This window comes from Sebastes fasciatus, chromosome 6 (genome assembly GCF_043250625.1).
Source record: "Sebastes fasciatus isolate fSebFas1 chromosome 6, fSebFas1.pri, whole genome shotgun sequence".
Taxonomy (NCBI): Eukaryota; Metazoa; Chordata; class Actinopteri; order Perciformes; family Sebastidae; genus Sebastes; species Sebastes fasciatus.
In genome coordinates, this window is record NC_133800.1 from 3,095,761 (window position 1) to 3,158,446 (window position 62,686).

Below are 62,686 nucleotides of genomic sequence, written 5' to 3' on the forward strand. Positions count from 1 at the left end.
GACTAAATTATAATCTAAAATGTGCATTACAGACTGTAAATTATAATCAATAACGGCAGCAGCGAATAGGATATATTGGTTTTATATAGCCTACTATTTATTATTTTTTGGCCTAAAAGTAGTAAAATTTTAATGTATTCAGTCTAAAACTAGTGGATTGTGAATATGAGATAGGCTACCCTTGATGATGATGTATGTTTTATACAGCTGACCTCCCTTTAACGTGATCAATACTACTTTATTTGGGCAATCGAAGTAACAAGCAAGAAGATCGCAATAGTCAATGGTAGGACATTTCTAGCAGATAACTTCCCTTTTCGACTGTTAAAAATATTTTTTGGATGTGACAGTACGCATCACAAGTCACCGTGATTAAGGTGGAGTTTCCAACAGGACGCACTTTACTGATCTGCAGCAGCAGCAGCAGCAGCAACAGAGGTCGGTGGTCAGTGTGCCACCGTAGAAATGTTTCTGGTTCAATAAAAAGAGCTTGAACTGAACACTGATACAAAACGTGGCTCAGAGAGCTCAGAGCGTGGACACAAGTTTGCGATGATGTTTTTCCCCGAAAAGAGTGTGAGATGTCTTTGCTGTAGTCTGAGTTGAGCAGAGCTCTAATCTGCTGTGTACTTCTCCTCTGCTGCCCTCTCATGGACTTCACACCCAACACTTCACTTCTTTCTAGAGCTGTCTGAAGTGCACTCCTACATCCTGTCATCCTGTCATCATGTCTGTGGACACCAGGGAGTCGTTGTTAATTCGTTTTTAATACGTGTTTTCATTCATTCCTTGTCCTCTACTCTGCAGCTGATTCTCAGGAAACTTCTTCCAACATCTGCACCATGGAATCATTACAGCTCATATTTAAATATGACATTAATACATCATATAAAAATGTATACTTTAAATACGCTTATTTACTTTTATTTGTGCTTTTTTAATTTTTAATTTATTTCATATAATGCTTTTTGATATCTTTCTGGCACAGCAAGTCAGAACTGAATAGTAGGTATGGTTTTCCGGTTTTGACATGTTTTCAAAATAAAAGCTTATAAACTATAGTCCGTTGTATGCTTACTGGACTGCATTCAGCAACACAACTAGTGCCCCATTGAATAGTGTCAAAGGTATACTATGCAATAATTTCCTAAAAAACAATGTATAGACTGATACCAAAGTAATCCCTCTCAATTATCACTTATTATCACTTCCTAGAAGTGTGTGGTGGTGCCTGTATCTACAGAGACCCTGTCCTCTGCCTGTATTTTCTCTTTTCTTCTTATTTTGTTGTGTTTGGGACTCTTCTGCGCGCCAGCAAACCTCATACCTTTAAAAAGTCAGACTTAAGACAAGAATCCCAAATGCCTCCAAAATGCTTAAAAAACAGTACAAACAGTACACAAAAGTTGGTTAAAAACTCAGATTTTTCCTATAATTCATCACAGTAAAAAATTTATTTCAGTTATGCTCTCAGTAATTCCTCCAAAGTTTTATATAGTAAATTTGTACAGATATACAAATTATTTTTTCACTTTATATGCAAGTAAAACAATAAATTATTTCTATTCACCTTGTCAGATTTACATGTGTGGTTGTGTGGGCCTTTATTGTAGCAGTTGTATACATATACATTTTTTTGTGCATGTGCACATATGGCTCTGTATCATACAGTCTACGCTCTGTATGTGGTTTATCATATCAACAGTCAGCTATGCGCATCACCCTGAATTTGTGCTGTAAATTCCAAAACAGCCATAGTTCCAGTTGTTTTTTCATGTTTAATTTCATCGGGTAATAAATAATTTTTAACACTTTAACTGTTTCTCAGGGATTTCTATGGTTGCATCTTATACTATAAATACAAAAATAACTCAAAAGATTAAATTCAGTTCTTTCATACAGCAAACATTGTACGTTACACAGCATATTTGTGGTTGTGGTTTAATGTATTTTCATTTTTTCTCTTTTAAATATAGTTATTGTGAACATTTGATGTTAAAAGGTTGTATTGTGGTTTACTACTACACTGCCGTCAGTCATTTCAGTAGCAAGTACACTGCTGAATGATATTCCCAGTGGATGCTGTGAGCGGTTTTGGTCTGGTGTTTACATACAGTTGTTTGTCGCTAGTGTTTATTCTCAAGGGTCCTTGTTGTTTCACTGATGTAGTATTCCCCCAAGCTCTTACATGTGATAGCATGATGATGTCATTCAAGTCTTCCTTCAGGGAGGCTCCTGTGTTTAGGGTGTACCAGCAGAGATCTTGAGGTGTTGAATGGTTTGCGGTATAAGTGCTGACTCCCTGTTGAATGGAGCCAAGGCATCAAAGTGATGGACCAGCAGTCAGTGGATGAATGGAGAAAAGCTCATGGACGAGATTCAGAGACCATCTTGGAACCTCCCTTCTATATGTGACCACCTGTTATCATGTGGCTGAAGTTCCATTATTGGGTCACTTCATGACATCGTGCATGTTCATGTCTCCACACAGGTAAACTCCTTGTTGAAACACGCAGTAGTCCATTTAAAGGTCCCATATCATGCTCATTTTCAGGGATCATACTTGTATTTTGTGTTTCTACTAAAACATGTTTACGTGCTGTAATGTTAAAAAATTACTTTATTTTCCTCATACTGTCTGCCTGAATATACCTGTATTTACCCTCTGTCTAAAACTCTCCGTTTTAGTGCATTTCAACAGAATTGCAACAGAATTGCAACAGAATTGCGTTGCTAGGCAACAGTTTGGGTCCACATTTACTTCCTGTCAGCTGATGTTATTTATATACACTGCAACAGGAAATAAACTGGGACACATTTAGAATGTTAACCATGTAATGGTCTAAATATTGTATATTTGTGACATCACAAATGGACAGAAATCCTAACGGCTTGTTTCAAATGCAGAGTTTCTGAATACGGGCTGTGTGTATTTCTCTGTATATTGGGCATTTTGAAAGTTTAACATTATTTATATAGCACTTAAATCTGCTTTATAATTTAAAAGACATGAAATTCTCTCTTTTTACAATATGGGACCTTTAATATTATTTACTTATTTGACCAATGGCACTGCACTGCGTTTTTAACTGAAGGCTTTTATTTTGTATAAATTAGAACGGAAGTATGCTACTTGTTCTTATGGACTTGACAGTAATTGTAGGACCGGTCAGTTTTCTGTGAGAAGAGTTGGACACGCAGCATCATGGCACCACTTGGACTAAAAGCCATTGTTGGAGACAGTGAGTGTATCTTATTTATTAGAACATTTACGCATTTGTTATACTAACATGCTGTCGTATAATCCACGGTTCATTTAATGATCATTATTCCAAAATCATGTAAAGTAAAGACATGAAGGGCAATCCCCATTATCAAACCTTCAGTTTGAGATATGAGCGCTCCTTGCATTATGTAACTTTTCTGATTATTGATGGTAATATAGGACAATGCTACTATGTTAGACTGTTGTTTTAATTCATGTTGGGAAGTTCGATGCGCAAAAGACGCACGGATCCATCCGACCCACGCGGCTCTCCAAACGGTTGTTTCTCCAGATTGTGTTGTCAGTGAGGTGAATTAAACAGATATGATTATGTTCGGTGGTGTTCTGATGGAGGTTTCTATAGTTCATTTAGTCATTATTGGCGTGTATTGTAGGCCTATAGGCTACTATATAAAAGCACGGAGTCCTGGTTGGATGTAAATCCTGCCTCGCTAATCTTTGTGCGGATTAAGCGCTTTGACATCACTCAGGGGAAGAGGAGAGGAGCAGGATCCAACTCCAACAGACACAGGAAACAAGGGTTCGTTTCAACTGTCTGCTGTATATCAAACTTCAGTAGTCCATTATTAAACATCATGTAGTCATGTAGCCTACATGTGTCAGGTCGGTTTGGTCTCACGCAAACCGAGAAGCTCTCACGGGACTGAAGATGCCCACACTGAAATAAAATGTTTCAACTTTCATTTTCTTTGAAGGCATTGCAATATCTTGAAATGAGATGGATCATTCCACCTGAATGAAAAGCTCGTTTACATGGGTAATTATTTAATGCTTCAGTTTCAGTGTTAGATGAAATGGTGCCTCTTTCAAATAAGGCAACTGTTTTAGGTGGGTTAACTACTGTAATGGCCTACTCATCTTCATCAGAGGAAAAGAAGGAGAAGAACAAGAAAAGCAACGAAAAACACAAAAGGAAATCAAAGAAATAAGTAATAATTGATAGAAATAAGTAATAGTCTATAAAAAATATGCAAGAGTTTAAAGGTGCAATGTGTAATGCCTAGCCACATGCTCCAAACAAATAGGGGGCAGCGTTTCACCTCTACTACTGGGTCCATACAATTTAAACTCACAGTCATAACAAATACCCAAAATTTGACCGAGCTGCTGAAACTCTGAGAGCCGAGAAAATTACTATCTATCTTATAAGCTTCACATGTGGCGCCAACGTTACGTTACGTTACGTTAGCCTTTGTGTTTCCTGTGCCGCTAACCGGCGGCTATAAGGTCCGTGTGTTTTGAAAGTTTATTTATTGGCTTGGGTCCGGGGTGGCAGAGACGAGGGAATGACTCGTGTTTTTGTTTCATCCTCCCCACCAATGGGGGGACTGCGCCACCGGGAGGGGAGCGTGCGGCGGCTCCGGGGGACGAGGCAAGGGTGCGAGTGGTTTTCTCGATTTAATCCACTTTTTATATTTAAGCCCACATGCCAACGGGAGAACAACACACAGCTTGTTGTTACCGTGTAATTTCAGAGTAAGAACGGAGAAGAGTAGAAACTTAAAGGGCGGATCAATGTGTCCCCACTCAGCCGTTATAAAAAGCAGTGACGTTGGTTTCCAAAGTAAGCCAATCAATAAGGTTATTGTGAATAATGTGAACGCTAGCACTAGCTGAGTCATAGTTAGCTGTGCTAAGATGGAAAAATTGAAAGGGTTAGTTCAGATTGTTAGAAGTTTGAAGTTTGAAGTTTTATGTTCTGGTTTTGAAGACCGTGGTATAACAGCTTCAGTTACAAAACATATTTTAGCCACCTAAAAAAATCAATATCAGTTTAAGTGTACACTATATTTAGAATATTTTCACAGCTTTACCTCGCTATCAGACAGCCCTTTACCACGGGGAACGAAGCCGTTATATCGCCGTCTTCAAGACCACACCAGACTCCATTTACAAAAACAGTGTTTTTATCTCTCAGAACAGTTGCTGGTTTACCGCTGCATCGATCAGTTACTTTGTTTGTGTTATTGTGTGACCTTTGGATCCGAACGAACGTGGCGTCCACACAGCAGTACATGGCTTAGCTTCCGTGCCAGTGCTTCTGTCTGCTTCCCCAAACTGGGAACATGCCGACCGCCATCTAAGTTACTGTATAATGTAACATGTAATGTTAATACACTGACTATAAGGCTGTATGTAGTAAGATAAGAGATAAGATAAGATATTCCTTTATTAGTCCCGCAGTGGGGACATTTGCAGTGTACAGCAGCAAAGGGGATAGTGCAAAAAACAAGATGCATCAGCTAACACATAAAGAGCTAAACAAAGTGTAACAAAATATGAACCATTTAAATAGAAGGAAGTATAAAAATAGGAACAGTATATACAGTATTGACAATAAAAAGTGGAAAATGATGTTGCACAGTGAGAATGAATGAATGAATGAAATTCCACCTGAAAATATCAGGTTAATATCAGTCTTTTGGTGTGTAAGTGGTCTACTTGGAGCAATGCTGGTTGTGGTCTACTGGGAGCAGTGCTGGTTGTGGTCTACTGGGAGCAGTGCTGGTTGTGGTATACTGGGAGCAATGCTGGTTGTGGTCTACCGGGAGCATTGCTGGTTGTGGTATACTGGGAGCAGTGCTGGTTGTGGTATACTGGGAGCAATGCTGGTTGTGGTCTACTGGGAGCAATGCTGGTTGTGGTCTACTGGGAGCATTGCTGGTTGTGGTATACTGGGAGCAATGCTGGTTGTGGTCTACTGGGAGCAGTGCTGGTTGTGGTATACTGGGAGCAATGCTGGTTGTGGTCTACTGGGAGCAATGCTGGTTGTTGTCTACTGGGAGCAATGCTGGTTGTTGTCTACTGGGAGCATTGCTGGTTGTGGAGTCTGACAGCTGCAGGAAGGAAAGACCTGCGATAGCGCTCCTTCACACACTTTGGGTGGAGCAGCCTGTCGATAGAAAGGAGCTCTCCAGTACTGAGATGGTGTCCTAGTAGTCCATAGTATCGAATCGGAAGGTGTATTGACCCAGCCCTACAAGCAGATAGTATTTAAAACATAAGTTTACTATAAAGGGTACATACAATACAATTACTTTAAAGATATAGTTACAAGATGTTTATAATACATTTGTGGTGACTTTTTGTTGAGCAGAGCTGTTTCATCTGATCAGTTTTACAGTCATGAAACTGAGGCAGGTTCACTAAAAAATATACATTTCCATGCTAATTTTTAATTTAGTCTTACATTCCCATTTGTAATAAGCTAACTATTACTGATGACTAAGTGGCACTGTATCATACTTTAATGACCCTCCCTTTTTACCCTCTACAGCTAATAAAGCAGGATCCAACTTAAAGGTCTCACATCATGCTCATTTTCAGGTTCATACTTGTATTTTGTGTTTCTAATAGAACATGTTTACATGCTGTTATGTTAAAAAACACATTCTTTTCCTCGTACTGTCTGCCTTAGTATACCTGTATACTCCCTGTCTAAAAACGCTCCGTTTTAGTGCATTTTAACGGAATAGCAACGTAATTGCGTTGCTAGGCAACAGTTTGGGTCCATGTTTACTTCCCGTCAGCTGATACTATTTACATACACTGCAACAGGAAATAAACTCGGACACATTTAGAATGTTTACGTTTAAAATCGTGAAATGATCTATATATTGTATATTTGTGACATCACAAATGGACAGAAATCCTAACACGCAATTTCTGAATACGGGATGTGTGTATATATAACTTAAACCTGCTTTATAATGTACAAGACCTGAAAAACTCACTTTTTACAATGTGGGGCATTTAAGGCCCTTCTTATTTCTCTTGATTCTGCGTAGTCGTGCATATTCACAAACAAATTTGCAATTGATCAAATAACCGTATACCAACTGACACAAAGTGAATATGGGGATTTCGGGGCCCCTGAGTGCCTACTATGTCGGGCTGGTAATCCAGCCTTGTTGCAGGTGTTTTACTTTAACATCTTAAAGACACATATGTCATTATCAAAGAATATTTCTTTTAAAAACTTGATATACTGTATATGTTTTGATAACCAGAGGTAAGATAATGTTTCTGGGAGAGAATCGTCTGTTAAAGCTTCAGTTAGTGTTTCTTTGAGGGTGGCCAGTCTGTCACACATTAACAGATGCCCTGATGTGAAAGCATTGGAATTTAAAGATGCATTAAAGCGGCAGTAGGCAGAATATTTTTGGCATCAGCATATTGTAATTCAAGAGAAAGCTAGGCTTCTGCACCTCCTCATGGCTCTGTTTTCACATCTATCTAAATAAATCTAGCCCATTACGGGGGGCTTTGGCCAATCACAGGTCATTTCAGAGAGAGAGAGTGTTCCTATTGGCTGTTCATTCAATGGAGGCAGCTGTCAATCACTCGCAAAGTTTGATCAAACGGTCAAACGAGGCAGCGCTGATCAAATTTGAATCAATATTCTGTTACTGTAATGTCTATTTCTCACCTCAAATGTTTTCAGAGACATCTTGTAGTGTACTGTTTAGCTGTAAAATGAGAAAGTTTGCTCCGGCTGGTGGGCGGTGCTTAGTATATCCTCAACTGATCTCAACAAACCTTCTCATTTTACAGCTAAACAGTACACTACAAGATGTTTCTGTAAACATTTTATCCAAGAAATAGACATTACAGTAACAGAATATTGATTTATATTTGATCAGCTCTGCCTAGTTTGACCTTTTGATAAAGTGTTCGCAAGTGATCGTTTTCCTCCGGTCTGTGAAATCTTGCCGTTAGGAGCACCGGAGGACACCGGAGGAACATGATTTTTTTCAGATTACCTGTCTCATGTACTACTGTCAGGATATAGTGACCGTTTCATAAAAATAACTTTTTTAAATCACATTTGCTCCAATCTGCTACAGCTTTTATCAATGTTTTTATATTTACAATAGATCAAATAACTATGTAATATGAAAGGAGTTACTCGTAGTGACAAACCCACGGAGAATTATCATCAACTCTGCTCATTGTTTGGGTTTTATGGCCATCAACGTTATTGGTTCAGTCTCACTGCTCTCATCAACACTGTGTCAAACAGCAGCAGCAGGTAGCTGTTTTCAGTGAATGTGAGTCCAATATTCACTCTGCGTTTAGCCCTGGTTTGGTCTCCACCAACTCCTGAGAGAAATATCTGTCTCTTTAGCTGCTAAAAGCTCCACTATGTTCACCTGCTGGTCTCTAACTGTGTCTGTCTACTGTTTGGTGTTGTCAGGTAGTGTACAGTATGTGTCTGCATGGAACCTAGTAAAACACCAGGTATTCTTAAATGTTATGTAGATTTGAATATGTATGTATGTTTAAAAGATTTCAGAATCAGCTCTTTTAGGGCAAACATTTCCAGAATATAAATGTTCAGATGAAGGCTGTGATAAATAATACAAATAATCATTTAATTAATCATAATTAAATGCACATGTCCTAAAATTGCATAGTTTTAAGTCAAAACCTTCAAATTTTCTTGGTGTCTATCCTGCTGTGTAAAAGCATCCTGACTGCGACGCTGCTTCTAAAACCTGAATGTATGAATAGCTCGGCTCTGCAGGTGTACCTACCTGTCTGTCTGTCTGTTGATTCCAGCCTATAGGCATCCTATAATATATTATAGAGCGATACTACAAATAACACAGCACTTTAAGTATTAACACTATATATACAAACACACCACCATAACCCTATAATGTTCCAGTGTGAATATTATTGCAGTATTATAGGCCTACTATAGAAGATGCAGAGCACAAGTATAAAAATATAGTAATAAACTCACAACTGATTATGACTGACACAGTAGAACATGCTAAAAGAAAAGATAAATACATAAATAGGAGCAAGAGATTTGTGTAACCGATACACACGTCAACATGTGAATAAGGGGAGTACTGACACTTATTTTTTTCCACTTCAAGCACTGGTACAATCTCCCCTTCTATCATGTTGTTGAGTCGACATAGGGTTTGCCAGAGGAGAGGAGCTGCTCTTCCACATAGTTACAGCTTGTTACTGTGATAAAATACGATATTATAAACCTGGATTAGACAGATCTATCTGCAGCAGCAGCCTGTTGTTGTTTGTCCCGCCTGTGAATGCTGCTTGTCAGGTGGCGTCCCATTCTGTCATGAACACTTCCACTTAATCCTTTAATTGGATAAACAGGACCACTCACATTTACTGTCATCACTAGCTAGGCTGCCTGGAGAGTGTGGAACAGCTGATCCGCCTTTATGGAAATGTTTTGCAATAAATCATATAAACTTATCCTTAAAGGGACTCTCTGTAAGAATCAGAAATTGCTTGTTAACAGCGACACCTGTTGCCGTTGAGTCAACGACAGTCAGCATTCTGTTGCTCGCGCTCACGCTTGTGCTCGCACTACATAGACGCGAGCGAGCATCAGTCAAAACAGTGAGGCGACACGTTGGTTTGCTTCCTGTTTTACAAGACGGGCTTCACTAGATATAACTTTGTTTTTGGCTGGACCGCAGAGGGACAGCCCTACAAATGCAAAAGTCTGTCACTGACTGACTGAGTGATGAAGTTGCAGGATTGGTCGGCTGACTGTTGGAGTCTCCTCATTGGCTGTTGCTCTTTCAAAATGAAAAGGCGGAGAACAGTTCTGTGTTTACGTTTTCTGGGGAGCGTTACAGTGGTTCAATGTATCATTACATAGTGCTGTTGTTGTACATGTGCTATCGTTTATGTTTGTTTAAGTTACGTTATGTTGTGCTTCGTATTGTGTAACCGTGCATTCACACCAAGCGCGAAGCAAATTTTCGCCTCGCTTTCCTCCAGAAATAACCTCTGTTGCTGCTTTATACATGTTGTGGAAGTCCCAGATATGTCAGAAAACCAAATGCTGTTGTGTCTGGGTTCATAACGTCACCCGGCGGCAAGCTGTTTTTATATACTGTATCTGTATCTAGCAGCCACACGTCACTACTGCAGTATGAACCCAAAATAAACGGACTGTGCTTTGATTTATTTGCAATAAACGGATCAAAATGATGCCAAAATAACGACATTATGATGTTGATTTGTAAAAAGACCGAATTCATGCTTTGTCGGGTGTGTTCGTAACACAACAAGCAAATAACTTTTAAAATGCTTGTTTTCTGAACAGAGTTCAGATCTATCAATGCCAGGCTATGCTAACATTGTAGCTACTCCATCAACACTCAATAACGTCATCTAGGCATAAATACGGCAGCGACATTGTTGTAAACGGATCAAAAGTGAAGCCGAAATAACTACATAATGATGCTGATTAGTAAAAAGTCTGAATTCATACTTTGTCAGGTCTGTCCACAAGACGACAAACAAACAACTTTTAAAATGCTTGTTTTCTGAATGGAGTTTGGATCGATCACTGCCAGGATATGCTAACATTGTAGCTGCTCCATTAACACTCCATCTAGGAATAAATACGGCAGCAACAACGTCAGTGATGACATAAACTTTCGCGAAATATGTATATATTGTTACACACCACTTATATGATGAATGCTTTAGATACACATGCTTTAATAAAAGAATGAAATACTTTTAACCTTGCATACTGTACTGTATGTCATGCTAATACCTTTTCACCTTGTATAAAATGTATAATTTACTGACTAGTAAATGTTACCATTTACTATTACTGAATGTCATTTGATTCATTATAAGTTGTTTTTCAATCAAACATTAAGATATAAGTGGGAAAAAAACTGTTCACAAAACATAACAGACATGACCACTGACTATTTGTGTAACAATTTAGCCACAAATCTGCATACTGACCATATACGGTCCAGACAGATACTCGGTTTTGACCGAGTCTTGTTTTTTGGTGCTTCCGTGGAGTTTGTGTCAGAGTCTGAGTTGTGGTGGGAGCTGGTCGTTCGTCGGCGTTAGCGGACTCCATTTCTAACTGAATGTTAGCTATGGTTGCGCACTCTTAGCTTTAAAAGCACTTGCGAGGGCGCATGACGACACATCCGTTGGATTTTGCCGGAAAAAACAGCCTTTTCAAATGAAAAGCAGCTGATAGAGGTAAGAAACACAGAAAGTCGCGGAAGGTCTCATTTCTTAGGTTAGGTTACAACCTGTTCACACATTGGCAATAAAAAACTATTAACACACATTAATGTGTAAAAACTTACAATCCCTTTAAATCTGAGACAAACATTAGGGAATTATCTCCAATTTCATATTAGGTCATGCACAATTCTGGCATTAGCCACACAGCCACTTATCATATGGCCCCAGTGTCATGATAATGTGCTTATGACACCTTGGGAACAACTCTTCAAGTGAATTATTATTACATGTGGACTTGTTTTGGAGGATGAGTGCTGTGTAATCATCTGTGTGTATGAGCCAGTGATGCTGCTTCCCCCATGACGTCACATCCGCTGACACAGAAACGACCCAGAAATAGCAGAGGGGAGCGATGGATGGAGTAAGAGGATTGGGAGGATTGGCAGATTAGAGGCAGTGATTGCAGTGGGCCTGTCCCTCCCAGCACCGAGTCCCTCTACGTTCAGTCTGACAGACAGGACAGATGCTTAAACCCCCAATGTCACAAACTGGGATGCTCCTCACCAACACAAATACTGTATTCTGTCTTACATCAGTTTGATTCACACCTCAAGAGCTGACACTCCTCCCTATGATATTCTGTCTCTAAGAAGTTCAACCCTCTATTATTGATTTATTACATGTATATGATATTATTTAATTGCTGTGTTGATCTTGTTTCCTCTTGAGGGATCGTGTTATTCCTCTGTTTCCCTGCTGTCCAGTTACACAGCAGCTGCGTAGGCGCACACTGTTCCTGGTGGAAAAGGATTTGCACAATCAGGGTTTCATGAGATTGTCATGATGTTGTGTGCTTGTGTCATTTTTGTGCCTGCATATTCAGTATGTGAAGTTGTTTCCATCAATGCTGTCATATAAAGAGCTTAGTATTCAAGTGTTTGCCGTGGGAGTGAGATAATATTTGGATATACTTTACCAGCATACAGATATTTCAGAAATTAGCTTTTTTAGCAATACTGAGACATGCTTCAAATCCTCTTGCCACATTATGTAAAAAAAAACAGGGCTGTCAATCGTTTAAATATTTAATCATGATTAATTGCATAATTGTCGCACATTTTTTATCTGTTCAAAATGTACCTTAAAGAGAGATTTGTCAAGTATTTAATACTCTTATCAACCTGGGAGTGGGCAAATATGCTGTTTTATGCAAATGTATGTATATATTTATTATTGGAAATCAATTAACAACACAAAACAATTACAAATATAAACTCAAATCATAACATGGCAAACTCAAGCTGCCAGTGTGTCAGTGTGCTGACTTGGCTATGACTTGCCACAAACTGCATGTGATTGTCATAAAGTGGGTATGTCTGTAAAGGGGAGACTCGTGGGTACCCATAGAACTCATTTTCATTCACATATACTGAGGTCATAGGTCAAAGGACCCCTTTGAAAATGGCCAATATAGCGTAACTTTGGAGCGTTATTTAGCCTCCTCCTGAGCCCGCTACAACCTAAATGATCGCAAGTTGCATTGATGTTTTAGAGAAATTTGTGGCTTTGAAATGAATTTGAGTTAACACGATATTATGACAGCAGCAAAACATATTTTATACACCTAAAAAAAATCAATATCAGTTTAAGTGTACACTATATTTAAGATATTTTCTAATGGGGGACTGAACTGAAAGTCTGGTGGCTTTGAAGAGAACATAGATAAGTTTCCCTTTCAGTTCAGTTCCCTGTTGGAAAAAATTCTAAATGTAACATACATTTAAACTGATATTGATTTTATTAGGTGAGCCTTTCTTTTAGGAGTCTAAAATACGCTTTGCTGCTGGCCCCATCCACAGCAGTACATTGCTTTGCTCCCGTGTTGGTACTCTTGCAAGCTTCTCCAAACTAGGGGCGTGCTAACCGCCATAGGTAAAACACTGACCGTGGATAAGTACCTCTATAACCCCACTTCCAAACACCTTAACCATCCCTTTAATGTAGAAGTCAGACAGTATACAAATGACATTACTGTATATGCTTGAATCTGTTTGGAACAGCTCATTCCAAAGCAGGGAAGGTTATTTACCATGGGATGATTTGAATAATTAATGAAGGGTATCAAAACACTTGAGACTGCAGATATAACTCACATATTCCTGCTGCTGGTGGCCACATTATTTTAACTGAAAAAGAATTTGGAGAGGCCTGAATGTGTGTCTCAGCTTGCTTGCTAGATGGAAACTCTAAAAACATAATCTTTCTCTCTCTCGTCCTCTCTCTCTCCGCTGTGCACCCCTTCGCCCTTAGCACTCGCCCATAGTGGCTGTGCCAGCAAACGGTTCTGCTCAGCGGTGGAGCTTTGGTCTAGCCTTGGAGATAGTTTTAAATGTCTAGGTCTAGATCTTCTGATGAGACTTGGGAGGACACTGCAAGTGCAAGAAAAATATTAGAACCAACACATTTCTTTCAAGAAAACTACTAAACGATTCAAAGAGTATTGTTGTATGTCCACACATTGGCAGAAATGTTTACACAACAATCTGATTTTAAGAATGAAGGTAAGTCACTGTCCATGCATACAGTATTTACATACAGCTTTAGCCAAGCTAGCTCACTACAGTCAAGCCTAATATCAAATTAGCATTTTCATATTTTGCTTTTGATGGTAAATCAATCCTGGGTCTAATAACACTAAACTGTTGAGAATGATTTTGTTATGTGAAATCCAGGTTTTATGTTGATGTCTTGACGGAACATTTTCTTTCTTTACAGAGATAATGAATGACGTCATCAAGAAGGCAAGAGAAAAGGGAAAATGGAAGGTAATGGTCCTGTTATTCTGATCAGGCCATTAAACAGGCGTTATCAGTCGCTATAAGCACCATAGATGTGGGTCATTAGGAGTCTACTACACCTTCTACGCTGTAAAAGTGTATGTTCAGACAAAGAAAGACACTTTGTTAAGTTTAGGGAAAAACATCCATCGTCCCCCACCTCCACCGCTTGTGAAGTTTCACACTGTCTATACTACAGCGCCTGACTTCCACTTCTGCTCCTGTCATAATAACTACATTCGCTAGAGGTCGCTGTTGTGTTCTTTCATACCTTCTTTCGGTGATCGACCATGAGTAGATGATAAAGTGGGTGTAGTAGGCCCCTATTGACCCACATCTATGGGGCTTATAGCGACTGATAACGCCTATTTAATAGCCTGACAACAGTCTAATCGGCTGGAATATGAATAAAACCACTCAATCGATATAAATAAAATCCTTATAAAGGCCCCTGCTGTGTCCAACTGTGTTATAGGTGCTGGTGGTGGACAAGCTGAGTATGAGGATGATTTCCTCCGCCTGTAAGATGACAGACATCATGTCAGAGGGAATCACCAGTAAGTACCACCCAGGTCACCTGAGTTGACTTCACTTGCAGCTTTGAAATCACTTTAAACAAATTTAGTGCCGGTAAATTGAATTCAGTCCAGCCAGAGGGAACTATTAACAGCCACTATGTGGGTGACCCATTTCTAGACTGGCCGATTGAAACATTTATGGATATCGATGCAATGAAAATGGAATAATGCTGGAGTAATTGTGTTGAAACAGTGGATCACATTAGCTTGGATAGAGTAAATATAGCCTACCCACTTTTTAAATGCCTTTCATGTGTATCTATGAAAGTTCAGATTTAAAGGAATAGTTTGTCTGCTTTATTTCCAAGAATGAGTTGTGAAGATTGATATCTCATATTTGTGAATTAGTACAGAGCCAGAGTCAGGATGTGGTTAGCCTAGCTTAGCATAGGACAAGCAGATATAATGTCCACAGTGCAAAAGTACACCCACCAACACCTCTAAAGCTCACTAATTAGCATGTTATATCTCTTTTTAATGATGGAACTATTTTTCAACAAACCACATCAACCCATGGATATTTCTTGATTTCATTGGGTCACCTGGTTGACAAAACGTCAGGATGCTGTGCACAGTTACTGCGCCTGGCTGCTGTTTGTCAAGAAATAGTTCCGTAACTCTCCATAAAACCAAGTTTATATTTCTGTTTGTGTACGTACAATGTGTTTATCGGTCAGCTTTACAGGTGCTAGTAGGCACTTTTTTCACATTGGACAGAGCCAGTTTCCAGTCTTTATGCTAAGCTAGGCTAACCTCATCCTGACTCCAGTTCAGCCTTTACTCACTGACATTAGGTTTAGGACAATGATTCTGTCACAGACACACACTGACGTTGCACCCGCCTTTATATATGATTATATCCTATATTATATGATAACTATAATTATAAAGTGCTATAAGCAGATTATAACGCATTCAAAGTATGTTAATAATACATTATAGACATGGGTGTCATAGAATGCGTTACCCAAATGTTTGTTTGATAAGACATGAATGCATACAAACAATTATAATCTAAACACATGAAATTGCGTTGACATTGACATCTCCCCCAAAAAAGCAAAATACCTGTATGTCATAGTATAATATGTCTAAAAAGTCATAAAAAGTCACAGTTTAGTATTTTGAAAAAGTCATAGTATTGTATGTCATAAAAAGTCATTACAAAGTCATAAAAAGTCATAGTATAGGCTATGTCAAAAAAGTCATATGTATGTATGTACTTTAAAATTATGTCAAAAAGAGGTAAACTGGCAAAATTAGGAGATGCCGGCCAAAGTTTCCCTCATAAAACTTCTCTAAAATCAATATAACTTCTTTAGTTTCATTTCAGGGCGTCATAGCAAGATATAATATCATGTTAGTAAATAATATAAGAGCAAAGTGTTACAGTTGGACCAGAAAGCATATTTATGAGACTAAGACCCTGACAGCAACTCCTAAACTAAAGGTTGAAATGATCACTACACCGCACAATGCTAACACTGAAACAAATAACACACTGACCTGACTTAACTATTTACTATTACTGGCACTGATATACAGTATTAAAAAATGGTTTAGATGTCTGCTTGTTCAAATTACTCAACAAAGAAATTATATTTCAAAACTTGATATTACATTTGAGAGACAGCTACCTTAAAATGTCTAAATGTTTTTAAAATGTTTGCTGTAAGTCGAGGACAGCCCCAGGATTGTGCAGTTCCAGTCTAATCAAGATGATGGAGGAGTTTTTATTGATTATTGTTTTTCTCTCCAGTTGTAGAAGACATAAACAAGCGGCGTGAGCCTCTGCCCAGCATGGAGGCCATCTACCTGATCACACCCTCAGATGAGGTAAATGATACAGCTCATATAGAGGCTGTTTAGGATTCTATGGTGCAGTACATACAGTCTCTCATTGACTTTCTTCATCCTACAGTGTTTTGCTGTTTTTTCGGTAATACTATTGGTTTTGTCCAGCAACTGAGATTTTTTTGGTCTTTAAATACTTCAAAATGTAGTTCCAGTGTTCCGGTGTTATGGTTAGTTTGGTTTATAAAGACTACCCCCTGATCACACAGTTACACATTCACACTTGGAAACTGTCCAGTACAACCACAATCTGATCTGCTAGCCACTGAGCAGCTTCACTGGACCAGTTAGGGTTAAGGGCACCTCAGTGGTGGTAATGAGGGAGGGGCAAGCGCTGCTTTTCACTTTCCCCATCTAGATTTATCCTGCCGGTTTGGGGGAACTGACAACCTTCCAGTCATAAGCCCGCTTCTCTCTCTTTTAGGCCACCACTGCCCCATTGTTCTTTCAAAATTCATGTTATGATGAAGTTAGAAACACTGGATTTTTATTCAGTATTTCTTTTCACTAACTTTTGAACCGAATGAAGAATTGTCCAAACTGTCATTCCTGTTTATATCAGTTCATAAGCTAAAACATGATTCTCTGCTCTCTCAGTCTGTTGAGGGTCTGATTGATGACTTCAGAGACCCATCGTCTCCAAGGTACCGAGGAGCTCATGTCTTCTTCACCGACAGTGAGTAAATCCATCCTGAAGAGAGTTTAATTGTCTATGTCTAGATCTGCTGATGAGACTTGGGAGGAGCAAGAAAACTATTAGAACTGAAAAATATGATCATATTGACATTCTGTCTAGAAAACGAGATGTTTACACAAAAATCTGATTCTAAGAAAGAATCTATCCATGCATACAGTACTGTAGCTTTAGCCAAGATAGCTCATTACAGTCAAGCCTAATATCAAATTGGCATTTTCATATTTTGAATTTAATACACACATAATGCTTTTGATGGTAAATCAATCCTAATAACACTAAACTGTTGAGGATGCTGGATCAGTAAAGTGAGTGAGAAAATGCATCCTGAAATAAAGCATAGCTAAATAGCAGTGGAAAAGCTAAGGTAACAATGTGATCCCCGTACAGTAGGTAGACTGCTTAATCACAATTATATTTTTCTCCATAAAAGTGCATATTGTTCAGTTGCTCTCTGTGACAGAACTTCAACATAACTGAGCCCTAAAATAGCGACAGTTGTCTGCTTTTCTTTGTCGACTAGTGCACAGCTGCAGCGTGCAGCTGTGCACGCTTCAGCGCGGACATTGGATTAGACGTCCTTACAGGTCTATAAAATAGACCTGAGGAAAACTACAGTGTACAGTGAGGTCAAGTTTTAAAAAATGGTCTCATTACAATGAAATGGCTCCTATGGGGCACACATGAATACAGTTGGGCTCATTGGATCCACAAGAGTCTCGGCTTTACAGTGATACCCAATTTATGTAATTCCGAGTTTAGGGACCCCAGTATGCAGAAATATTAAATTTTCCTCTTCAAAATTTAGCGCAACTTCATAGTGTAACTTCAAAGCGTTATTTAGCGATCGAAGTAAAGATAGCATGACATGGTACCAATGGATTCCATGGGTTTTCTTGTTTCATATGATACAAGTATCTTCACTCTAGCTTGAAAACTGAGCATGCAACAACCTCTGAAAGACAGAAAAATAGCTGGCCGTCGGAGTTTTAAGGGGTTAAAGACACGCCCCCACCAACACACCCCCTTGAAGCTGACAGCACTGGGGTCCCGGGTCAGGTCTAGGTTACTGAGACTGTTGTGGGTCCCTCAAACACCAGCACCACCATCTTTCAAAATCCATGTTCCAATTTGTACAGCAGGCTTTTGCTAAAAATCTGTCTCTCAGCCCAACTGAGATAACTGATGACATCATCAGGGTTATTTTTTTTTTCTCCAGTGCCAGAGAAGACATTATTATATCATCATTACTTATTTTCTCTGTTAATATTAGGTGAATATTTTATAATTTAAGAAAGTTACAACATTCAAGATTGACATAATGTTGACATTCTCTTATCTAATCATTAACTATCTCAGTAAATCACCATGTTTTTCTGTGATTCTCGCCAGCAATTCCAGACACCTTGTTCGGACTGTTGACCAAATCCCGCGCCTCCAAAGCCATGAAGGCCTTGACTGAGATCCACATCGCCTTTCTGCCCTATGAGTCTCAGGTAAGACATTGTCTAAACCGGGATTAGACCACGGCAGCTGCTCATTATCGTCTACCTCAGATGTGATGTGGTTTCAACAATGTGTAAAGCTTGCAGAGAAACCTGCCTCTCTCTTGTTGCTTTGAGTGGAGTTTGTTTTCATGGTAAGATGTAGTGTACGGTATTCTTTTGTGTGTGTGTGTGTGTGTGTACTGTACATCATCACTTTGGAGGAGGATGGATACAGTAAAACCAGTGTTTTTTATGTTTTTTTAATCAATCAATCAAATCCATCTCCAACATTAGCATTCCTTATGAGGTCATGAATTGCAGCACTGGCTACAGGGTCACAAAGAAGTTATCTGACGGAACGCACATCTATTCGTCATCATTTTGGTTGCAATGCATGTAGGAAACTTAGTACCTCATATTAACCAAATATGACATTGAAGATGATTCTGAAAACATTTGAGGAGAGAAATAGGCATTACAGTAACAGAATATTGCTTCATATTTGATCAGCGCTGCCTAGTTTGAGCGTTTGATCAGAGTTCATTGACAGCTGCTCAGAGACTGCAAAGCTCCAGCTCGGCTCTGACGGCTTGTTTTCCTCCGGTCTGTGAAATCTCGCAGATGCCGTTAGGAGCACCGGAGGACACAGAGGCACATGATATTTTTCCCATTACCTGTCTCATGCACTACCGTTTTATAAAAATAACCTTTTTTAATCATATTTGCTCCATTTCTACCCACTGCAGCTTTAATTAACTGTGCATATAGGTATTGTGTGACTCAGTGCTCCAAGATAAAACTTGGAGTAAACTCACCTTTAAAGTCCACATTTAGCAGGCATCTAATCGCTGCGGGTAATGAGGGGTCATGTGCCATGTCTCTAGCGCATGGTCCTTATCACTTTGTGTGTGTTACTGAACATCGGACGTGCAGCCACTGGTTAGAAATATCAATCCTGAACATACTAAGTATTACTATGTATTATGTGCATTTGGATACAAATAGGAGCTAGTACAGGCACAGCGTGTTCCTTGTTCAGCAATATTGACCGTTAGAGCTTTATTTTAATGTTCTTTTATGTGTGTGTTTTTGAGGGTTTTTCGCCTACACTAACTACTTTCCCCCCCCCCCCCCCCCCAAAGCTCTGACTGAAGATTTCACCCTTGACACTTACTATGGCTGCATAATTGTTCTGCGGTGTAGCTGCCTCTTGTCACTTACTTTGCTGGTCTGCACTTTGCTCTCCATTCAGTGAGTCATGGTAGTCCTTGGTTCATTACTATGAATGACACCTTTCACATTACATAGTCATTTGATTTGATGTTATGTATTGATTCTATCAACTTTGAGCATATTTTCTAGTTATCTTAACCATACTGTTATCATTTGTGGATATTGTGGGAATAACATTCTTACTTTCAACTAAAAAAAATGTAAGAAAATGTATTAAAAGCATTCTTCAGCAGAACTGTCCAGCATCAATGTTCTGTTGACAACTTTGCAAAAAAAGGCTGGATTGAAATGTAAAGGTGGGGAAACTGCAGGTTTCTCGCCCAATGATATTGACACAGTTCCTCAATAGAGGGAGGAACAGTGCTGAAGAGGATCAGACCAACAGTGTTCTGTGTTGGATCAGCTTTAGCCTTCAACCCTCTGCTGTTGTCCTGTAGTTTTAATCCCGAGAGGGAGGGATCATACCAGCCCTGCCCCCCTGCCCTACTCTCATCCCTTTACCTCATTGGCTGACAGAACCAATGCTCATTCTCTGCAGCCAATGGGAACACAGATAAGATGTGTGACAAGAGAAAGCACGGGATGTTATCATGTGATGGAATCAGTAACAGATGGGTGCATGTATGCATGTGTTTTTAAGTGAGTGTGTGAGTGTGGAAAAGAGACGTTTCTGGTGGCCAATATTTTTGTATTTATTATTTTACCGTTAGCCATTTTCAAGCTAAAATATTTTATTTACTCAAGAAGTATCATTCTGTCATTTCTAAAAAAGTGTTAAAACACCATTTAGATCATCATATATCACTAAAACTTTTTTATCAAAGCTGTGTATAATAAAGTATATTAATCAGGCGGCAATTTCCGGTTCTGAAAAGTGAAGCCAATGCTGAAGTGCCTTAAACTTGCATTCTTTGTATAGCCAGCAGGGGGCGACTCCTCTGGTTGGACAAAGAAGTCTGATTGTATAGAAGAACCCTATTTCTCATTTGATTTATTACATCATTAATATTGTAAACATGAGTTTATGGTCTCAATTGCTAGTTTCAAGTCTTCTTCAATACAGCATGATGTTCATTTAGTAAATTATGATCCCATTTAAAGTCAAAATAGACCATAAAGAAGGGGATGCTTTAGGGCGGGGCTACCTTGTGATTGACAGATTGCTGCTATGGCGTTGACTGGTCTGGGAGTTGTCTGCGTTTTTATCTTACAACTTTAACCCTTTCACCGTTTAACATTGTGGTCGCCTAAAAATGTCTTATTCAGCATTTGGTTGTACTTAGCTCCACCCTCTCGTGTCACTTCTGGTTGCAAAAAGAAAATGGTTTCAAAACGGCAGTACACAAACCAATGGGTGACGTCATGATGACTATATCCACTCCTTATACACGGTCTATGGTATTAAAGCAGCAGTAGGCAAGATTGGAGCAAAAATGATTAAAAAAAGATATTTTTATAAAACGTTCACTATATCCTGACAGTAGTGCATGAGACAGGTAATCTGAAAAAAATCATGTGCCTCTGTGTCCTCCGGTGCTCCTCACGGCATCTGCAAGATTTCACAGACTGGAGGAAAAGAACCAAGCTGGAGCCTTGCCGTCTCTGAGCAGATGTCAATCACTCGCAGACTCTGATTCAAACGCTCAAACTAGGCAGCGCTGATCAAATATGAATCAATATTCTGTTACTGTAATGCCAATTTTAGCGTAAAATGTTTTCAGAAACATCTTGTAGTGTACTGTTTAGCTGTAAAATGAGAAAGTTTGTGACTCGGTCGCCATGTTGAGATCAGTTGAGGAAATACCAAGCCACCAGCCAGAGCAAACTTTCTCATTTTACAGCCAAAGCGTACACTAAAATAGGTTTCTGAAAACGTTTTATGCAAGAAATAAACATTACAGTAACAGAATATTGATTCATATTTAATCAGCGCTGCCTAGTTTGACCGTTTGATTGGAGTTCACGAGTGATTGACAGCTGCCTCCGTTGAATGAACAGCCAATCGGAACGCTCTCTCTCTGAAATAGATTTTCTAAAGCCTGAAAACAGAGCCATGAGGAGATACAAAAGTTTTGTTTTCTCTCAGAACACTTGAATCACAATATGCTGAAAGGTTATTATGGACTTTATGCCCAACGAGGCCAAAAATATTCTGCCTACTACTGCTTTAATCAGTTTAAATGTTGGGGACCACAGTAAAGTTGAGGTCTGATCTCATGGTGTCTCTCTTTGTCATGTCCTCTGTGTCCAGGTCTTCTCCGTGGACAAACTGGATGCCTTTCAGGACTTCTACAGCCCCTTCAAGGCTGATGTGAAGAACCAGATGCTGGAGCGTTGTGCTGAGCAGATCGCCACCCTCTGTGCCACACTCAAAGAGTATCCTGGAATCCGATACAGAGCGTGAGACAAGCAACCAACCCTTTTGGGATAATACAATTCCATTTTTGCAGTGGTAGAGAGCAAACATTCTGATTGGATAGCTGCATCGTACATGACATGTGTCTGTTTTTGGTTTCTCTGCCCCATTTTGTCCGCAATGAGGGGAACAAACAGGATGTTCTCACTACGGCTGTTGTTACAGTAGCTCCGAATCGTAGTACTATACATTCTTAAGAGTGGCTTTATCAACCTCAACTGCAGAATGAACCAGACCTTTATTTCAAACTCATTTGTTTTAGGAACTGTTCTTAATTTCTATTTTACCCTGTTGCCCAGTTAATGTAAACCCACTGCACCTTCTATGCTTACCCAAGTTTCATGATCAATTTCAGAAAAATATAAATGTAGCCTACATTTCCACATTACGAATTCCATATAGTCATGTCATACTCACTACTCATACTTTAGTTTCTCCTCTCTATCAGAAATACTATTTTCATTCACTAATTATTTCCAGTCGCTTCCAAAACTACTGTCAATGAAATGGAACACTTCATGCAGCTGTTTCAAATTAAAATCTTTCCAGCAGTTTGAAGCATAATCCCTATAGTGTTCTGGTTTATTAACAGTATCTGAAATGCAAAATGATAATAGTTCTGATGGAATTAGTGTTGCAGAAAGAATGTACAATGAACTGAATTTACCGTGTGAGCTACAAGAGTGCAGATAATTCCACCCCACTTCAATATTTTTGCCTTAATCATGCCTGTTATTTGAATACAGGCTTTTATTTGACAATTTAAACCACCATCAAAACTTTTCTGGTTCCTGTTGAAAAGGTTCCATATAGGATCAAGCTCAGATGGTTGTCTAACAGGTTGTATACTGTAGTACTGGAAATATGCTCCAGAATAACAGTAGCCTAATACAACTTGTATTGGAACTACACTGGGCTCTGCATTCAGAATTTCCAGGGTCTTAAAGCTTCAGTAGGCAACAAGTTTTTGGCATCATTGGGCAAAAATTCCATAATAACCTTTCAGCATATTGTAACTTGTGACTTCTGCACCTTCTCATGGCTCTGTTTTCAGGCTTTAAAAAATCTAGCCTGTGACTGGAGACTTTGACCAATCACAGGTCATTTCAGAGAGAGAGCGTTCCTATTGGCTGTGCTCCGGCTGGTGGGCGGTGCTTGGTATTTCTTCAACTGATCTCAACATAGCTGCCGGGTCACAAACTTTCTCATTTTACAGCTAAACAGTACACTACAAGATGATTCTGAGAACATTTGAGGAGAGAAATAGGCATTACAGTAACAGAATATTTATTCATATTTGATCAGCGCTGCCTAGTTTGACCGTTTGGTCGGAGTTCGCAAGTGATTGATTTCCTCCGGTCTGTGAAATCTTGCAGATGCCATTAGGAGCACCGGAGGACACAGAGGCACGTGATTTTTTTCAGATTACCTGTCTCATCCACTATTGTCAGGATAAAAATAACTTTTTTTAATCATATTGCTCCATTCCTACCCACTGCATTCATCAGCAAGTTCAGGTGTGATGTTGTATTGCTTTATGTGTGTGTTGGTCCAGGGAGTACAAAGACTGTGCAGTTCTGGCCCAGATGCTTCAGGAGAAGTTAGACGGCTACAAGGCTGATGACCCCTCCATGGGAGAGGTAGGGGGAGTAGAGTTACTGAGAGGAGAACCGTTTACATGTGTATATTTCAGAACTCAGACTCACTCATATGAGAAACATCATGCTAGAACAATCTTGCATAACAAGCAGGCTACATTAATCCCATTCCCAATGGACATATTTCAGACATACTGTAAATACTCAACTCTGAATGGCAGGTAATTAAAGGGACTCTCTGTAAGAATCAGAAATAGCTTGTTAACAGTGACACCTGTTGCCGTTAAGTCAACGACAGTCAGCTCGCGCTTGTGCTCGCACTACAGACACACACAAGACTGAACGTGATTGAAATGCATCGTGTTGATTAATGTTAGCAACATTAGCAGCTAAAACCACAATATCACTATATGTTTCACATGCTTGGCAGTAATGTCAGCTTACCAAGCAAAGATCCCTTCCTTGAGTGGAAGGCCCGGCCGATGTTGATCCTAGTGTTAATTTTTCCTGCTTCAGCCTCCCGACCGTGGTCAGAAGAAATAGGGGAGACACCGTAGTTTAGGTCTCCTGGGCCGGAGTCGATAGCGTCACTCGCTCTGGAGTTAACTCCCGCCGTCACTCAACTAAGAAGCAGGGAAACAAGACACATTCCTGCACAAACTACAACTTCCACTGTACATTCACTTGATTATTCTCGAAGCTAAACTAACTCTCTTCTGCTCCGCTGCTCGCTCGTTTTCTCACACACTCGCTGCCGCTATCTCTCTCTCTTACTTCACCTTTCACTTCCCACGTCCACACACACTCTTCGCACTGGCTCTGCTATTCTCCAAAATGATCTACGCTATTCCCACAACACTAGTTTTCCGCCGACGTCGGTCACATTCCTGTTTTGCAAGACGGGCTTCTCTAGATATAACTTTAGTTATTTTGTGCCTCCATGGAGTCTGAATCTTAACTATCGTTGCACACTGTTAGCCCTGAAGCAGAGCTGAAATTAAAGGCACTAGCAAGCGCGCATGACGTTACATCCGTTGGATTTTTTCCTGAAAAAACGGCCAACATTCTTCACATTAAAAGCAATCTACAGGCTGATAGAGGAAACCCAGAGAGTCGTGAAAGGTCTCGTTTTTTAGGTTAGGTTACAACCTGTTCACACATTGTCAATAAAAAAACAATTCAAAACATTTATACGTGTAAGAACTTACATAGAGTCCCTGAAAACAGAAAAACCATATGCTACAACTCAATTTTGTGGATTTTTATGTTTTGAATTCAGTTGAAGGAGGATCTGCTCCTTTATTGGTTAAGAGACTCTTTCAAATGGACCAATAAATAGTCATCAAGTTCAAACTAAGGCACTTTTCATTGTTCATAATAACTGAAATTTCAGAGATTTGATGTATTCATTCAATAGCTGCAATGTTATATTTTTTAAAGGATGGGAAGGAGTGGGTATACCCAAAGTCTGTGGTTAGCAAAATGATCAGACTGAATGATGAGATGCAAGTAAAGAGTACAAACATCTGTCAGTCCTCCACAGTGTGTGTAGTGTTTTCTTTCTGTTCTGATGTCTCCAGGGTCCAGACAAGTCTCGCACTCAGCTGGTCATTCTGGATCGTGGCTTTGACCCTGTGACGCCTCTTCTGCATGAGCTCACGCTGCAGGCCATGGCCTACGACCTGCTGGGCATTGAGAACGACGTCTACAGGTAGAGACGCTGTACTTAAGGATGTCTGATAGCTGCCAGGAGTCACTGAGCTCAGGGTGCACCTGTCATTGCAATATTTGTCTTTTATTCTGTTGATTATTGTGACTGACACTTAGTTTGGGTTTTATATTTCAGTGGTGAAGCTGAGACCCAAATGTCTTCATTCCCCAACATCTTATTCACTCTGAAAAATGCTTCAATTTAAACCATATTATTTGTTAGAAAAAGGCCAATATGGTAAAACAATGCCCTACAAGGGAGAGGCAAAAAAAAGAAAGAAAGACTGCACTGCACAACATAAAGATGCTAAAATGAGTCAATGTTGATCTGCATAGTTTTGTATTTACTTTAACAAATAGAAGAGTCTCTCTTTGAGACACACATATACAGTCTGTAAACCTCTCTCGCCCTCTCTGCCAGCTTTGAGACCAGTGGGATGGGAGAGACGAGAACGAAGGAGGTACTGCTGGATGAGGACGATGACCTGTGGCTGACTCTGAGACACAAACACATCGCGGAAGTGTCAACGTCAGTGGCTTTGACTTTCTACTCTACACATACACACTCATGGCACGGATAAACAACCACACCTTCCTCTACCACAAACTTATAGCTCTGTCACCAAGCTGTCATGGAGCCTTTTCTATATGCAGCATAACAAATTCTCTGTGACAGAGGTGTAGGTTTGTGTAAGAGGAAGGTGTGGTTGGCATAAATTATGCAGCCATTATGTTTTAGGGTTGTCCATCCCTTTCTCCCATATCTCAGGAACGCCTTAGGGGGATTTCTTGGACTCAAGACGGAACTGATTAGATTTTGGTGGTCAAAAGTCAATGGCACTGTGATCTGTGAAAAAATCTAGCCCTTAACGGAAGGCTTTGGCCAATCACAGGTCATTTCAGAGAGAGAGCGTTCCTATTGGCTGTGCTCCGGCTGGTGGGCGGTGCTTGATATTTCCTCAAGAGATCTCAACATGGCTGCCGGGTCACAAACTTTCTAATTTTACAGCTAAACAGTACACTACAAGATGATTCTGAAAACATTTGAGGAAAGAAATAGGCATTAACGTAACATAATATTGATTCATATTTGATCAGCGCTGCCTAGTTTGACCGTTTGGTCGGAGTTTGCGAGTGATTGACAGTCGGCTCTCATAGACTGCAGCTGGACAGCAGACTCCAGATCAGCTATGACTGCTTGTTTTCCTCCGGTCTGTGAAATCTTGCAGATGCCGTTAGGAACACTGGAGGACACCGAGGAACATGATTTTTTTCAGATTACCTGTCTGATGCTCTACTGTCAGGATATAATGACTGTTTTATAAAAAAAAAAAGCTTTTTCATATTTGCTATCCACTGCAGCTTTAAGTAGATTGGAGGTCCGTTGTATAAGCCTGTGGCTTCTTTAGTTCTCCTGCCACATTTCTTATTTATATCTTTATCTGGATTTTATGAAGTCTTATGTGTGTGCAAAAAAAAAGAAAAGAAATCATATGCTAAGTATGACAATTTCACACAAATGTCTAACAGGATAAAATGATGAAGTGATGACATTTTGGACAGACGTGGATGTAATCTGCAACATGACTGGTTGGCGGAGGTATACGACCGCGAGGCGGTAATTCTAGATCCTGATTGTCCTTGTCCTTTTCTGTCTCCGTCCCATTCGTCTGCACAGGGCTGTGACTCGTTCTCTGAAAGACTTCTCCGCCAGCAAAAAGATGAACACCGGTGAAAAGGTAGAGGACACACTGTATCACTCTGCTCTGGTTTCTGTTACTGTTGTTCTGCTCCCAACTGTCCTTCATACAGTCACACAGAGGCAGAAGAAGGGCCAGAGTATCACACAGAAGTACTGTAGTACCTGTACTTTACTTACATTTTAAAATAGTCAAAGTCAAATTATGGGTGAAGACACCTAGTCAAGAAAAATGAAAACATTTATTGTAAATAAAGAGGCTATAATCAATATTTTTTATCAAAACAATGTATCAAATGACAATGTGAAAAAACCCTGACAATGTGAAAGGGGTCACTTGTAATGACGAACCTACAGAGAATTATCAGCTGATTCTGCAGCTCCTCTCAGCTTTACAGAGCTTTATAGCGACTTTCAGTTCATTGATGAATTGTTCAGCCCCCAACTGCTTCGGTTCACTCTCACCGCTCTCATAGTGTTGTTTTTGTCTGTAACAGGCAGCTGCTTTCAGAAAAAAAAGCTCTGATAAAGCCACTGTACACTACCTGCTCAGCACCAAATAGCAGACAGACACAGTCGGAGGTTAGTTGGTGAACATGGTGGAGCATTCAGCAGTTGAAGAACCATTTTTTCTCAAACATGACTCTTAATTAATGATCATGTTGATATCAGTGGTTTGTTTCTGCTGCCAAAAAAGCGGCCAAAAAAAACAATTATAGCAGGTTTAAAGTGAAATTACCTGAGTTACCTAAAAATATTGATATTATTCATTTTTATCTTTTTTTCTAATATCCTGAAAGTGGTTACCATGCAGCCAAACAATTTTCATAGACGCGGCTAGGCTGAATTCACTTTGGGGTGATATAGGAATCTATGTCTTGTTCATTTTGCTCTTCGTGTTGGTACTCCGTTGGCTGAAATGCCATTATTTAGAATCCAATACTATTTCATTCACTAAGTCAGTGACTGAAATTAGTATAGCAAAATGTACTTACAGCATTGTAAGTAGTAGTAGTACAATATATATATTAATATGTATAATTATAAAATTATTAGTGCTGTCAAAGTTAACTCAACAATAACACGTTAACATAGATTCATTTTAATGCCACTAATTTCTTTAACAAATTAATGCAACTTGTGATTTTTAGGTTGTAGCAAACTCTGTTTTTAAGATAGAGTGACGATACTGATATCATATTAAACTAGAAAACCTAAATAACACTCCAAACTTATGCAAAATTTTGGTGAGGAAAAACTGGCATAGCCATTTTCAAAGGGGTCCCTTGACTTCTAACCTCAAGATATGTGAATAAAAATGTTTTTTATCTGTATAAAGTCTACCCTTTACAGACATGCTCACTTTATGATAATCCCATGCAATTGTCATAGTTAAGTCAGCACACTGACACACTGACAGCTGTTGTCATTGTTTTGTGTTGTTAATTGATTTCCAATAATAAATATATACATATTTGCATAAAGCAAGCATATTTGGCCACTTCCATGTTGATAAGAGTATTAAATACTTGACAAATCTCCCTTTAAGGTACATTTAGAACAGATAGAAAATGTGCGATTAATTAGCGATTAATCGCAAATAACTATGGACAATCATGTGATTAATCGTGATTAAATATTTCAATCAATTGACAGCCCTAAAAACTATATTATTGTCTATAATTATTCATTATTATTATTTATGTAAGCAGCATTTGTAGCTGAAGTCATATCAGATCAGATCAGATCAGAAGAGATCAACAGATCATAAGTTTTGTATGAAAATATGAATATGTAATGTAACTAACTGCAGCTGTCAGATAAATGAAGTGGCGTATAGTATAGTATAGTATAGTATAGTATAGTATAGTATAGTATAGTATAGTATAGTATAGTATATACAGTATACTGGAGTAAATGTATTATTTACACCGCCACTACTGAAGTTATTCTATTAAAGTAAAGAGACTAACAGTGTCATTCATCACTCCCACCATCACTAACATATATCACTCATCTGCGTATTTCAGACCACCATGAAGGAACTGTCTCAGATGCTGAAGAAGATGCCTCAGTATCAGAAAGAGCTCAGCAAGGTAGGAGTTGAAGTCTTACTGTACATCTATACAGTTACAGCATGTCATGTTACTGGATTTAGTAGAGTTTGTTAAGTGTTTTCATCCAAAGCACCACGAGCATTTCAAGTGTGAATTAAACCAGCCAACCAGTGCAGGGTTGAGTTGAGTTAGAAAAACCAAGTTAAAGGTAGAGTCGCCAAATTTATATTTTGGTGAAATGTGATACTGTTACACCATGCTCGTGCACAGTTGTACATGTGTGCACTCATGTGTACATATGTGCATGTATGTACAGACACTTGGATAATTTAATTGTCTAATTATTGTATTGTATGTAATTGTATTGTAACAATAATTCCAACTGCCAACTGAGAAGCTTTTTCCCCCTGATAATTTTATTTGAAGTTTTTTTTTCTGCGCATGCCCTTTTGACTGAAAACTGTGAGGCTGCTCCCCATTTGTAGTGTGACAATAAACTCTACATGAAAAAAAAGCACACAATGGGCCTCATAACTTATTTCAAATGAACCGAACAATTCATACACGACCCGAACCGTGACTAGCAAACTGAACGGTTGGGATTTTCTACCTGAACCGTTCCATCCCTAGTTTGCATCTGAATGTGTTCTCTTTGTCAAACTCACAAACAGCATCTCTCCTCTCTGACCTATTCAGTATTCAACCCACCTCCACCTGGCTGAAGACTGTATGAACCGCTACCAGGGCACTGTGGACAAACTCTGTCGTGTAGAACAGGTAAATCAAACTGATGCCTCTGTTATAGATCTGTCTACTGAGTAATGACGTGGAAAGTGAAGGAACTTACCTCAATGTGACATTCCAACATGAGCAACTAAAGGCAGCATTTGTGTATGATTGATGTGGGAAATGTGCTTACTTGCTTTCTTTCCACAATCTCATGTCTTGTGTGTGAAGTACAGAGATGGAGTCAGGACATAGTTAGCCTTGAACAGATGTTTTAATACTTGGAAGAGATGAAGCAGGAGCATAGAGAGAGAGAGACAAATGAAGCAAAAACACTGCGTGAGGTGTAAGGGACAGGTGCATGTTGGTGTCCTAAAAACAACAGGAAGTTAGTTATTGTAGTTTGGATCACTCACTAACACCTTCAACAGCTGAAGCTGCAGCAGTGCCTGTGACACACAGCTCAGACACGGCTCTCAACATGGCGACGGCTGAGCCGGCGGCTCGAAGCTAATAGCACAAAGTAAGAGATAATGTACAGCGATCATGTCATTGTTGTGAAAGAATCCCCGACAAGGTGATGCTGCTGTCTCTCATCGCCCTGAAGGGGATTCTTTCACAACAATGACCCGCTAGCTGTACATTATCCCGCTTATTACACGGCTACTTACTGAAGAAATCAATATTTTGACACAAAAGCGGTCCGCCAGAGTCCGACATCAGAGCTGCGTCCATAGTAACGGTCTGTTATACATAGCAACGGTCTGTTGAACATAGCAACGGTCTGTAATACAGAAATGACAGATTGCAGAACGCCGTGATTGACCAATCAGAATCGAGTATTCAACACAGCCGTGTAATAATATCACTTAACAGTGTAAACGGTGGTAACAGTGCTGAGAGAGCTAACATTGTTAACCTGGGGGGGGGGGGGGGGGACCGGAGGCTGGGTGCTACGCTTCAGCCAAAGAATATTAAAGCAGAGAGGCGAAACTCCGGTGCTTCTTGACAACAACCACCAGATGACGCTGCGGTAGCGCTGCCACTATTTTGGACTGAAAACGCCTTGGCATAATGATCGTGCATCAGAACCACAGGACTGCGCCACCCTGCACGCTTATATGAAATACACGGTTCCTGCTAGCTGTATGCGGCTGTAATAATGGATATATTGCTGTAATTCATCACTTTTAATATCTTCTAATACACCCATGGGCTGTATGCTGTAGGCCTGTACTGTGTTGGATGTATTAATGTCTCTGTTCCCAAACAACCGGCTATCAACCAGTAGCAGCTCTAACAAAATGAAGAGAATTTAACGTAGTTGTAACGTTAGGCTATTTACTAACACGCAGGGCAAAAGCACAAGACACAACCTCTTCTACATCTATGGTCTGGGTTCTGTTGGACTCCATTTTGGATCCTTGACATGAAAAGTTTAGATTGCTCTCAAAATCTGTGTGCTGGATTTATCTAACTTCCATTTATGTCCATCACTCACTTTATGCTCCTCTGGGAAGCAGTCGGGCAAAAAGGTTAATAAATAAATAAGTATGTATGTAAATACTTATAATAGTATGCATATTTATAGTATTTTTATTGTTCAACACAGGCCTTTTCTGTAGATACATTAAATATATAACCATAGAATAGACAACATTGTTTGTTTACGCAAATGTGAATGCCTCAATTTTCAGTTTTAGGGTGAGTTACAGGCTGGAGCTATTTCTTGACAAACAATTGTATCCATCGGCCAGCATCTGTATAGCGTTAAGTACTTAAAGTGGGCAGATGAACTAAATTCAGACTAGGGTTGAGTCTTTAAGTAGAAGGAGTTTGTTGATGGGATGGGGCAGTTTCCTGCTGACCCCACTGGAGGGAATTGCAACCACATACAGGCTCTCGTCTAACTTCTAAGCTAGATTTCTACACCTCCAATCCTGTGTTGTTAAAATAGAACTTGTGCGGAACTCATGTTGAGCTTTGCCCCTCTTCTGTCCTCCGTTGTTTTTAAGGATCTGGCGATGGGCGTAGATGCAGAGGGAGAGAAGATCAAGGATCCCATGAGGCTCATTGTACCCGTTCTACTGGACGCCACCGTCAGTGTGACTGACAAGATCCGCATCATCCTGCTCTACATCTTCCTTAAGAACGGTCAGATATTCACTGTCCTGTTGGTTTTCATATCAGCTCATTTGGAAAGAGGGGAATTCCTGCATTATGATGACAAAAGCAGAAAAGCACACTCAGAATCTTAAAGGGCCATTGTGTAACAATTAGGGGGATCTATTGGCAGAAATGGAATACTATTAATAAGAATTAGGGCTGGCTCGTTTCCTTTCCTTGCCTCCTTGTCGCGTCTTAGTCCCTCCCATAGGAGATTACATTTGTCATATACATTTGTCATATACATATACACCTCTGCATCCTAAGTATTTTAGGAGCAGTAAAGCACCCGGGGTGCAACTGTGTTTAGTGTCTCGCTCAAGGACACTTTGACATGCAGACTGTAGGAGCCGGGGATCGAACTGCCAACCTTGTGGTCAAAGGACGATTCGCTCTAACCACTGAGCTACAGCTGCCGCAGATGCGAGTAGAGAGGAAGCGAGGAAATACCTTTTTAGGAAAAAGTAGAGGTCCTTTCCTCTGAAGCGTCATGTGAAGCGAAGTCCATTCCACGGACAGCGTGTTGGTCGGTAAAGGACTTCCGCAGAGGATACACCGGTGTTTCCTCATTCTCAGCTCCTCCAGAAGCCTCCTTGTCTCCTCGCTCCTCGTCACCTTGAGGTGTATTCAAGGGATTGGAAGATCTTCCATGATGGCGGAGGGTGAATGACGCGAGGAAGCATAAGCTAGCACAATGAAAAAGATCCATAGAACTCATTTTCATTCACATATCTGGAGGTCAGAGGTTAAGGAACCCTTTGAAAATGGCCATGCCAGTTTTTCCACGCCAAAATTTTGCGTAAGTTTGGAGCGTTATTTAGCCTCCTTCTTGACAAGCTTTTAAGACATGGTTGGTACCAATGGATTCCTTAGGTTTTATAATATAATAATAATAATTTTTAATATGATATCAGTATCTTCACTCTAGCTTTAAAACTGAGCCTCTACAACCTAAAAATAGCAACTTGCGTTAATGTGTTAAAGAAATGAGTGGCGTTAACGTGCTGTAATCGTGTTAACTTTGACAGCCCTAATAAGTATTTGTTCTTTAGTGTATAATCAGCTGAAAATAAGAATCGTTGTGTTTTCGTTACCTTAGAATGAGCCGTTTATATCTACATAGGGAGCGGGTCCTCTCCACGCAGTCCATCATGTTGCACCGCCATGTTTCTACAGTAACCCAGAACGGACAAACCAAACACTGTTAACTTTTTTTGCTCGGACCGGAGTCGATAACGTTACTCATTCTCGTCGCTGCTGCTCTCTCTCTCTCTTGGTTCACCACTCACTTCCCAAGTACACACTCACTCTAAGCACTCTACTTTTATAACAACTGCTCTAGAGAAGGCCATTTGCTTCTTTGCGTCGCCGACCACCTTAGCAATCCTACACGCTTGGCACGCAGGAGAAGAAGAAAATCTGCAACCTCACTGCTAGATACCGGCAGATCTTACACACTGCTCCTTTAAACATGTATGCATTCATACTTTGTTCTTTTGTTTCTTTAGTGCTAATCCATTCTCAGCTTGTGTTTGCATGCATTGTACCATATTTGTAAATCTGCATGCTCTCGTGCATGTGTGTATTGATTGGAAATCTATGCTGCATGTGTTTGTGTGTCTGTATGTGTGTGTCAGGTGTGACTGAGGAGAACCTGTGTAAGCTCCTTCAGCATGCCAACATCCCACCAGAGGACAGTGACATCATTTCCAACATGGCCCACATGGGCATGCCCATTGTCTCTGAGGTGAGCTGTCCTGCCCCAGGACCCCAATGTCTCATCATGACCCATGTTAAGCTTAATATTGAACAGGTTGTCCCCAGGGGCCTCATTTATAAAACATTGGATAGGATCCTCACTAAAATGTTTGCGTACGTACAAATGAGCAATTGTACATACGCCAAATGAAATTCTGGTTTATAAAACCATGCATACGCCTGCCATTGAGCAATGTCCTTTTATAAACCCTAAATCAACTTGAAAATGTGCACCCGTGGATCAGCTTCATATCCCGCCCCCTTGTTGAAAGTCGTGCTGAGCGTCACAAAAAAAAAGGGAAATGTTTGTCTATGTAGACGAATCAAATAGATTACATTTTGTGACTATTTCAACTGCCTTGAGACTGGGTTGGATAGTTGTATCAGAGTTTTCTTCAGTTGGTCTATGTATACTGTCCAATAAACCATTGATAAATAAATAAAATTGTGTTCACTGCAGCAATTTTACGCACAAAAACTATATGAAAACTGAAATCATACTTGGTGATACATAAAGCCCCTTTTTGTGCATATGCAACAGTTATAAATGAGGCCCCTGGTTCTGTACGATGCATAATATAGCAGCATGGGTATTCAAGTTGCTATTCCAAATGGATAACTTGTTCAAGATTCTTAAATCTCAAAGTTTCTGAGATGCAGTTATGTATAATAACCATGTGAAACCCTACATACAAGCACAATTATTACTGTTCATTTGTTTATTATCCCTAGATCACACATAACGTAGATTGTCATAATTGCTCGTCCTTAAAAGATAACGTTGGTGTTATTCTGTATTCTTCTCATTGTCAACAAATCCCATGTGTTAGTCCATCTCTCCATACTTTCTCAGTCTGTAGTGTTCAGCCCCAAGCCCATTGATTACAGCGGCATTAGGCAGAACGTTTTTGACATCATTGGGCAAAAATTCCATAATAACCCTTCAGCATGAGAGAAAAATAGAATTCTGCATCTCCTCGTGGCTCTGTTTTCAGGCTTTAAAAAAATCTAGCCCCTGATGGGAAACTGTGGCCAATCACAGGTCATTTCAGAGAGAGAGCGTTCCTATTGGCTGTTGATTCAACGGAGGCAGCTGTCAATCTCTCGCAAACTCCAATCAAACGGTCAACCTAAGCAGCGCTGATTAAATATGGATTAATATTCTATTACTGTAATGCCTATTTCTCGTGTAAAATGTTTTCAGAAACATCTTGTTTCTTGTTTCCTGTTCAGCTGCTTGTTATTTCCTCAACTGATCTCAAAATGGCTGCCGGGTCAGAAACTTTCTCATTTTACAGCTAAACAGTACACTACAAGATGTTTCTGAAAACAATCTATGCGAGAAATAGGCATTAATGTAACAGAATATTGATTCATATTTGATCAGCGCTGCCTAGTTTGACCGTTTGATCGGAGTTCGAGAGTGATTGACAGCTGCTCAGAGACGGCGAGGCTCCAGCTCTGCTCTGATTGGTTGTTTGCCTCCGGTCTGTGAAACCTTGCAAATTAGGAGCACCAGAGGACACAGAGGCACATGATTAGATTACCTCATTATCTCATGTACTACTGTCAGTATATAGGCATATGACCATTTTATAAAAATAACTTTTTTGCTCCAATTCTACCTACTGCTGCTTTAATCTTTTAAAACAGACCATCACACAAATATGAAGTTTCATTTTTTAAAAAGGCTCAAAAATGTCCTAAAACAGCTGGTCACTGTAGTTTTTAGCAGACTTCATTCAAACAGGAGTATATAGTGCATTTGTTGGGGACTATTTTCATCAGTGTATTAATCCAAATTTGATGCTCCAGTGAGTATTTGGGGCAGCAGGACGTTGTATGTGGGACGGAGTCAAAATAATCTACAGTGTTCATGGTAATGAAGAGGAACATGTCAACCAGTGCAACAGTGAGGCTCATTGCTGTGTTCTTAATAGCTTTTGGACAACAATGGAATGGCACAGAGGAAGAACATATGTCAGACTTTGGATACAAACATAATACTTGTATTATGGAAATGTCATAGGCATAGCATAATCTGTTGCACAGGAAACATAATTTTATGAGTTTTGGTCTGCTGCTCCACACTAACTGTAGCTCATATGGGTTTTTATGTTACGCTAAGAAGGATTTTGTGGTGGGCACAGTAAACCCTCAGGGAGATGGTAACAAATTTGCAGGCATCACCCAAACAGATTACAGACTTGTTTTCAATTTACCTGGTTGCATACAACGCCCATTTCTTTCTAAATAACTAAAACAATCAGAATCCTCTTTAATGTCCAAGTACATGTGAACACATACAAGGAATTTTACTTTTGCTGCTCTCAATGTACATGCACAGAAATAGACATACAGCTAAAAAACAGGCACAACAAAAGTCGGGTTTCCACCAAAAGTTCCCGGGACATTTAGTCCTACTACTTTTCAAGGAACTAAAAGGTTCCTTCAGCCCATTTTGTCTGCGTTTCCACCCATGGTCTAAAGACCTGTGAAGATTATAGGCAAATTAGCCCGAAACACAATGAGTTCCTCAAAAGGTTCTTTGTTCCGGAGGAAAGTTCCTGCGGTGGAAAAGGGGCTAAAGCTTATAAAACAACAACAATGCAATAAAAGTTGTAAACAGTAAGACAATTATGCAATATAAAAATATGGAATATGGAATAACGTAACAGTTTGCTTTATATACATGAGGTAGGTGGATATGACAGTACATACAGTATATACAGTGTCAGTGCTTATATTTATATTGGTAGTAATGATATTAACATGTTAAAGAACACTGCATATTTATATTGATATTGACACTATATGACTGACTTAAGTGTTCATTAGAGATGGCCTGAGGGAAACAAGTGCAATTGCGCTTCAGATAAGTGTTATTGCCTCAACCCAGTAGAACAATATCCACTTTTTGTAGGAAAGACTCTTTCATTTTTGACTGAATATGAGCCTAAATAACCCAAGACTGACATTTGACATTTGGTCTTGAAAAGGACACACTCTTCAGCTGTCTCAGTGAGTTGATCTGCTGATGTGTGAATTGTGAAAGCTCATGAGTGATCAGCGTTGTTTCTTCACAGGGCATCGTCAAGAAAGCCAAGAAGCCCGATCGTAAGGAGCGAATCAGTGAGCAGACTTACCAGCTCTCCAGGTGGACTCCTCTCGTGAAGGATCTCATTGAGGTACTTCTCATGCTATCAGGCTACTGTACATTATGCAGTGTGATTACACACTAATATTGGGGATTAGTGCTAATGGACATTTCCTTTATTTTTAACTACTAACTTCTAGACATATGTATCTTAACAACATTTTAATACTGTTATATCCAAGTGCTGATTCTTAAAATGTAATTTTAGTTTCCTGATCCAAGAAATGCAATCATCCTTTGGGGTAAGGCAATGTATCAAGTAAGACAAACTGTTTAAGTGAAGCATAATCTCCTTGATAATAGTAATATACCGTAATGTTTTGCTTTCACATTTAAAGAAAAACAATTTATTCATCATCAATAAATCATAAAAAAATAATTTGTGTTCCCAAGCCCACTTCCCATACATGAGGCTTTAAGGGGAATATACCGTATATTTATACATATACTGTGGAGGCTATACTATATATTGTGATGGAAAAAATACTGCAACCTGTTCATGCGTGCGCATATTGCGACGGTGCGGAAAGGGGTGCAGAAAGTCATTGTATGTTTATTTATTAGAGTGAATGCTGATTCAGCTGACTCATATTTGAAAGATCTGAAAGTCTGGAGCAAAAATACAAATCTGGAGACTTTTAAAACTGCCAGTTGTCATTTTTAACTTTATCCATTCAAATGAATTGTCTCGGGGTGCTCAAACTGAAGAGATTTCAGCAACACAAATTACAGTTTTTAACTGTGTCTTTTTCTGGTAGTACCTTCTCTGTTCTCTTAAACTCTTTCTGGGACCTCTCTCTCTACTTTTTTAATTGTCAAACCCTCAGATGTTTCAGATTTAAAAGTGTCTCTCTCTCTCTTTCTCACACACACACACACACACACACACACACACACTAGTATTGCAAATGTTGTTGATATTCTATACTCCATTCATATCGCCACTTGCAGGTAGTTACTGTTTACTGTGATGACGTGGTGCACCCTTGCAATATTTTTTCATCATGTTATACCCATCTGGAGCGTATATAGATCATTTTTCACCCCCACCCAAATAATAATTACCTACAGTTGTTTGGCAAACTTGCTGGTCCTCTTGTAATTTAAATGCGGTCCGAAGCACCGTCCTTGTATTTTAGAGTAGATCGCTGAGAAAAAACATTGAAGCCATCAGCAGAGCAAGAGCTCATTGTCTTCTACAGGTACTGGTGTTCTCTTTTGGATTTGTCCTGTACACGTCCATGTCTACTACAGCCCACATCCTCTAATTATGTGGTGGTCACACAGAACAATGGGTTGATTATTGAGGAGCATAGTGAATATTTTATTCTACACCTCCCCCTGTAATGTTAATCCCACCTGAGTGTGGCTTTAGATAGTATTTTGGTGACAACTGTAACATGGGTGAGTCTGTTTTTGGTGCAAACTGTAGTAACTTCAATGTGCTCCCACAGGACGCCATTGAGGACAAACTTGATCCCAAGCAGTACCCGTACATTTCCCAGCGACAGGCATCTGCCAAGGCCAGCGCTCCATCAAGGTGTGTAGTCTTGTAATGCATGGTATAGTGCCTACACTTCAGGTACCACATTACTTTAATAAATGGCTTCAATAACTAAAAATAATAAATTAAATAGATTTGAGCCATTGTTACTGTTTTGAATTGTAAATAAGAGTCTTACAATATTGTCTTCCTTTCAATGTTTGCAGTAAAAAAAAAATCTACATTCATGTTTTACATCCAGTGCTCGCTATGGTAACTGGCACAAGAACAGAGGCCCCACAGAGATGAAGACGGGGCCCAGGATCATCATCTTTATTATCGGAGGGATGACCTACAGCGAGATGCGCTGTGTGTATGAGGTCACTCAGGCCAATGGCAAGTGGGAGGCACTGATCGGTGAGTTCACTGGACAGAAAGTCCCCCAACTGGAGAGCAGAAAACTAGTGGAATACCCTTTATATTTGATTATTTTCACTAAAATCATCATCATTAGTATGAATCCTGAGGGTTTCAGGTGGTGAAGTATTAATGTCTAGTTTTTATTTAAAGGCTAATCTCTGACCTGTTGAATTGTCTAATTTAATTTAATTTTTACCTCAATATTTCACTGTGATGTAGATTTCATTACATTCTTCTTATAGTGGGTTGACAATAGCAGGTTTGATCCAGCCTCCCGGGATAAATCCTCCTGAGTGTTTGGATCTTGCTGATGTGTCTGTTCTGAAATCTTACAGTATATTTATGTTCGCTGTGCAGCTGATTCAGCAGAGCTTGACTTCTGTGCGATGGCCTTAATCACATTCTCTGTGAGAGCTGATATGTTATTGTGACTCTCAGGGAATGGATGCAGTGTCAGGTACAGGAAGGAGGAAGTGAATCTGCAAAATCCTCGGTAGTTCAGATTTCATCAGGCCTTAAGTCATGCTGACCTCTCAGACAGTACTATTTAGCAATATTTTGTAACTTTTAAGACCTTTGTGAATTATTTTTTGTCATGACCGGTCTGATGTGTATCTTACGTAATAAACAAGGATTCAGGGTTTAGTCCTTGCTGAGCTTTCAGGCTTTTCTCCCCCATAGGTTCCACCCACATTCTCACCCCCCCTAAATACTTAAAGGAATTTCAGCACCCAGACTTCCTGGACCCCAACGCCCCTCCAGAGGGCACGGAGGGCACAGAGGAGCCGCCGCCTGCAGAATGAAAAGACATTTGGAAGTAAATACAAGTCATTATGTGATTTGTGAATCCCTGTGATCCCCCATGTCGATCCACCCGCTCAGTGTCGTACCTTTGAACCATTGATACCTGCAGTAGCTCATCCTGGTCCTCATGTTTCATATCTATATCTTGAAGTAATACGTCAGCATTTTCGGTAGACTCTCCTGATGGGAACATTTTGGTGTTGTGTGTTATTTGCAACGTGGTTCTGTATTTGTTTGTGTTTCTGTATTTGCAGCGCGTTTCTGTGTTTGGTTGTGTTTTCTCTATTTGCAGAGCATTTCTGTATTTGTAGCGCTTTGCTGTATTTGCAGCATGTTTCTGTATTTGGTTGCGCTTTCTCTATTTACAGCGCGTTTCTGTATTTAGTTGTGTTTTCTGTATTTGCAGCGCGTTTATGTATTTGGTTACGTTACCTCTATTTGCAGCACGCTGCTATATTTGGTTGTGTTTTCTGTATTTGGTTGTTTTTTGCATTTGCAGCGCGTTTCTGTATTTGGTTGCGTTTTCTCTATTTGCAGAGCATTTCTGTATTTGTAGCACGTTGCTGTATTTGTAGCACGTTGCTGTATTTGTAGCGCATTGCTGTATTTGTAGCGCATTGCTGTATTTGCAGTGCGTTTCTGTATTTGGCTGTGTTTTTTCTTTTTTGCATCATTTTTTCTAAATGCTGCGCATGGGTTGTCAAATTGGTGAAGATGTTTTCTTAATGTGCGAGAGTTTTGTCTATTTGCGTGTGTTTTCTTAATTTGCAGTGTGTTGCGCTCTCAGGGCCAATGCATCAAGCCTCGGTTATATTCCCAAATGGAGGCGTATACGCGGACATCTGCGGACGGCACAGATGCGTAGTAGTCATAGGATACAGTTCGCTTGGAGGATGCGTTCCCCACATGCGCAGTAGGCGTAGTCGCCGTGCGGACTGTCCGCGTGGTCACAGCAAATTGTTGGTACGCAGATGTCCGAACAGAGCCTTTACGTACACCCTATGATGATGAAATTTACATCATGTGGACATTAGCAGACCTTTGCGTAATTGCAGCTCCGGAAAGTACAACTTTGGCTTAAAGGTGCCTTTGTGGTCGCTTTGGACCCCTGGGCCTGTGCCTGGTAGGCCTACTCAGTTATCCATCTATGCATATAATGAAAACAACTGATAACATTTTATTACACATTATTGTTGGTGGTTGAACAATGCTAGCTTACTACAGTAATAGACAAAATAAATGTGCTAGCGGTAGCACTACAACCAGTGATTTACGTGACACATATATGATTTTTGGGTCCACACTGTATTCTTATCACAGGTAAGTTGAACAAAGGGCCATAAACCTAAACTATTCACCTTCACTATTCAGCTTTGTTGCTCAGTTTCTGATTATAACCTCTCATAGTCATCTTTTCCTCTTCATGTATCTTCCTGTCTGACCTGTGGTGTTGTGTTGAACCTCACCTCCCTTTTTATTCCCTTTCAGAGCCATTGTTGTGATTTGTTTTCCTGAACTTCTGCTGTTCTTTGTCTTCCTTTTTTATATCTATAGTAGTGCAATTCACTTTTCCAACACAAATCTTTGGCACTTGTGTTCTTTGTACAGCGATGTCCTTATAGAGTGCTACAGGAATGAGTCCTAAAACCCCGAAATTAGTTAGCATTTTAGCACTCCCGGTACCTTTGTCTGGAAGTCAACAGGTTTTTTGAATGGGTTTTTAGTTAGGTGCCTGAAATAAGGTCTGTGGTTAACACAAGCTGAAGAGATTTTAACATTTAGTTTTCTTCGACATAAAATACATCAATAAATATCCCACTTCTGAATTTTGAAGCTTTTATGAGTTTTAAAAAAGGCGGTCGCTAACAAGTGGCTAAATGAAACTAGTAAACGTCATCACGCTGACTTGTTCACCTTTACGGCCTCGTTGTGTATACTTGCACTCATGCGCCCATGGTGTAGTTTGTTTATAGCCTAAAGTTAGCTTTTTACGTCTGGCGATTGCATTCACACTTTTACAAAACGTGTACGTATCATAAACATGTGTTAGCCACAGAGCTTATTTTCTGCAATAATCCAAAATCCAATGGAAAAAATCCTGTTGGCTCTTTGTAGAGGGAACCAGGGCGATGCTAACTTCCTGGTTGGCCTACAAAAATACGTCATCCCTGGAGCACTCTACAGGGGGAATTGTCACTGTGACTTTGTCTGAATGTCGTGCTAGTTGAGGAAAGTCTTCGTCAACGTCTCACTGCTGATTTGTTGTGTTGTGTTGAACAAAAAGTATTCAATCTTTCAGTTTTTATACAGAAAGCTTTATGATGAGGAATAACTTCCCTGTTCCACCTGACAGCACCAGCAAATGTGTCTGTATGTAATCATGGTTTTCTGAATGAAAGTGAAGCGGATCTTACTCATACTCCCTGAGTGACAAAGTTAGACTCTGTTTTTTCTTTCTTATTCAGTAGAAAGAGGGTGTGGGTAAAAAGCATACACATGTGTGCAGAGTGATAGACACACTTACACAGGTGTGAATAATTTGGTATCATGCTGACCCAGCTAAACGGTTATAGGTTTACTGAAATTAAATATAACATAATTCCTCTTTCTCTTGAATAGCACTCTGTGCTCCTACTGGTCAACATCACAGAACAAGTTGTAGAAATTGTCACACTAGATGAGAGAAATCAAAAGACATGCTACATGCAACCATGTAGCCTGATTCCGGCATTAGTCACGGTTAGTCTGAACCTAAGTAAGCTAAACAACAATTGAAAAACATAATTAACAGTCAGTAGAAAGCACTCAGCGACCTCATGCTTAAGCACCACGGCTGCACAATCCTCTACATTTGTTGCCTAAATAGATCCTGCATGGGAAGTTTGGGCCTTAGATTCATTTGCACAAAACTTCAATTCCACTAATTGATCAACATTTTGTTGCAATAGTACAACGCATTCAAGATGCAATACATGATGTATGTCAAAGAGGCCACATTTAGTGCATATAAAGATATAAGCATTTGGCATTAGTTATAGGAGATCGAGGTGGAATAGCAGAAACAAAGGAATAACATTTCTTTGTCATCATAATATGATGAAAAAAATGTAAGAAAATAGGAAAATGTGGTATATGGTGTGTGGCCTTGGTGAATAGATGTGTGTTACACCAAGGAATCCAGCGAATGTTTTGCTTATACGTGTTCCAATTTAAGAATTACGGACATGGCACATAGTGTCATCAGGTAGCATATTAGCACATAGCAGCAAAAACTAGTAACTTGTTTATTTCCCCAAAGCTTAATCTTCCACCAAATTCATTTAAATCTATTCCTTAGGGTTTGGTAAGATCAGATAAATAAACAGACAGAGAAAGTGGATCATATAATCTCCTTGGCAGAGGTAATTACATAGATCGATGGTAACAGCATCGATGAGAATACGATGAATGTGGGGTTGGTGCTTGAGTGGCATTGGCGATTAAGCTTGCTTTCATCTGAGCAGGGCACACTTAATAATGTGGCCTGTGAACTACAGCTACTCTAGCCTTGATTTAAACTGCCCGATGCTGAGCGGTGGCTGAGTGCTAAAGTAGTTCCAAAAGGAATCCGGGTTCATCGGTTGTATTGAAAAACTTTTACAGGGCCTATAGCTTTCTAAGTTTCAAAATTAACATATCAGATGAGCCATATCCACGGTTACTTATTTATATTTGGAACTATTTTAGGTGAACAACCCTAATATGCTGAAAAGATAATTCCAGTTTATCACAATTTGGGTTTTATTTGAATTGTTTTGTTCATCATTTCAGTTGTGATGACATTGTACACACCAAAGTAATTGCTGAGAATTAGGGACACAGTGACATTAAATGGAGATTTGGGTTGTTTTTGAAGTGGGGTTGTATGAGGTACTTATCCATAGGCTGTGTATCAGCTACAGTCGACAGCGGTCGGCACGCCCCCAGATTGGAGAAACAGACAGAAGGACCAGCACGGAAGCAAAGCAATGTACTGCTGTGGATGGGGTGCAGCAGAACATATTTTAGACACCCGAAAGAAAGGTCCACACAAAAAAATCATTATCAGGTTAAGTGTATGCTGTATTTATAACATTTTCCAACAGGGAACTGAACTGAAAAGGATTTTTTTTGTCAACACAGAGTCTGGTGGCTTTGAAGAACACATAGATTTCAGTTCAGTTCCCCGTCAGAAAGGGCTGTCTGATGGCAAGATAAAGTAGTGAAAATACTATAAAGTTCACATGATAATAACACGTTAAAGCAAATTCGTTTTAGTGCCACTCATTTTTTTAACGCATTAACGAAACCTGCGATTTCAATGTTGAAGCGGGCTCAGTTTTAAACCTAGAGTGACGATATCATATGAAACTAGAAAACCTAAGGAATCCATTGGTACCGACCATACTAGCTTGTATTGAGAGATGTTCAATAACGCTCCAAACTCCAAACTGTCATGGCCATTTTCAAAGGTGTCCCTGACCTCTAACCTCAAGATATCTGAGAGAAAATGGGTTCTGTAGGTACCCACGAGTCTCCCCTTTACAGACATGCCCACTTTATGATAATCACATGCAGTTTGGGGTCAAGTCATAGTCAAGTCAGCACACTGACACACTGACAGCTGTTGTTGCCTGCTGGGCTGCAGTTTGCCATGTTATGATTTGAGCATATTTTCCATGCTAAATGCAGTACCTGTGAGGGTTTATGGACAACATCTGTCATTGTTTTGTGTTGTTAACTGATTTACAATAATAAATATATGCATACATTTGCATAAAGCAGCATGTTTGCCCACTCCCATGTTGATTATTTGAGTATTAAATACTTGACAAATCTCCCTCTAAGGTACATGGTGAACAGATCAAAATTTGTGATTAATTTGCGATTAATCGCGATTAAATACTTTAATCGACTGACAGTCCTAATAGCTTGAACTGATCTTTTCTTAAACCTAACCAAGTGGTTTTGTTGACTAAACCTAAAGTAGTTTTGTTTCAATTCACAATGCTAAGTTTGACTTTCACTTTCACAGCGTGGTAGGTGCAGTTTGGCCCCTCTGAAGCATTAGAAATATACACACAAAAATCCATGGACCAATAACAGTGATAACTGGGTAAATTGTCCTGCCCTAACCTAAGGTGCAACGAAACTAACAGGTAGGTTAAGGACAACCAAGCCCAATTTGTACGTATCCACGTATGTACGTGTCCTTAGAAGAGGTCTAATCAGGCAGTATATAAATGAAATTCACCTGAGGGAGTCTGAAGGAGGGAAGTCTGTGATGGGACGAAATGAAGACCCAAGTTGAAATATTGAAAAAAAAATGATGATGTTGGATATTAGATTGATCTAAATTAACCAACAAAATACTGTCAGTAAAACATGAGGCGTTCCTTATATTATTCATAGGTTATTATCGTTGACTTTAGGCCATTATACTGAAAAGTGATCATACTTTGTCTTGTGTCTTTCAGGATCAACTGAAATCTTCACCCCTTCTCGCCTTCTAAAATCCCTCAAAGACTTGGAGAAAGAAGATCAGAGCAATTAATAAGTTCCAATGCTCCCTCCTCAGCCCTCAGCAGTAACGACTGCTCCTCTCCCCTAGCATAACACATCAAATATACACTTTACGTTGTACTTCAGTTGCTTTTAACTCATAAACCAAACTGTGTTTTAACATATGAGTGCATTGATGTTGATCAAAGTTTATTGGATGAGATTGGATTTGTGTTGAATGTTGTCTACTGTACATCGTGGGATGCTTATTTCTTTGGAAACATAATGTATGTGAATTAGTTTAGATGACTGGATGAGATTCAGGGATTAAGGGCTATAAATGAAATCTGGTTAAAGAGTATATACTGGGACAATTATTCCACTGCTTCGCAGTTATAACAGAACAAAAATGGTCTTTTTCATTGAAGACGCATGGTTTTGACACATCTGTGTATTCACTTTGTAACCTATCCTCCTACCTTCTTGTATTTTGTTGGAGCTTGCCAGTTTTTAAGTAGTGCTTTCCTTACAGTAGCAACCTTGCCAATACTGTACAAATCATCAGCTTTTCAGTGATGTGTCTGACCTTGGAAATGCCAACGTAAAACCACTCTGATGCTATATTTAGCTGTAGATAGATGAAACATTTTATAGATAAATGTTGTACATTTTTCAGTACACAGCAGTGTTTTTTTGCAGTGTGTTCTTTTTCCTTTTAGAGATCCAATTTCTTTTTGGTTCCCTGTGTTTGACCATTATTTTATCATTGGTTATTGTTCTATAGTGATTCTCTGTAACTAGTAATCCGCTGTGTACGAAGAGAGATGTCAGTATTATGACAAGTATGTGCTTCTATGTCCACATCCGTGAAGAATCTTTGCTGCAGGATGTGTGTTAGCAAATAAAGTGTCTTCCATTAAACTCTTCATTTAGTTGTTTTTTAAACTCTGTTTTGAGGTCAAAATGAATAGTAAATAGTCATGAGCTCTCTGAAGTACAAGGTTTGAGCGTACAGCATACTGTACGTAGTAACTTGTGGTGGTGGAAAAATTAATAAAATCCCAAATCACACAATTGCCTCAAAGGACTTTACAATCAGTACAGCACACATCACCCTCTATATTTAGACCATATAAAGAATCAAAAGAAAAAAAATATTCATTAAGCAGAATTCAGGTCAGTGTTTTTAATCTGCACACTAATCAAGGCTGGATACCCAACCAGGTATAGTAGGCTGTGTGTATGGCCCCGAAACCCCAGACCATCAGGAGCCCCAATTTCACTGTGCAGCAATTATCCCTCCATCCATGTCCTGCTGCCTATCCAGGTCCAAGTCCCAGTGGAACAGGCAAAGTGAGGAAAGTCAGACGTCCCTTCTCATCAGCTACTGTATGTCCTCCAGCTTTTCATGGGTAACACCGAGGTGTTTCATGGCCAGATGCATAGAATCTCTCTGGTGTGTTCTGGGTCTGCAAAAATCCCATAATAACCTTTCAGCATATTGTAATTCAAGTGTTCTGAGAGAAAACTAGACTTCTGCTCCTTTATTAGCCAGTTTAGCCCGTGACGGGAGACTTTGACCAATCGCAGGTCATTTCAGAGAGAGAGAGCGTTCCTATTGGCTGTGCTCCGACTGGTGGGCGGTGCTTGGTATTTCCACAAAAGATCTCAACATGGCTGCCGGGTCACAAACTTTCTAATTTTACAGCTAAACAGTACACTACAAGATGATTCTGAGAACATTTGAGGAGAGAAATAGACATTACAGTAACAGAATATTGATTCATATTAGATCAGCGCTGCCTAGTGTGACCGTTTGGTCAGAGTTCACGAATGATTGACAGCCAGCTCATAGACGGAAGCTGGACGGCAGACTCCAGATCAGCTCTGATTGGTTGTTTTCCTCCGGTCTGTGAAATCCTGCAGATGCCATTAGGAGCACCGGAGGACACTGGAAGACACCGGAGGACACTGGAGGACACCGAGGCACATGATGTCTGTCAGGATATAGTTACCATTTTATAAAAATGACTTTTTTAATCATATTTTCTCCATTTCTACCCACTGCAGCTTTAAGCCTCGTCACATTGTCCTTAAGGTTGTTGTACCAGACGGCTGTGTTTGAAAATGCAGCACTATAGCACAACATAAATTGAACTGATAATTGCATTTGTGGCCATGGCTTGTGGAGGGTCCTTTGTCAAAATCTAAGTTTGTTACCCTTATAATTTTAGCACATGTATGTGGTACATATTCTTTAATAAATGTATGTTTAGTCAGAGTGTTCCAAGTATAGACATAGACTCAAAGGCGTTAGGGCCTTCGCAGTTAGGGCTTGGAATGACGTGTCTGAGATCAGTGCTGCAAACTCTGTTTCTTCATATAAATCACTTTTAAAAACCCACTTTTTAAAATTGCTTCCCAGAGAATTATTTGTTATTTCATGGTGTTTCATGTAGTTTGAATTAGGGCTGTCAAAGATAACGCGTTAACGCAAATTAGTTTTAACGCCACTAATTTCTTTAACGCATTAAAGCAACTTGTGATTTTTAAGTTTAGTGGAGCGGCTAACATCCATTTTTCAGTCAAATCGTGCAAATAGTGATACAAGCACCAAATTTGGCATGATGATTCCCGAGGGGTCACTTAGCAAATATAAACGATCGGCCACTTGAAAATCCAAGACGGCGGCCATTTTTCAAGATGGCCGCCAAATTGACCTGCCGTTAATGGTTTCTCTCATAGAAATTCATCTACTTGGTCAATTTGAGTGATCTTGGTGTCAAATTATGTGTTTTCTAGCATACTGGATCTTATTTTGATAGTTTTAATAATTTTGAACTGCAATTTGGCGGCCATTTTCAAGATGGCTGTCAAATTTACTCGCGGAGAATGTTTTTCTTAAAGAAATGCATGTACTTGGTCAACTTGAATGATTGTGATGTAGAATTATATGTTTTCTGGTATGCTATCTAATCTAATAAGTTTTACAGCTTTAACATCCTCCAATAAGTGTTTTTCTACTTTTTGGCTGTCCGGTGAGTCTTTGCTTTGTGGTGTTTGCATGGCTCAATTGGCTTGTAGGCCTACTGTTGTAGATATCAATAGCTGCTGTTGCCATAGGTGTAGGGGCTTAGTGGTAGAGGTAGCACCTTTGTTTCAAAAGTCAGCCACATTCTCCAGGATGGACTACTGGCACTGGTCCTCACTACTTGCCCAACTCTCACCTGTGGCTCCATGAAGTTGCTAGTGCACGGCAATGACCACACCCCGGGACACCATGTTGGCTCACGGGCTGAACTAGGTGAGGGTAGCACACAGAGAGTATCTCTGTGATGGAGTATGTCTAGCTCCAAATGTCAAAGTGCATAGAGTCAACGAACCAGCCATCTTTATCCATAAGGTTCCAACCCAACTGCCAGAATTGTCACAACAGCAGAGAACTGTAAAGGAGTGATTGTTGGGCATTACCAGGGCACACTGGTGACAATCGCTGCTGTGTAACTCAGAATGGGGTTTAACATCAGCTAAGTAGGATTCAGCATTATACTTAGTGTCCCAAATGCTGCTTACTACCAACCCCTGATCAGTTTTAAGCAGCCACACCTGAATCGACAGGATGTGCAAGCCGGGGAGAGCCGAGCCAAGGATAATGGGGTTTCAGTTATCCAGATAGTGTACAGATTGCGTAAAATAATGCATGAGCCTAGCTGTATCCCATACAAGAAAGTGCCCGTGATACAGGGTGGTAAAAGGATAAACCTTCGACCCTAAACATTACAATGGCTTTAAACCAAAAATCAACTGAAAAATGTTGGCACACTGACTGAGCCAAGTGTTGCCTTTGTCAAATGGACAAGAATGAGGGCCTTACTTCTCCACATATAAATCCCAACAAAAGACTAGGTGATGGGTACAGCCTCTTGGCGAGGAAAATTCCCAGATTCCATGCAGTCAGTCAGCTACCAGTCAAGCGTGACCCAGCAAGACTAGACGACGGTAGTGGGATAGAGGAAACCTTGATGAAAAATAACACCAAGTTACAAAGAGCTGAAAAGAGATCAACCCCTTCAACTGTTACAGATGAGAGCAGCTGTTACAAAATACCACGGAGGGTCAGAGATACTCTATCCCCCAAATGCTTTCTGTGCGAGGAAGAAGGGGGCAACTTAAGATAAGCAATGACCATGAAACTGAATGAAAGACCAAATGAATGTGCAAAATCCTTCAGTGATGGAAAGCTCCTTCCCAATCTGAGTGCTGGAGATGTCATCCTGCTTGCTTGGCTGCTCTGTACAAACGAGAACGAGCCTATCTGAATGCCCAACAGCTGCAGAAGAAAGAAGACCTGGCCCAGAAGAAGGAAGCAAATATGGAGAAGCAGTCCACCTGCATAAATCAGAATTCAACAGCACGTCTCATGATGGGTACCTTGAAGATACCGTCACACCATCCCTGCTTCTGTTTGTATGTATGATTGAACATGGGGCTGATATCAAGTCACAACTGCAGAATGGCGCATCAAAATCTGACCTTGCAACTGTTACAGTAGAGCTGTTTTGCCAAATACAGGGAAGGATCGCAGGTCCACAGGCACTCCAAGGACAGGAAGACACCTTTTGCTATGTATGTTGGCCTGTCTGTGTTTGCCAAGACCAGAAAGAGGCAACTGATAGATATGTTGGTGTGGGAACCTCATGGATAAAGATGGCTGGTTCGTTGACTCTATGCACTTTGAAATTTGGAGCTAGACATACTCCATCACAGAGAGACTCTCTGTGTGCTACCCTCACCTAGTTCAGCCCGTGAGCCAACATGGTGTCCCGGGGTGTGGTCATTGCCGTGCACTAGCAACTTCATGGAGCCACAGGTGAGAGTTGGGCAAGTAGTGAGGACCAGTGCCAGTAGTCCATCCTGGAGAATGAGTCTGACTTCTGAAACAAAGGTGCTACCTCTACCACTAAGCCCCTACACCTATGGCAACAGCAGCTATTGATATCTACAACAGTAGGCCTACAAGCCAATTGAGCCATGCAAACACCACAAAGCAAAGACTCACCGGACAGCCAAAAAGTAGAAAAAAACTTATTGGAGGATGTTAAAGCTGTAAAACTTATTAGATTAGATAGCATACCAGAAAACATATAATTCTACATCACAATCATTCAAGTTGACCAAGTACATGCATTTCTTTAAGAAAAACATTCTCCGCGAGTAAATTTGACAGCCATCTTGAAAAATGGCCGCCATATTGAAGTTAAAAATTGTTAAAACTATCAAAATAAGATCCAGCATGCTAGAAAACACATAATTTGACACCAAGATCACTCAAATTGACCAAGTAGATGAATTTCTATGAGAGAAAGCATTAACGGCAGGTCAATTTGGCGGCCATCTTGAAAAATGGCCGCCGTCTTGGATTTTCAAGTGGCCGATCGTTTATATTTGCTAAGTGACCCCTCGGGAATCATCATGCCAAATTTGGTGCTTGTATCACTATTTGCATGATTTTTCCCCTATCCGCTCCACTAGTTGTAGCGAGCTCAGTTTTAAAGCTAGAGGTGAAGATACTGGTATCAAACTAGAAAACCTAAGGAATCCATTGGTACCAACCACGGCATACTAGCTGTCATGATAGCTTGTCGCGAAGAAGGCTAAATAACGCTCCAAACTTAAGCAGAATTTGGGAAAAACTGGCATGGCCCTTGACCTCTGACCTCCAGATATGTGAATGTAAATGGGTTCTATGGGTCCCACGAGTCTCCCCTTTACAGACATGCCCACTTTATGATAATCACATGCAGTTTGGGGGCAAGTCATAGTCAAGTCAGCACACTGACACACTGACAGCTGTTGTTGCCTGTTGGGCTGCAGTTTGACATGTTATGATTTGAGCATATTTCTTATGCTAAATGCAGTACCTGTGAGGGTTTCTGGACAATATCTGTCATTATTTTGTGTTGTTAATTGATTTCCAGTAATAAATAAATATATATATACATTTGCATAAAGCAGCATATTTGTCCATTCCCAGGTTGATAAGAGTATTAAATACTTGACAAATCTCCCTCTAAGGTACATTTTGAACAGATAACAAATGTGTGATTAATCACGATTAATTATGGACAATCATGTGATTAATCACGGTTAAATTTGCTCATTATTTTAATCGATTGACAGGTCTAGTTTGAATCTGTGTTTTGAAAAGTGCCATATGAATAGAATATTATTATTATTATTGTAAACTAACTCAAGGGCAACAGGATACATACAATGCAGTGGGAGGTATAATAGATCAATAAGGGGGCTGCAGGCTCCCTGATGGGTTAATGTGGCACTGATAACAAGCAGTAACTATAGCTGTCATTAAGTGCAGTACAATATTGTTCTACGATATGTAATACAGTACAAGTATAAAATAGTTAAAAATGGAAATGCTCAAGGAAAGTACTTGTAACTTAAAAATGAACTACACTTTACTTTTCACCACGGGTGTCTTGATTATATATCTGCTTATAAATATGTAGTTTTAATGGGATTAACCTTGTTAAATAATACATTTCAAACATACAGCTGTGATTCTTCATGAAGCCACTGGAGGGAGCCTTTGCCAAATGCTGATGAAAGCTGTTAAAAGCGTGGGACAGATGAGGCTCTCTCATTATGAGAGCTTTGAAGCATGTAAACTCAGCTGTGATGGGAAGACCATTTTTAGAGTCTTTTCCCACTCAGGCTGCATTGATGTTTTAAACAACGTGATTTTTCTGGTGAATGAAAAAGTGAGAGCAAAGAAAACCAGTGGGAGAAGTCAGTGTTCAACAATAGAACTCCTCACCGACCTGTAACCTAAACACTATTCTGCCTGGGGATTGAGCAGCAACATCGAGGACATTACATTTCCTTTCAAAAATCTTGTGGGAATAATACTCTGCAATCTATTTGGTACAAGCTCTGTTTATGCAACGCTGTAGTCCGCTCAAGGCCGCAGGCAGAGAGGCAGTATAATATTATGTGAGTCATTTTTAACTCGATGGAAAACAGTATTTTCTAGAGACAAAGCTCAGAACAGCTGAACACAAGTCCATCTCTGCTGAGGTAGCACAGTGTGGAATTCAACACGAGTCTTATATAACAAGACCATGTTGTCAATACAGAGGGAATTCCATAATGCTTGAGTTACAATCTTTGCTCCTAAATGCCCCCCCCCCAAACAACAGAGGAGTGTTTTCTCTCATGTATATTGTATCTCTAACAAATGAGCTTTATGTGGGTGGGAATACAGTTAACGTCGGGGTTGGTTAAGATTTTACAGGCGACGGACTGTCAAGCCTGAGACACACCATGAACGTCAGGAGCGCGTGGCGGCTGGATTACCTGTTTTACCCGTGTTAAAAGGTTAGAGCAGCCACGCTGCGCGTCTCATGCGCGTCTCATGCGCATCTCATGCGCGTCTCAGCTGCGTCTCTTCTAGAGAATAGAGGTCTCGCCTATTTTTGGCGCTTGACGCGTCTCACAGCAACAACAGACAGGGAAAGCAATCTATTGACAGTATATTGACATCATATCAGCTACATTACTACAGTTTCAATGTCTAGAAATCTGTAGAATATGTCACAGACCGTGAAGGTGATCTATTGACTGTATATTGACATCATACCCGCTACATTACTACAGTTTCAAGGTCTATCTGTAGAATATGTTACCGCGATGAAGAAAAGTAAAGACTTATTTTTAAATCAACACTTCCTGCTTTCATTTAAAAATAAAAGCCCTGAAGCATTTTTTCTGTGGACAGAATTCCTTTATTTGTTAACACAAGGCTTTTATTCTGAAATATTTGCCGGACAGTGTTGTAGAACATGCAGTGACTTAGAGAGCTCCATGCATGAATATAGTACGGATTGTGGATTGTTACTATTATTTACAAATTACCACACGTTTCTTAACCTTTCTCGGTCTAAAATAAATATAAATGACATTTATAATTGAATGAAATGGCCATTAAAAGGCAAACTCTTTGTAAAAAGAAAGGGCTGACAGCAGCAGAAACGCAGCACACACCCAGCTGACACGCAGCTGAAATGCAGCTGGTGTGAACGCCCGACGCGTGAACCACACAGCCACCACTCCACGCAGCTGCCATGCACTCCTGACGTTCCTGGTGTGTCTGGGGCTCCAGTGTTGCCGACTTTGCGACATTCTCTCTAGATTTAGGGACTTTTTGAGCTTGTTAGCATCTAATGCTGCTATAGCTACTTTGATTGGAAAAGAGTTGGCAACACTGAGCTCGTTTTTTGGCTGGATCATTTTTAAAAATCTAGTGTAGACTTGCTAGTTTCTTAAGGTGGCCGACCCTGCCTTTAAGATACTGAGGTTACACTTCAGAGTTATGGCCCTTTCAGACACAACGTGACAATGGCACCACTGCGCTCTGAAACCCATTATTTCCAATGACTTGCGCCGTGCCATGACAGCTTATCGCTGCGTTGGGCAAAGCGTGTGTGTAGCACACCGCTCGACAAGCTCGCGATCAAAGTTCAACTAAGAATGCCCGCGGAGCCAATAGAAACGAGGCAGCCAGCAAGGCAAAGGAAGACAAAATGGAGGAAAAACTAATCTTGTGTGTGTCTGAATTCCCTGAACTGTACAACACAAGTTTGTGCATGTATCAAGACCTCAGGAGAAAAGCCTTGTCTTTGAAACATGTTTCCAACCAAGTAGGGATATCAGGTGTGCTAGCAGGGCTAGTGCTAATGCATGCTTCTTAGCATGGGGCAGATATATGCATAATACATATGTATTTTCGTTGCTGGCAACAACAAAATGACGTATTCACGCTGAAGTTTGCAAAACCCCAGACCACTCGATTCAACTGTTATCAGCTCATTAAATGTGCATTATCGGCCATTATAAGCATCATCAGTAAGGTACTTTTACTACATTGTAAAAGTGAAAGTGAAACTTAAAAGCACGTTCTAACACATTGTAAAAACTGCATTAAACGTTACGATTTGAACACAAACAAAACAGCTTCTTTAGATTTAAGCAACAAAACCACTTTCCGGGAAAAAGATCATGTTTTGGCTTAAGATAACTACGTTTGAAAAGTGAAAATGAAACTTAATGCTTGTGAACACAAAGACAACTACACATTGTTTGTTTCATACGGCATGCGCTCGGTCTCCTGGGTGTAATCCATCGCCTCCGACCTTCACCGAATATGGACTTTCATCTTGTCACTTCAGCGCCTGACTTCCGCTTCTGCTCCTGTCATAATTACTGCAGTCGCTAGAGGCCACTGTCGTCTTCTTTTATTCCTTCTTTCGGTGATTGACCATGTGAATTAATGGGCCTTCACGTGCTGTTGTTTCAGTCTAATATCTCATACATTTTTTTCTATAGAAAAGATTTGAGATTGATTTGTTTTGGACACTGAAGTTACAGGGAGAGGACTCTTTGTGTTATCTCACCGTTGCTCTAATCTTATTAAAACATTAATTATTCTATGACACACATATGCAAGCTTGATTCTCTCATCAGAGTTTTTTTTCACAGGTTTAAAAAGGGGTTATGCCACAGGCGTAGAAATCATTTCTTAACCTCATTTCACATATCCCAAATCATGTTGAGCCCATAATGTCGGATAGTTAGAAAATTGAAATTGAAATAGAAATTGAAATTGAAAAAACAGATTTTACATGTTTGTTTTTCAACCCTTGCAATCCATCATTCAGAATACAATGAATATCGTTTTATTCCATCTTTTTACCACAGATGAAAAAAAGAAGTAGAAACTCTGCAGCACTTGGTGATGTCAGCATGCTGCTAATGGAGAAACGGAATCTCAGCCAGTTCGATATAAATGAGATTGTCTTCCTGCTTTAAAACAGAGCAATAGTCCAGCATATGTGGTCCATTTTAAAGCAGTCATTGAGCAGAAGCACCACTGCTACGCCATACTGTTGAAGAGAGAAATGCAAAAGTATTTGCTTACTAATTACTCTTCCCAGTGTACATTAAGTTGTTTTATTGAATCAAGCCTTCACTGCAGAAATCCAAGTCTTATTTGGCATATTCAAATAGTGTTCATGGTGGCCAACTGTTTCTCAAAGAAACCCACGCACTGATTTGATAGAGCACCGAAAAGCCACAATGAAGACAATCAGGGTGCAGAGTTACTAAATTAGTTACAACCAGTCTGCTTGTCCAGTGCTAAAGCAGCCTATAGCTGGGTGTACCATCCTGTCCAGGGTGTACCCCGCCTTCCCCTAATGTCAGCTGGGATCTGCTCCATCCCCCCCGCGACCCTGAATAGGATAACCGGTTACAGATAATGGATGGATGGATGAATACATGTTTTTTTATTGCTTGGTTTCACCTGCATGCTTTTACTTTGAAATGTACTGTTTGCTTTATGTTGATGCATCTTTACTTCCTGCTGTTGGGCATGCGATGAAGGCCCAATCTCAATCTCCACTTGCGGACTCACAGGTTGCGTTCAAATAGTCCTTTTTGCTTAGGAAGGTTCCTAACGGAACGGAAATGGAAAACGGAACGGAAATGACCCGGAAGTAACTCAGTAGCAGCCATGTCAAGAGGCACTGTGGTATCTCTCTTTCACACACCGCGGGTGAAGCAGTCTGTCATTGAAAGACCTATTTTTTTTTTTTTTTAAAGTTATTTTAGGGGCATTTTCCATTTTTATTGACAGGACAGTGGATAGAGTCTTGAAAGGGGGGAGAGAGAGAGTGGATGCGGAAAGGGCCACAGGCCGGATTCGAACCCGGGCCGCCGCGGTCAGGACCAAGCCTTAATACATGGACGCCCGCTCTACCAACTGAGCTAACCCAGGCGCCCTGAAAGACCTATTTAACAACGCATGGGGGGAGCAGCGCCTTTTGTAGTCCATCTTCAGAGCATTGTAGTTTCTCCACAGCAGACCTGCGTCACTAACATCCGCCGCCATCGCATCATAATGACGGAGCCTAGTGAAAGAGCAGTCGGATTCTCTGAACACCACGGTTGTCTTTTCCTAAGTCCTTCTGAATTCTCCTTCTCATCTTTCCTTGACCTCATGACGTTTTCCATTGAGGCCAATGAAAAGTGGTTAGGAAAAGACGTTAGGACGTAATTTTTTTACTTTTCGAACACAACCACAGGCTTTGAGGCGCATTCCCGCAAAGTCTGTGAGGGTTTAGGGCGGTCAAATTGTTAAGTGCATGAGGGCTGTTTCGCGTACATTCTGAGCCCTTTATGAACACTTTCTGTTAGTCTGCATTTCTGCAGACTTTGCCAGAGGGAATTACCCACAATTCATAGCTTTTTTGACATTGAACACGATGTTACCGCGGGAAGCCCTGAGGCGTTAAAGAAAAAAGAGGGTGTTCAGCCTGGCATATTAAATTTACACAGAAACATTAACATTAAGGATTTAAGATGGAACATAAAAAACACATGAAATCAGAGGAATGCATTACACTATGTTAAACAGCTGGTTTATTCATCAACCAGTTCTTTTAATTTTGCTTAATGATAAAGGTAAATTGATTATTTGACATTAAGTCTACCTCTTGTCTCGTAAAACAAGAGCCTGGAAGACATTCAAATCAGGCAGTATACAATATAAAAGAAAAAGCCACAATTGGCGATGTCAAGGTAACATGATATGTCGCTGCAAAGTGCTGTCCCATTCATATTTATGCTATTTTGAGCATGTGCAGCCTCTCACACTCAATCATTTACCAGGTGACGTCAGTCAAGTCCCTGAGGGTTCAGGGTGTAAGGCCAGTGTGTCCACACTGGGAACGTCAGGAGCGCGTGGCGGCTGCGTTACCTGTTGTTTTTTATTTCGGCGTCCCTGTTAACAGGATAGAGCATCCACACTGCCCGGGTGAGACGTGCGTGTGGCCCAAGGCTTAAAGCCCCGGACACACAGGGAACGTCAAGAGCTCGTGGCGGCTGTGTGGCGTGGTGGCTGCATGGTACACGCTTCGGGCGTTCACACCGGCTGCATTTCAGCTGCGTGTTTGCTGCGTTTCTGCTGCAGCTGCTGCAGCTGCTGCAGCTGCTGCTGTTAGCCCTTTCTTTCTACATAGAGTTTGCCTTTTAATGGCCATTTCATTTCTTTATAAATAACATTTATATTTATTTTAGACAGAGAAAGGTTAAGAAACGTGTGGTAATTTGTAAATAATAGGAATAATCTGTAATTAAAACGCCGTACTATATTCATTCATGGAGCTCTCGAAGTCAATCTATGTTCTAGAACACTGTCTGGCACATATTTCAGAATAAAAGCCTTGTGATAACAAATGAAGGAATTCTGTCCATAGAAAAAACGCTTGAGGGCTTTTATTTTGAAATGAAAGCAGGAAGTGTTGATTTAAAAATAAGTCTTAACTTTTTTTCATCTCCGTAACATATTCTACAGATAGACCTCGAAACTGTAGTAATGTAGCGGGTATGATGTCAATATACAGTCAATAGATCACCTTCACTGGGCAGTGTGGCTGCTCTAACCTGTTAACACGGACGCTGAAATAAAAAACAACAGGTAACGCAGCCGCCACGCACTCTTGACATTCCATGTGTGTCCGCCCTGTTAGGGGGGACATTGGGATTGGGCCAATTTATTACCACAAACTGCACCTGGTTGACCTCCCACTTTTTAACAGACATTGCTTGTTTTAACCTATCAGACATGAGAATGTGGCGACTGGAAACAATGGTGTGGCTGGGAGGAGGGACCTGACCTCCAAATACAGAAATAAAGAAGGAGGAAGGAGGACGATGGAGGTGGGGAGCAGCGCTACATCTATCTTGATGAAGGTGAGGACGTATGTGGGCATTGGTGATGTACTGTACGTATCTCCCTCAGCCTACATATGGGTTCTCTGTGAAAGAAGTCACAGGAAGAGGGAGACGAAGGGACCGCACCATTGCGACAGACGACCGCGAACCAGGCTCAACACCGTCAACACTGTCCCTCCACATGCCAGCCTGCCACGAGTATGAGCCAGCTGGTGAGGCCCAGGCACACAAGGACAGCATCACCAGTTCTTACTCAAAACTATTTCAAGCTTTTAACCGTAAGGGCATTTTAGGACTTTTTTTATACATCTTTTAAGGTTACCTTTTGATGATAACATTACCTGGGTTTTAGGGTTTTTTAGTGCATTATATAATCTCTATTTTAACAGCTTTTGTAATAAATCATTCTTGTACACCCCTTTTCGTGTCTGACTCCTTGGTTGCCTCAGTGTTGCTCTCCACCTGATCAAAAGAACCCTTAAACAAATCCAACTCCCCATTCCCTCCGTTACATAATCACAACAGCATCACTTAACTAACCTGTTTGGGAGCTCTGCCGCAAGAAGAAACTGTGGGCCCCTATATAGCCCTAATCTCTGTGCATAATGTATCCTGTTATCTTTGATCATACTAATTAAGCACACAAATATGTAGTTATGCAACGATTAATCTATTACTTGATCAATAGAAAATTGACAACAATTTTGATAATTAATTAATTGTTTGAGTAATTATAATAATCATTCACTGACTATAACTACTCCAATGTGAGGATTTGCTGCTTTTATCTTTTTTATATAATTTTATTTGAAAACGAGTATGCCTTTAAAACGTGGTGGTACAAAACAAACAATAAGAAGACATCAAAAAAAAAAATAATTATGCTCTGAAAATGTTGACATGTTGATGGCTGACATTTTTTTATTTTACCAAATAATTCATTGATAAATAAAAAAAAACACCAACAGATTTCTAATCAACAGTTGGTCGCGGCAACATGCCAAGAAATGTATCAGTGGGCCAATAAAGGCAAGAAGGAAGAAGACTGCGGACATGGATGTTAACAATGTAGGTTTCAAATTCTTCTTAAAAAAAAAATAAACATCAGCTCTGCCAATGCTTTATGATAAAGGAAAATCCACACATGTTAGATCTCACAAAAATACACAATGTGTTTTGGTGATAAAATAATAGTGTTTGTTTACAAAAAAACTCCCCTCCCTTAATATGTAAAACTAGAATTTCACACACAGCCCCTCAACAAGATATACCTCAAGATCGGGAATTAATGTAGGACTCCAAGCCAATACCTCTTATCATTTCTGTTGATAATATAATTTTAGTGGTACATGTTCTCAAACAAATTTAGAACAACACAAATGATCACAAACTTGCTGACACACTAATATACTACTGTGGTAATCATGTGGACTTTCCATGACTGGCTTGAGTCTCGAGACGTGGAAAGTCGGGTGGATGCGCAGGGTACAGGGCAGGCAGTTGCAGACTTTGAGAAGAGGAATGGCATGAACTGCGGGGCCAACTTTCTGGAATTGACTCGAAGGGGCAGGTCCCATGTGGAGAGCCAAACCTTTTGTCCCGGGGTGTAGGAAGGTGCACGGTAGACTTCTGGTAGAGGCTGGAGGTGCAGAGTAGAGTGGAGTGAACCAGCCACTAGGTGCTCCAACAGCGGCAGATGAAAGCCTGGACCGAAGGCAGGCTGACCTCCAGCTCCTGGTCCAGGAACAGAGGAGGTTGGTAACCACAGGAACATTGGAATGGGGGGAGAGGACATTGGTGGAGCTGGGCAATGTGTTGTGTGCATATTTCACTCTCAAGAGCTGTTTGGACCAGGAGGGTGGGTTGCGAGAAGCCATGCACCGTAGGGTCTCCCTCTCTTGATTCAGTCGCTCCGTTGACCATGACACTGGGGGTGGGAACCTGAGGAGAGGCTGACCGTGACTCCCAGGAGGCTCTTGATGGCCAGGAGCTCCTGATTTACAATGTTGTAGTTGTGTTGTGTTGGTGATAGCTTGTGGGAAAAGAATGCACATGTTTTTGGTCATTGACCAATGTCTGGGAGAGTACCGCTTCCACCACAGGCATCCACCTCGACCACAAATTGACGGGAAGGATCAGTCTTTCAGCAACAGTCTTTTCAATTCACCAAACACCTTAACCGGTGACCAGTGGAAGGAAGAGTTCTGAGAGTTGAGGGTGGTGAGTCGGGCCAACACTGGGCTGTACCACTGCTTACCATGAAGCCCAGAAAGGAGACTATACTCGAGGGGGGTATAGAGAGCCAAACTTGCTCTCTATGTTGGGCGTCTTGTGAAGAACTCAGTGCGGTTATTCACAAAGCCACTTTTATACATTTTAACTTTTTATTCTTTGCTGCAGATTCATTAAATGGGATGATTTATCTAAAGCCTAACTTTTACTATGTAATTGAAATATAGAAGATTTATTCCAGTTAATGGAATAGTCAGAGATATTGGAGTATGATTCAATAAGTTGAATTGTTTCTTGTAGTGATGACTGAAGGTTTTGTAGGAACAGCAATATATCATCCGCGTACAGACCGATCTTATGATGTGAGATTTAATGTTATGGTGAAAGTTTTCTTGACAAAGTCTGTGTATCAGGAATTGAGTTTTCTTAGTCATAATTTCATTTATTTGAAATTTATACTTTCTTAATTCGTTCTGGGTTTCCTCTGTTGGGTTACTGGCATTAATGTTAATGTTAAAGTTGTTTGATTTTTTTTTGTTGCAGTTCAGCTTCTTGTTCTTTTTCTTTTTTTATTAACGGAGAATAAAGATATTATGCCTTTTAAAACAGCTTTCTCTGTTTCCCACACAAGAGTTGATGAAGACTCGTGGAATAATTTATTTCTCGGAAGGATGACTGTCAAACTCCAGGTTTTGAACAGAGAAAGAGCCATCTGGTGATGGGTTTCCTAAGTCTGATTCTGTTCCATGTAAATTTTACAGGAGCATGGTCGCTAATAATGATGGGGTGGATCTTTGATTGTGAAATATTATATAATTGAATTGCTGGTGAGGAATGTAGCCAATGGATGAATGTGAGTGGTGAACCGTTGAGAAGAATGAGTATTCTCTAGCAGTTGGGTGCTGCAGTTGCCAACTATCGCCAAGACCAAAATCACACATGAACTGTTTTATTGTTTCTGTAGATTGCAAGTTATGCTTAGTCAGTCGGTCGGCAGGTACCTGGAGCTCCAGAGAATAAGTCGTTGAGTCGCCTGAGTGATTGCAAGTCTTTTCTGGCCAGATTGTACTGTAACGATCAACTGGGCATAGAAACCCACACAAATGACTCAGAGACAAGCAGGTAAAAGTCAAAGCCCAAAGGTTTATTCTAAAAGTCAGGCAAGGGTCAAAACCAGGAAGACAGTCAAAGAAGGCCAAACTTAACCATGCAGGGAGCAGGTGAAGAATCATAAATCTGGGAAACCAGGCTAAGGTTTAGACAGGCAGGATCAGGAATGGAATGCTGGAAAGCTTAGCTGACGCAATAGTTAATCTGGCAAAGAGCAGGTGAAAGTGGGACGGTATAAATACTACTCCGGTAATTAGGGTAAATGGGAAGCAGGTGAGTGAGTAGATGGATCAGGTGGGGAAATTGGCAGGAAAGGGGTAACTGAAGGGCAGGAGGGAGTTGATGGGTCTGAAATGACAGGCAACCTGAGGGGGAATAGCCTACTGAGTGTTCGGCGAGAATTTGTGACACACAGAGACAAATGGTCACTTTAGGGTTACCCTAACCCTAACTCTGACCCTGGTCCAGACACTCCTGTGTCTGGTGATCTGTATCTCAGGGACCTGAGGGGCTTCACCCAAGGCCTGTCCTGCCGGTTAACCTACCCCCCCCCCCCCCCCCTGATTTTAAACACTCTCCTTCACAGTACCTAAATCCAACCACACCCCTTTCTCCATATGTTCCCCCACCCCTATAAGGCCTAACTGGCTTCCCTTTAATATCTGAAGTTCTTTTGAGGTTGTTTTAAAATTAGAGTTTTATATCAGACTAGAACTCCTATATTAGTGTATTCTCCATAAACTACATTAACTAAAGATCCCAGATGGGTATTCAGATTAATATCTCGGGCAGAGTGATCTAGCAGACATAGTTTAGTTTTATGTGTCAATTAATTTAATTCATGGCAATGCCAAAGGCTTCACAATTCAACACTAGACTGCATTGTCAGATTCTGTCTCATGATTCACATCCTGGCTCGCTGAATTTGTCTGTGGTTTACAGGCACTATGCAGTGATGGGAATCTGTACCAAACCTGAATCTGGCAACCTGTACCAAGCTATGCTGGTCAGTCACTAGCAGTACCTTTTAAAAAGTGGGTTTGATCATATTAT

General features: G+C 40.2%; 1 protein-coding gene across 2 annotated transcripts; it reads left to right on the top strand.

The window, feature by feature from the left end:
* The first annotated feature begins 3,146 nt into the window (after positions 1 to 3,146).
* Positions 3,147 to 46,426, top strand: stxbp1b (syntaxin binding protein 1b). 2 transcript variants are annotated; one of them, XM_074637133.1, is made up of 20 exons: positions 3,147 to 3,242; positions 14,060 to 14,109; positions 14,597 to 14,678; positions 16,459 to 16,535; positions 17,151 to 17,229; positions 18,640 to 18,743; positions 22,219 to 22,367; positions 23,939 to 24,023; positions 25,562 to 25,692; positions 26,113 to 26,220; positions 27,370 to 27,430; positions 29,421 to 29,486; positions 30,144 to 30,224; positions 32,189 to 32,327; positions 33,977 to 34,086; positions 37,184 to 37,285; positions 38,709 to 38,794; positions 39,000 to 39,154; positions 39,839 to 39,974; positions 45,457 to 46,426. In XM_074637133.1, exons 1-19 carry the CDS (start codon positions 3,206 to 3,208, stop codon positions 39,958 to 39,960), a joined length of 1,824 nt encoding a protein of 607 aa, XP_074493234.1. In that variant the 5' UTR covers positions 3,147 to 3,205; the 3' UTR covers positions 39,961 to 39,974; positions 45,457 to 46,426. The 2 variants fall into 2 exon arrangements, with proteins under 2 accessions (XP_074493234.1, XP_074493235.1); XM_074637134.1 differs by lacking the exon at positions 39,839 to 39,974 and having other exon boundaries at positions 45,457 to 46,424.
* Positions 46,427 to 62,686: the final 16,260 nt, after the last annotated feature.

What these genes read in the sequence shown, in the direction of transcription:
- stxbp1b (XM_074637133.1), top strand. Translation starts at nt 3,206, where the DNA reads ATGGCACCACTTGGACTAAAAGCCATTGTTGGAGACA. An exon ending in AAAAGCCATTGTTGGAGACA is followed by an intron (nt 3,243 to 14,059) that starts GTGAGTGTATCT and finishes CTTTCTTTACAG; the next exon opens with AGATAATGAATGACGTCATC. An exon ending in CTACATCTTCCTTAAGAACG is followed by an intron (nt 32,328 to 33,976) that starts GTCAGATATTCA and finishes TGTGTGTGTCAG; the next exon opens with GTGTGACTGAGGAGAACCTG.